Here is a 60,948-nt window from a genome sequence, read left to right on the forward strand (position 1 = left end):
CATAAACAAATTCATTTCTCTTGTTTGTTTTGATCAAATGTCAAATTTCCAGAACATAAAACTTTTTCCTAGAAGTACCATTATAATTTCCTAATACTTTTTCAATGCTGTTAGCTAAGCGTCAGAATCAAAAGAGGATCAAACCCTTCGCCCTTCCTAACAGCCTGACTAAAATGAGTGCAGTCCCAGCACACGAATGATTTGCTTCCATTGCATTATTCTTTAAATAACGACTTCAGGCAGAGCACCATGGTCCACCACCTAAGGCTCACATCATGAAAACTGCATGCAACTGGTAATTAAGGATTAGCCCGGTAGCATCTCACATCTGTCTGAAAAGCTGTTGATGGATGAACAATGGGTGTAAAAGACTCAGCATCCTGCTTAGAAGGGTTTGCTATGCTTGCAATTACAGGTCGTTTTCAAAAGCAGTACCTGCAAACAAAAGGATCAGTCGTTCATCCCTTGTCCCTTTTGTCATGAAGTTAGCTTTTCTGAAAGCCGCATCTACCAGTGAACTGACAATGGTACTTCCTACAGTGCCACCTCCTTTTCAATTGCTTTAGCTCTGGATTAAAGACCATTGTTATCATCACTTGAATTTATAGCCAGTTGTTTAGAGCCTATATATCCACTGAATATTATTCTAGAATTACAAGGAAATTAGTGTGATTGTGAGGGGTTCCTCTCCAATTAATTAAAACCCTAATCATTTCCTAGGGTTATAATAATAAATTACCATTACTAGATGGTTGAAAATAGCACACGTCTGCAGGCTACAATGCTACGCTGGGTATCTGCAGAGCTGTGATCCCTTGAAATCAGGATTTTCTCTGCCTCTTCCATCCTGGACAGTAATTTTCAGCTGTTGTGGTGTTCTACAAACCATTTTTTTCTTCACAGTAAATCATCCTATTTGATTATGGTCCATGAAAATGACTTCATCTGAACTTGATTATACTATAGTCCTGTCAACCAGGTTTTCATCTTATGGTTTCAGTTGAGGTCAACTGTGATCAAAAATATTACTGTAGTATAAATAGAAATTATATGAGTATATGTATATTATATACAATTAATGTTAAAAATGCTGCAAGATCGCTGGTGGTCTCAAGCAGCAGCAGGCTGGTTCCATTGAGCGCGGAGGGGGGGGGTGTGTCTCGGACCGGAGGGCCCCAGCCATGTGGTGCTGGGCTGGTCCCAGCTCCCAGCAAGTCCCTGGAAGGTGCAGTTTCCCAGTGACGGCTGAGCAGGCAGCGGGTAGAAGGCACATGGGCAGACACATCGTACAGAAGAGAATTGAATATTTATTACTTAGAGGAGAGAGAGGGAAAGAAAGAGAAGAGAAAGGAGAGAGACAGAGAGCAGGGGAGAGGGAAACACGCACGCCAAGAGGGAATGTGAGAGGCTAAGATGGCAAGAGGAGGGCAGGGGGTCTCTGGGAATGGGCGTGGCTTGTCTCTTAACGAGTCAAAAACCATAACAATTAATATGTTATATCTATCTATCTATCTTTCTATCTATATCTATATCTATATTTATATCTATAGATAGATAAAGATCAAAGGACCAGTCATTCACATAGCATTTATTGCAATCCTGAGGAGCTATATAAAATAGCTCAATGCTCTGATGGACCTTCCACACTTTGGAGACCATATGGCAAGTTACAGCATATGGAAAATGCCAAGAATATAGGAAGTGGTGATTGGACAATGCCAGTCTGCTTCTGGTGGTCTTGCATCATTCTAAAGTTGGCACAATGATGTGGGATAGCTCTCTATATGCTGCGAATATGTTTTATTACCATTGGTTAGTAAAGAAGCTGATTTGGCCATGGCAGGGCAGAATATAGCCATGCAGGAAATCCAAACAGATACCGGGAGAAAAAAAAAAAGGCAGAGTCAGGAGATGTCAGCAGCCTCAGGCGAAGCAAGATGTAAGGTAATGAGCCATGAGCCTCATGTAAAAATATCAAATAATAAAAATGGGTTAAATTAAGTTGTAAGAGCTAGTTAATAAAAAGCCTGAGCTAATAGGCTGAACAATTTGTAATTAATATTACACATCATAGTTTCAGGAACTGGCGGGAGGGGAAAAAAACCTCCCATCACAGCACAGCTTTTCTGGTCTGGCTCTGGCACCTCTATCTCTCGGGTCCGCCACTGCTGCCCTTCCTTTGTCTGCCACTTACTCATTCAGATCCTTACTGCCAAGCTTTCCATGTTGACAAGTACATACTCTTTGTACTCTCAGCATCTAACCGAGACTGGGACCTTATTGTCACTCTTTCTTCCTTTTTTCTCTGTGCAGATGCTCACTTAAATGGTGGTCACATGCTGTACTTGTTTCTCAGGGCTTTTACCGGCAGCACCACATGATAGATAAGAAATTGGTTTTTGGGTTTTTGTTGTTGTTGTTGTTGTTGTTTATATACTTAAGGAAGACCATATCTCCTTGCCTCTCAGTGCTTAATGAATCTTGAAATTTGATTTAATTATAATTTAATTAATAAGCTTCTAGCATGCTTATTAGTAGGGTTGGAGGCAGTGGAATGACAATAACCGGTTTTCAATATGATAAGCACAAAATGAGCTGCCTAAAGGAAAACATAAATCTTGGCACTCTTATTGTGTTTGAGAAGAAACACCCTGAGCAGTCCCTGTGCTGAAGGCTTGGCCCTCATCGGAGAGTACTGTTTTGGGAGGTGCTTGAAATTTAGGAGGTGGAGCCTACCTGGATGTAGTAGGTTTTTGGTAGCATGCCCTCAGGAGTTCTGTCTTGCTAGGATCTCTTTGATTATCTATTTCTTGCTACCAAGAGGCAATGCCATTCTTCCAAATGTTCCTATAGATGCTGCCTCGTCTCAGGCCAAAATGATGAGACTTGAGCAACCATGACTGGACACCTCTGAACCAAAATAGTATTCCCCTCCTTTAAAGGACTTTAAAAAAATGACGTAGTAACAAGTGAAAAAGCAAAGCAGACTAGTAGGCTAAAAACATGAATCAGAAGACCACTTGCTATCCTGCTAAAGACTAAAGTATACAGAGGTCAAAGCCGAACACTCCTCACATTAATGAATAAACCCTGCCCATGGCTTTTGCAAAACCTGTATTCAACACAGACCTCACCCTGCTGCAGGTGTTCACGTGCATACTCTACGTTTCATGTATATTCTATTAAAAGAAGTGAAACACCATTGCTCCACATAAGCTCTCTTGATATGCCCTGTGATAAACAGAAAATAATCTCGGGGAAAGAGAAGTGGACCCCGTTTCCAGCATCTTTCCTCAGTTTGCCTCCCCTCACCCTCCCCATACAGAAGAACCGGTTATGAACATAATGCATTTGTCCTTGTCAAACAATGAGTTCCAGAACATTCTGGAATTGATGCTTATGCTTGCAGGGATTATGCTCAATTTCCTAGCTCCCAGGCACTCCGAAGCTGTAAGGATGACGGAGAAATTTGAAACTGTTTCTTTAAGGCGGGAGTCAAGGAGGGGAGCTGGTGTTTCTATTGTGGTTGCAGCCCAGGCTACAGTCTGGAGTCCAATTAGCCGAGAGCTTAGCAGGGGTTTTGTTTAGCTTAGCAACCGCCTGTGCTGCCCCAGGGGCCAGCCAGGGAGGGAATCTCCAGTGAGCTCAGGCCATAATCTGTGCACTAAACACTAGTCTTCTTTATCTCCAGGACCCTGGTCCCTTAGAGGTCTCAATACCCTGTGGGACAGGAAAGATTGCTTCTTGCAAAGGGTGACCTGACTCTTGTGTCTTGATCGCCACTGCTCGTTCACAACTTCAGCTATTTGTGGATCCACTGAGAAGGATCTGTCAGACCCCTGAGGAGCTAAACAGGTGCCTGTCGTGGAGAAAGAAGCCTCAAGGGCACTGTGTACCAGGACCCCAGGACCCTGCTCCGCCCCAGGGCTGCCTGGTCCAGATCGCTGCAGGTGGTGGTGGATGGAGCCCTGCAGCCCCGCGTCTGGTGTCTTTGACCTCCCGGTGGTGGCAGCAACGGTGGCCTCTCCAGGACCAAGGCATGAAGGTCGCTGTGTTGGACCTGGGGTCTCTCTTTGCCAAGATTTTCAAGACCTCGGCGTCCTCTGCGGCCCCCAGCCACCCTGGAGGCTCCACCGCCACAGGATCCACTGTGGTCTCTGACTCCAGGGAAGCAGCTACGCTGACTCTGCTCCCATCTCTGCCTCCAGACATTACGGCCTCACTGGAGCCCTCCACACCTCGGCACTCTGCCTTGCACCCCAGGAGCTCCGCAGTCACCCGCAGGGTGGAAGCAGTAGGGTGCCCGGGGTCTCTGCCTGGCAGCCCGGGAGCATCCAGAGCACCGCTCCTAGGCCGTGGTAGTGGCTCAGCGGGCTCCATGGCATCAGTGACTTTGCCCAGCCCAGGCACTGTCTGGGCGACCCTGCCCTCTGTTACCGTCCCTGTGGGTAGCAATAGCAGTGCAACCTCCAGTCCAAGGACCCCTCGCCAGCTATTGGGTCCTGGAGAACGAGAGCCCAGTGCGTGGATGGCCCAAGGACCTGTCCCCAAAACACTGTTTTTCACCCTGCCGAACATTGGGGAGGAGTGGGCCTCCGACAGCGACTCCCAGGAAGGTCCAGAAGGGTGAGTCGCAGTCTGTCCATCCTCTTGATCCCCACCCTCTGCCTGCTACACCTGTCTTCCCAGGTTCATTTCCTCCCGTTCCCAGACTTTCTGGTCTTTTCCATCACACTAAGAGAAACTTTTTCGTAACATTCTCGGACTAAGCTTGTGTTAATGTGGGGAGAAAAAGACGGGAGGGATGGACTGTATGCTAGGTCTCTGCTACCAGAAGCGTTGAAATCTAGACTATGAGTTTTTACAGGGCTTTTTTTCTTCTAGCACATGTCGTTAGGACAGGAGGTGCTCAGGTGACCCACTCTACACCATAGCAGCAACGGTTGGATTTTAAGAAACTGCTAAACCGCGCTTACATGGTCTCTAAGGATCAGCCAATGTTTTCCTGATCCCAAGAGGAATGGCTTTCTTTTCAGTGACATCTAGTTAATTTACATATGCATCACATCATCCCTTACAAAGGAGACCTGTGATGCTTAGGATTAAGTCTCCCTGAGGTCTAGAGTTCCATCTTGGGGCCCTGGGTTACTACAGAAACATGGGCTGACTTCACCATAAATGGGAATTGGAGACTACTTTCCTCAGCAAATGTGCGCGCGCGCGCGCGCGCGCGCGCGCGCACACACACACACACACACACACACACACACACACTGTCCCTTTTAAAATCAAAAGTACAATGAACATATCATTCTTACAAAAAAAAAATCTAGGTTCCAGAATTACAGTGGATTCTATTTTTTTTTTTAGTGAGAAGAGCATATTGCTGTTTTTAAGTACATAAAATTATTTTTTTTGTCATTTTGAATGCTTATAAAAGAAAAGTAAAATTCCAGATCACAGCAGCTCCTTTTCAGACAAGTTTCGGCATGAAGAGTCGGGTGGTATAGCTCAGGTATTTGCCATGTCACCTAACAACGTCCCAACTGAAAGAGGTGTGCTTCAAGACTGATTCTAATTCATCCACAGTATAAATAGGTTCAGTTTCACAAAAGTGCCTGACATCCTTGTCCATGCTTAAGCCAGGAATTGTGTAAGGGTAAGTTAAATTAAGTCATTCATTTGAAATACGACGTTACAAAGTTTGTTTGCTAACCAATCCCCACCCCCGAGCAAAAACAGTTGCACTTAGAAAGCTGCTCCAATTACCTAAGGAATTAAACCTTTGTTATTAGCAACTGGTCCTTAGCAGTTACACAATTAATGTTTTATGAGCAAACAGACCCACATAGTGACCTTAAGCTCAAGGCCCGGTGCTTTTAGCAAGAACACACTGAAACAGGCAGAAAAGCCAGGAAAGGAAGTGTCTTTAACCTTGATTCATGCACATATTAGTTTATATTTATATTTTCCAAAACCTTTACAATAACCGTTATTTTCAATAATTGTGTATTTGGTGTTATTTGCAGAGGTTAATCTGATTAGCAAATGCATTCAGTTTTACTGAAAGGGGAGAAATTGAGTTCTAGCTGCTTCCAGAAATAAAATGCATTGGGGGTGTGTTTTTTTTTTCTTTCAAAAATCTTCCTGATGTTACACCTACATTTTATAGCCAAAGCCAAAAGTCTTGACAGGCAGACAGTAAGTAGATAATAAACCTAAGCCTCTAATTTTCTCTGTAGATATAAAATTGCTTTTTTTCTTTCTACTACTTTAAATTCTTTTCTCAGTAAAAGGCAGAAATGAAGAGGAACGGGCTGATGTGTTTTGCATTTTTCCTTTATGTTTTTTGTAATATGAAATAAGTAACCATTATCAGAAAGTGAATTGAGATTATCTCCTTGCCAGCTCACCTGTCAGGAGATAGTTGCTGCCGTTGGTCTGCTTGATTCATAGTAAAAGTGAATGCTTAGTTTTCAAAAGCCAGTGGACATGGCAAGAGAGACTCAGTTAATGTGGAAACAGGAGGAGGAAAGCGTGAGAAGAGAGAACCGTGACAACATAGAAAACAAATGGAAACCTATCCCCGAGGTACGCAGATCCAACTTTAAACCACGGTGCTCAGTTATAGAAGAAAATCTGAAATCATGGCTTAACTCAGTAAGGAGAGAGAATCACACAGAAAGAAAGTGAGAAAGTCAGAGGGCAGAGAGATGAAGGAGGTTGATGATAGATGGGTAGATAGGCAGGTAGATATGTATAGATGGCAAATACATAATTGGCAGATAAGTAGATAAGCAGATAGGGCTACATTTGATTCAAGGTGGAGGAAACTGAGTTTTCTTTCTTTGTCCTGTTGTCCTGTACCCCTGGATTTGTGTTCCAAAGCTTTTGATGTTTTCCTTTGACTCCCTCTACGTTTTCTCTCTACACCGCATCCCATTTGCCCCATTTTCCACTCACCCTTTAAGCCTCATTTTGCACTGCTGGTTCCCTGTAAAGGTCTTATTGATTTGCTCTGCAGAAGAGAGAATTCCTAGCAATTGATGTAATAGGTATATTAGCATCTAACACCAAAAAGGAAGTATATCTCCTATCCTGGGATAAACCTCTGAATTTTAGAAAAATATACAGACTGCTAGTCATTGCCCACCCTTTGTACAGAAATTGTCCATTCTCGCCCCACAATGCCGTGACTCAGGTACATTCTGTGTTCTTTATTAGAAAAGCACCAGGATGCGTATGGCAACACATGCTCATGAAGGCATTTAATAAACATGCATTAAATGGATGAATAAAAAATTTTTCTTCCTCATATGGTCCACTTTCATGAATTCTCAATCTCAAAGATCCCCGAAGCAATGTAATTGTCCTCCTATAACAGTGATTGTTTTTGGGTCTTTTTGTTTTGTTGCCTTGGTGTTTTCCCAGAGTAAGTTCCTGGGACTTGTTCCCACAGGGATGACTCATGAGCTCGGCCTACAGATGTTAAGTTTACATTCTATTAGAGTCATGTGACCATGACTTTCATTAAAACCTTTCACTGAAAGTCGTAATCCTAGGCTGGAGAAATAGGTAAGCTGATAAAGTGCTTGTCATACAAATTCAAGAACCTGAATTCTATCCCCATAAAATAAGTTATGCACATAAAATAAGTTAGGGGTGGTGGCACGTGCTTGTAATTCCCACATGGCGGGGGTGGACACAGGCAAATAGCTGGTCATTGTGATCAGCCAGACTAGTTATATCAGTTACAGCAACTACACCCAAGCCAATGAGAGACCCTGTCTCCAAAACCAAGATGGACAGAATCCTTTGACCTCCACATGCACACATGTGAACATACTTGCACATACACACATGTACACACATGTATGCATCCAAATACATGAATGCACAAACTTACATAATTTTCAACATATAACTTCTTAAAGCATAGAACAATTTTCTTTTTACTGCTAAGGCAGTGACTGGCTTTAATTTTAAACTGTTTTCCTTATTATTTTATCTAAAATTGTAAACCTGTGATTGAGCGAGTAGTCAGTCTCCTGCTATATCTTGAAAAAGCAAGTTTAGGTATTTTCCTATGTAATAGTCTGCTAGTCTGCACACATAGCACACATATATAACAACATCCACATGATTTAGGACTGGGATCCTTTCAAGTTGCCTAGTAGCAACAATTCACCCAAACTCGTACAAGATTTTAGTGCACATATTGGAGTCCAATCGAGATTGATTGAATCGAATCCATTTTTCTTAAAGGAGCCCCAACAATATTAAGAGCTATTCACCTCATTCAACTCACTTTTACTTCCATTGATTTGGAAATAATCTCCAGTCAAAGATATTGTAGTGATTAAAAGAGGCGATGTATAATATAAAAGTCCCTAATCTGGTGTCAGCTTTCACAGGCGAAGGCTTCCCTGTGCCTGTGGAACCTTTGGGCATGCACACATGCCTGGATAATGGATATCGCTGGTATTTCTGGATATTATTCTTGTTTTCCCCCCTTTGCTTGTCCCAGTCTCTGGTCTCTGTTGGTTTTGTCTACAACCCACCTTTCACTTCTAACATCCCTGGCATAGACACACTCCATAAACAACTACAACTATTTTTTCAGAATGTTCAGTATTCTGAATATATCATTTATCACACACAGTATTCTTTGTACAGAGTAGAATTTTTTTGCTACAGTCTTCAGTGGAAGTTATTATATTATTTTCCAAACATGAACTTTCAACCTATAGATTACAAATACCTGATCTGCAGGAAGTTAGACTTTAATTGTCAGACTACAAAAAAAGATGAATCTCCAAGAGCACAAAGCCAAGGCAAGAGGGGTGCACATAAATCAACAGGACAAGGGAGGTATTAGGGACCTGAATTTTTTTTTCTTTTTACAAAAATATAAAATCAGGGCACATATTTATTCAGGATTTGGGAGAATATTTTAGAAGACTAAAGTTGTGAGACAAAGCACAGGGGTGCAGAATAACATGCCATGGGAGGAGACGACATAACTAGGAACCAGCTTTTGTGAGGCGCTTAGCGAGAAATCAAGAAAATCCTTGGCTACCAGGTTGTGTTCAGTCAACATGGGAATAGTGACTGAGTGTGCTCATGCAGAGAAGTGGCACCAGCAAGGCCCATGGTGTCAGAGTCTAGAGATACGGAAGGGAAGAGCTTTCAAAAGGCCACGAAGGGAGCCAAGGAGATAGCTCAGTGGGCAAGTACACTCAATGCGCAAGACTGAGGAGCTGTGGAGTTCGTATCCTAGGACCTGTGTAGAAAAACCAGGACCGGGCCTGAGACAGAAGGATGGCAGGGACTTGCTGACCACCAGCCTTGCCCAAGGTTCAGTGAGAGACTCTGTCTCAAGGGAATAAGACAGAATGATAGGACACCAGTCACACATGTGCATACCACACAGGTACATAGAGGAGGAGGAAGAGGAGGCCACTGTCCACAGTGGAAAGGGAAAGATGATATAAAGACTTTATTATGCCAACTGTTACATGGCCTGGCAACACAGAAAAAAACCAAAGCCTGAAGATATTTCCTGTTCAGGAGGAGCATGTCATTAACAAGAAGGTGGTGGACACAGAAGAAGTGGGTGTGTCCAGAAGATGGGGAGTTCATTTTGTGATGGATCTTGAAGGCTTAGGTAAATATCTAGATGAGCTTGGAACTGATGAGACAAACTTGGAAGAAAGGTGAGGTCTGGATATATAGACAGCCTTCTAAATAGCTGATGATAAATGCACATAAATTATGTACTACCCAGCAATTGCATTATATCACACAAAATACTTAACGTTCTGTATTTTGTGCCTGGATATTTTAAGATCTTCTGAAATGAGAAATGTGTGTGGTCCCCCTGTCTTGCTTGACAAATATTTCTCTAGTTACCTCTGTCTACAAAAAGAACACAAACTGAGAAAAATGTTTGTAAACTTCAGAGCAACTGACAAAGTAATTTTTATTGATTCTAATAATGAAATCGTTTAAATCATGTCTTGTATCCTTTTACCACATTATTTCCTCATTAATTCATTTGTTACATTCTTAAGGTATCTGCAATGAATTGAAAATATTTTTTTAAATGGCCCAGTGTAGCCGGAGGCCACTCTTTTATTCCTGGTCACCCAGACCTGAATAATCACACAAATCTGTTTGGCTAATGGTATAGGCTTCTTATTAACTCTTTTATCTTAAAATAACCCATTTCTATTAATCTGTGTACTGCCACTAGGCCGTGGCTTACTGGTGCTGGCATGTTACTCCTTTGCCAGTTACACAGCATCTCTCTGAATCCACATACTCTCCATCTCTGTTCTGATTTCCCGCCTGGTTTTTCTCCGCAAAGCTATTGGCTGAAGCAGCTTTACTCACCAACCAATAAAACCAACACATGTACAAAAGGACATCCCACATCAGTCAAGTACTATAGACAATTTGAGGAGGGTTAAGGCAGCCCTTACTAGATATATTTTTACTACACCAGCAACAGAGTTCAAGAAACCAAGAAAAGTGCCGCTAAATGCTATAAATTTTGCTCGTATAATGTAGGCTAAAGAGTAGTTAAGGCGTATCCTGTAGCTAAAGAGGAGGTTTTCTAAATTGTTCAGAATACAGAGAAAGGGATTTCTGGGACTTTATGCTTTGCTCAGAGCTGAGACTGTAAACTAACAGTCATATCCAATCCATTTCTATTATTCATCCTCAGACCTCAATGGCAGGTTCTCTTATAAGTCACAGCCTACCTAAATAATTCCAACCAAAGGTCTTTGAAAACTTACACTTAGTTGGTTTTTTGCATTGTTACAAATACACAGTCTGACCCCTGGGAGAGTCTCTTGCTTAAAACTAGTGACTAATGGCGATTCTTATCTCAAGTCTCCTAGGAAGCCACCATGTCACAATGAGGTCATTGGCTTTGTGGCCCATGAGGGCATTTCCTCGTGGCTTAAATTTAATTTGCGTTTGAAGTTCAGATGCTGCCAAAGGGTGGAAACTAAAACTACATTGTCTGGAATCATCCTTGCCTTTGTCTAACCTGGAGTCAGGTTCTCATATGTTACTTGGGGCCAGGAGATTCATGGAGATGAGGAAACCCACGTCTTGTGATGTCCTCAGACATCACTGGATTGACTGGCACATCATTTACTGTCCTTCGCCTGTACGAGCTCACAAAAGCCAAGAACAGTAGAGGTGCCTTTCTCCTTGCTTCTGTGGCTTTCCTGGGAGTCGCTAGAGATAGTCTTGGGCTTTATCTATTTTGTGAAACTCTTCAGAACAGCGGAAGAAACAATGACAGCAAAAACAACATACAAAAACACATATGCAGACACTCATATACAGTTACACACATGTAAACACATACACGTGTAAACATATACTCATAATCACACACAAATATACACGCACTAAAACATATGCAAACACATACACATGCAAACAGATGCACACAAATACATGCACACACACATACTCATATACATTCAAATACATACACATGCAAACACATGCACGTGCAAACATATGGACACACAAACATATACATACATACACATGTTTTAGACTTCAAGATCCTTTACACTTTTGAGGACATTAACGCTTGCACCCCTGCACTTAATCATGCCAAATTTTCTGTCAACTGTGCTAACCAATCCAGATCAATCTCAAGGACCTTCAAAAGACCCTGATTGGCATCATATCTAGACCTACCCTGCCTTCTTAGGAGAAATAAATAGTTAATACTGGATTTCCTTTTTTCCCCTTTCAGTAAATGCTTATTTAATATCTTCATGTTAAGTGTGAAATTTTCTGATAAAATGCCCATAGCAGAAAGACTCCATGAAGGAGTTTAAAACACAAGACTATTGGTAAAGAAACTATAAGATGATTTCAGAATATGAGGTACTTCACAGGACAACTGGCTGCTCTTGTGTGCCTGCCAGGCGTGCATGTCCTTCTGGATCTCCTGTGGCCGCAGTCCTTGCAGAGGACAGCAGCTAAGCCTTGTCTTCAACATGGAGCAGTGATGTTACTTTGCTGCAGCTGGTGAAGGACACCTTGGAAGCATGCGGAGGACAGTCTGTGTGTTTGTCAGCTGGCCAGTGAGCAGGAAGCTCTACCGGAGGTGTGCTGTAAACACAGTGAGGCATTTTCTCGTGGGAGGAAGATGGAGAGTTATAACCACTTAGGGAGCTGTTGTCAAGTGGAACTGAGGTGGCCACACCAGGAACTTAGCACAACACTAAGTTATGATATAGGGGTTTGATAGCATTAACATTGTTAATAATTGAAGGAAACTTCAATAGAAGGTGCATTAGCCATTTTTTTTCTGACTGCCATGGCAGAGTTTCTGATAGAACCAACTTACAAGAGGAAGAACTTATGTTGGTTTGCAGAGGCAAGCCCAGACCAAGATTATACTATGCCCTCGATGCCCTACAGAGTAACTTACATCTGCTGGCTATGTCCTCAGACTCAAAGACTCCCCAGGCTCACAAGATGCACATGCAAACACATGGGCACAACAAACAGACACATCTTTTAGACTTCTCAAAATGTGGGAAAGAATCAAGAAAAATTAAAACACTAGTGAGAAGAACAGTTAAATCCAAGAATACTTTTATCTAAGAATAAAAAAGAAGCTAAATAAAGTTCAAAGACTTCTCAGGCTCCAAGATGTACATGCGAACACTTGGACACACACACACACACACACACACACACACACACACACAAATATATATATATATTTGCACATATGGACACACTCATTTTTTAGACTTCTCAAAATGTTGGAAAGAACCAGGAAAAATAAAAACACTAAAGAAAAGAACTATGGGAACAATAAAGAAAAGCACCATGACTTCAAACACGGGAGCCTGTGGGGACTAATAACCAAAAATAACCACTAATAACCAAATGTTTGGAAACAGAGACCAAGAAGTAATATGGGACGGAGAAGGAGACACTGAAGAAGCAACAATAAAGACCTGCCAAATTCTTACATATGAAGAGATTTTGGACCAGTAAAATGACTCAGTCCATAGGGTACCTAGTTACTGCCAACTCTGACAACTTGACTTCAATCCCAGGAACAGCATGTTGTCTTCTGACTTCCACACCCCTACACCAACAAATAAATAAATATAAAAATGAACAAATAAAAAAACTATTCACATTTATCTATTTAAGTTTAAAGAATTCATGATTTTGACATTCAGAACTGTGATTTGAGATGACTCATGGGTAAGAAGAAATTACACTCTGAAGCAGTCATTTTAGGAATTTCTGTCTCTGGAGAGATACCACTAACCATTATAAAACAAAGCAAACTCAGAATCTCCTGTGGAAAACCTTAGCACCCACTGCTACTTTCTTCACACTTTGGTCTTTATTGTGAAGACAATAAAGAAGAGCTAATGCTTGTTTTATGGAAGCGAAACTGCTGCGTTCCAGAGCTTATTTTCTCACAGAAGAAACTGAATTCAATTTCTTCTCTATTGTTTATCGTATCTCAGTTGGCAACATAGTGGGCACACTTTGAGTCTAGCAGTGTTTGTGCGTATGTGCTACAAACACACACTGAATCCATATATTTGCAATCCTTGGTGAAAATGTTTGATGTTGCCCCACAGTGACCATGAAGCAGGAGGCAACTTGATTTTCCTTGTAAATAATTGATGAGTTATTCTTGCATTAAATCGCCAGAAAAGACTAAGTCATTTGGTGAGGATTCTTTTGGAAGATGAATGGGCTTTCACATCACATGCTGTACCAGATTTCCTACAAAGACTACCTCCGTTCTGCTTCCAGCCACCATAGACCAGCTTGTTTCAGACCAGCTATCAGCTAAGAGCAGCTGCTAAAACTCAGAAACTTCAACGCCTACTCAAGAGTTAAGGTGTGCTGGAAATCAGCCAGCTCGCCTGGCTCTGAAATCAGTTTCAGCTCTTGTTTCCTGATTGGATTGAGGAGACCTGGAGTGGCCGGGGCTCACAGCTCAGTCTGCTTTGAAAAGTAAATGTAATAATCCCCTATGAGTTTTAGCTGTCAGTAACAGTTCAGTACTGTTTACTAAGGATACCACTTACATATAATGAAGAAGAAATATTTGTGTGTGGGTAAAATGTTGGTATATACAACCATGCTAAATACAAAAGATCTAGTGTGGATTTTAGAATATCAAAGCAGGTTAGGCTTTCATGATGTCTCTTCGCAGCAACAATAAACCTAATTAAAGCACCACCCCTTTGTATGTTCATTTCTTGAACATATAGTCTTCATATGAGAAAAAATATACAATTTTTTTCTGAATCTAACTTATTTTGATTAATAGTTTCATTCAGTTTTCTGCAGAAAAATTCATTCCTCTGAATCATTGACTAACACCCTACTGTTTATATATACATGTATATCATATATACCTCTATTTATATTTATGTGCATATGTGTGCAATGTTATATGCAGAAACATATGCATATATGCATCATATGCATACATATATAAACTTTTCTTTATGCACTCATCAACAATAATATTTTCAATGACTCAGTGTCCATTGGGTAACTTTTAAGATTTCAAAGAAACTTGATTGCTCATGTTACGCCTATCCATACTCAAGGCAATTTCAACTGGATTGTAATTATAAACAAGAAAAATTATATTATAAATCTTCCGGAACAGCAGTTCTCAACCTTTCACATGGGTTGCATGTCAGACATCTGCATATCAGATATTTACACTACAATTCATAACAGCAGCAAAATTACAGCTATGTATTAACGAATCAATCCCACACCAGTTATGTTTTAAGGGGTTATTTATTTGGCGGGGGGTAAAACTTACATACACCATAAACCGTCAGGAAGGGAGCCTAGTCACTGGAGCAGGAGCCGGGAGCAGCAGCCGAGACCGAGCACCGGAACCAAGAGCCAGAACCAAGAGAGACCTTATCCGGAACTGCTTCTCTTTTTAAAAGAGAAATATACCACGCCCCAGTGGGCTGGTATTTCAGCAGCTATTGGCTGACGGAGCGGAAATCGCTCCCTGCTGCACTGTGGGCTCCTGCTTCAGTGATTATTGGTTGAGGCAGCGGAAGTTACTCCCACAACACCTCCCCCTTTTGTTTAAGTAAGAGAGTTCTAAGCCTACTACGAAATTATATACAGTAAGTACAAACCTACACAATTATATACAATAAATACAAATATCCTATTCTAACTAGCTTAAGTCTTATATAAGAAATAACTTGGCCACGTCATAAAAGGAAAGTAATTACGTTTATATAATCTTCAATCCCATCAAAGATCTGAGAAGGGAAATAATGTTACCTAAGTAATTAGGAAGTGCAATCAAACTTCCAGAACATGTAACAAATCACAGAGACAACTGGCTACCTGGGCAAACACCCAAAATCACGTTTGCAGCGTTGAAGCAACCAACTTTGGCTAAGGCCTAACGTAACTGACATACCATTTTCAAAGGCAAGGAACTTTTCAAAACTATCTTATCCTGTCTTGGCAGGATATGACAGTCCTGTTTTATCCATTTACGGATACTCTGTAACTCTGTCAGTAGTTGAGGCATGGGCATTTCTTTACCCAAAGGCCAGTTCTACCAAGAAGAAAGGCTCCAGGTGGAGTGTCTTTGGTGCTCAACATTCTCTCGGGAATAGATCAGTGTTGCCAGGAAGGATTGTGTCTCCCTACCACAGAACTCTGAGTTAGATTAAAGGCCGTTTTCTGCAGCTCTTTGAAGAGGTTGAAGATTATCTATCTATACTGAATATAATCTCTATGTATCTAAAGAACCTGATTAGTCTAATTATAAATGACAAACTTAGATGACTATTGATCTATATTATTCTCAATATCTATCTAACTTAAAGACTGAAATAGTAAACAACTGTGCAATAAATGGGGACAATATGACCTCCAAATATAAACAATGTGCAAGTATACATTGCAATATGGTAAATATATATATCAATACATAAACAATATATAAGTATCTTAATCAAAGGTAGAAGTGTACAATGCAATATGGTAAAATATACATATATCAATACAATATATATATATATATATGTCAATACATAAAAATGTTTTAAACAGAGGTAGAAGCGTGTATGCATAAAATAGTCAACATAATTTAACTTTGTATCAATATATAAGAATCAATACCAATACATTTGTCAAAAACAATAACTCACAAGTACAAAGCTATTATCCCATAATCCAATTATCCCTTTTTTTTTTTTTAGATTCCTGCACTTATAAAATTCCTCCCCCAACCCTCAACCCTATACTAATTATAACCAACCCCTAAATGATGTCCCTAAACCCAAGGACAAACTTTACTGGGAGAGGGGACGTCGTTCTCTAGAATTACTTCCAGCTGTCATGGGGGCGACGTTCTTTCTGGGGGATCCTGTGAAAGTAAAATGATGGTTAAATTTCAAGATCAATGTCTTTTAAAATTGCAAATAGTCTCTGAGTATTTTGTGGAGGTCTGGCCAGAATGTTGTACAAGATGTACATCATTTCAGCTAACCACGTTGGCATCGTCTTGTGCATCTGGTACCCAAAACAGGTCTTGTAGTAGCGCTATCAGTATCATGATGTCATCTCAACCAGGTGGAGTTGTTGTTATGGGGCCCCATCTTCTTCCTGGAAACTTCAAATGTCACTGCAGGAAAAACTTATTGTTCATTGTGGAAAAATTAAACATTAATCATATATATTAATCATATATTAATATCATATATTATATGATTATAATAATATATAATCGTATATTAATCATATAGACATATACAGACATACATATATTCAATGAAAGACATGATAGATATATTCACTGAAAGGTATGATAGATATGAAGAAAAGTAAAAATGTTTTCTAAACTCATATTTCTTTCTGTCCCATATCATGGCTCTTGACATGAGACAGAAACTCCAGAAATTCTGGGTTTTTCTTTTAACAACAGGCTTGGAATTAGAGAGGGACTGAGCCAGAGTCCAACTCTAAAACCAGCTCTATAAATTTAGAAATATGATTTAGTATATTTTACTTACAGAACCTATTCAGTTTTCTTGATAGTCCTTATTGTGCCATTATTTTCCATCTGTCAGTATTCAGATATCCAGGGTCCCTTGAACTTTTCAAAAATCAGTGTTTTCCTGTGGAGATAAGAACAGAACCCTGCCCCCATTCTATATGTTTTTCTTACCAACTGTATGAATATCATCATTGTGGATGAGCTGTCATTTCTCCTTTCCAAGAGGTTTCTCCTCTTCAAATCGAACCTTTATTAATTTTGATGGTATCTACAATTTTTCTTCTCCTGTGGAAACAAGAGCAAAACCCCTTCCCCAACGTAGCACATCTCCTGGCCTCCATTGAGAGGTCAGCACGTCTTTGAAATAAACAGGTTGGTTTAGTTCAGAAGTTTTTTCCATTATCCAATGCCTCTCTGCTGCTGTTGTTCCTTTCTCATTAGCATTAAGAAAATTCAAGGTTAATAAAGCATTATGCAATCTATTTCTGGGGGTATCTTTCGTCCCTTTCTGTTTGTTTAGCATATCCTTTATAGTACGATTTGATCTTTCTATAACTGCTTGACCTGTAGGATTGTATGGTATACCTGTAACATGCTTAATATTATAATAAGCAAAAAATCGTTTCATTTTCCTAGATACATAAGCTGGACCATTATCTGTTTTTATTTGTGCAGGTATACCCATAATGGCCATAACTTCTAATAAATGTGTGATTACTGAGTCAGCTTTTTCTGAGCTTAAAGCGGTTGCCCACTGAAAGCCTGAATAAGTGTCAATGGTGTGATGTACATATTTTAACTTGCCAAATTCTGGAAAGTGAAACACATCCATCTGCCAAATTTCATTCCTTTTAATACCCTTTGGATTAGTCCCTGCAGGCAATGGTGTTTGGTTATAAAAAGAGCAAGTAGGGCATTTCTTTACAATCTCCTTAGCTTGTTGCCATGTAATAGAAAACTCTTTTTTCAAGCCTTTGCTATTGACATGATGTTTTTTATGAAATTCAGACGCCTCCAGCACACTACCAATCAATAATTGATCAATATCTGCATTACCTTGTGCTAGAGGACCTGGCAGACCTGTATGGGATCGGATATGCGTTATATACATAGGGCAGAGCCTGTTTCTGATCATGTCTTGTACCTGGATAAACAATGAGGTCAGTTCTGTATCATCAGGTATAAATTCAGCAGTTTCAATATGCAAAATAACTCCTTCTGCATATTGTGAGTCAGTAATTATATTAAGAGGTTCTTTAAAATCCCTAAGCACCATAAGGATGGCATATAATTCTGCCTTCTGGACAGAATCATAAGGACTTTGTTCCACTTTACTCAATTCTTCTGATTTGTAACCTGCTTTCCCTGATTTATTAGCATCGGTATAAAATGTATGGGCTCCAGTTATTGGAGCATCACGGACAATTCGAGGGAGGATCCAAGAAGTTCTCTTTATAAAGTTAAGTCTCTTGCTTTTTGGGTAATTGTTATTGATTTCTCCCAAAAAATTAGCACAAGCTCTTTGCCATGGTTCGTTGTCTTCCCACAACTTTTTTATCTCATCAGCAGTGAAAGGCACTATAATTTCTGCTGGGTCTATACCTGCTAATTGACGAAGTCTCAATTTTCCTTTTATAATCAATTCAGAGACTTTTTCCACATAAGTTTTTAATTTTTTACTTGGTTTGTGTGGTAAGAAGATCCATTCTAAAATAGTATTTTCCCTTTGCATTAAAATTCCTGTAGGAGAAATTCTGGAAGGCAATATAACTAGAATGCAACTAAGATTTGAATCCACCCTGTCTACATGTGCCTCCTGTAATTTTTCCTCAACCATCATCAGTTCCTTTTCTGCTTCAGCTGTTAACTCTCTGGGACTATTCAAATCTTTGTCACCATCTAAGGTTTTGTTTAAATGAATTATTAGATCAGGTGTTATCCCAACAGCTGGTCGTAGACTGGAAATGTCTCCTAATAATCTTTGAAAGTCGTTAAGCGTTCGTAACCGGTCTCTCCTGATTTGTGCCTTTTGAGTCTTAATTCTTTGTAAGCCTATTTTATAACCTAAATAATTAACAGAATCTCCTCTCTGAATTTTTTCAGGAGCAATTTGCAATCCCCATTTAGGTAATACTAGTTTTACTTCTTCAAACAGCCTTTCTAAGGTATCTTTGTTTTGATCAGATATCAGGATATCATCCATATAGTGGTATATTATGGACTTAGGAAATTGTTTGCGTATAATTTTCAATGGTTGGCTTACAAAATATTGGCACAGGGTGGGAGAGTTCAACATTCCCTGTGGGAGGACGGTCCACTGGTACCTCCTTGCAGGCTGAGAGTTATTATAGGTAGGCACTGTGAAGGCAAACTTTTCTCTATCTTTTTCTTGTAATGGTATAGTGAAGAAACAATCTTTCAGATCAATAACTATAAGAGGCCATCCCTTTGGTAACAGGGAGGGCAGAGGAATTCCAGATTGCAGAGGGCCCATAGGTTGAATAACCTTGTTGATAGCTCTAAGATCTGTCACCATTCTCCATTTACCAGATTTTTTCTTAACAACAAACACAGGAGAGTTCCAAGGGCTGGTAGATTCTTCTATATGTCCAGCATCTAATTGCTCTTGTACCAGCTGTTCTAAAGCCTGTAACTTTTCCTCAGCTAAAGGCCACTGTTTAGTCCATATTGGTTTCTCAGTCAACCATTGTAGAGGCATGGCTGTTGGTACCTCTGAAGAGCCATCAATTGTGTTGTGTTCTTGTATAGCTCTAATGGCTGGTTTTCGCCATCTGTAATATCTTGTAATATTGTCCTCAGAAATATGGGCTCTGGAAGCAGCAGGAATGTTAATTTGGGTATTCCATTGCTGCAATAGGTCACGGCCCCATAAATTCACTGAAATATTTGCTACATATGGCCTTAGTTTTCCTATTTGTCCGTCTGGACCTATACAATTGACCCATCTCGTGCTTTGTCTTACTCGAGATAGGGTTCCAATTCCTAAGAACTGAATATCTACCTCCTGAAGAGGCCAATGCGGATGCCAAGACTCTGGTGTAATGATACTTACATCCGCACCTGTGTCCAGTAAGCCAGTAATAAGTTTGCCATTTACACACACTCTTAGCTGTGGCCTTTGTTCATTTATAGAAGTCTGCCAGAATATTCGTTTACTTTGTCCTCTTAGATTTCTTGATTCATTCACCACATTTAACTCATCCTTCAGGCCGTTATTGCTTTTAACAGCAGGCATGGGACATTTTAATTTCCCTGAAGAGGCATGTTCTCTGCAGTGATCGGAAATGACTGGACCACATTTGCCATGGGGGCCTTCGAGAGGCCCCCATTGAGTTTCCCAATGGCAACGGGTTGCCCTGTTTATCTCTTGTTGACCTACACTCATTCGTCCAATGCCTGCCCTTTCCACATCTCCTACATAAACCTGAAGGCTGAGTCCTCCTATTCCTGTTATTCCTAGAAGAGGCATTATTCCTGGACTTCCATTGTCTGCAGTCCCTTTTCATGTGTCCCATTTTGCCACAATGAAAGCATTTTGTAATCTGATGTCTCCTTTTACCTTTGGAAATTGCTTCTTGTACCCATGTTTCATTGCCATAATCAAATGTATCAACATTCATTGTATGTAAAACCCATTCGTCCAAAGGCGCTGATCTGAGCTTTAAAGGCCCCAGGATCCTTTTGCATTCTACATTGGCATTCTCATAAGCCAAAGACTCAATTACTATATTTCTTGCTTCTGGATCAGGTATCCCTATTTGTACAGCCTTAGTTAGTCGTTGCAAAAAGTCACTAAAGGGTTCTCTCTGACCCTGTTTGACCCTGACATATGATTCTACTCTCTGACCTGAGTCTTGAACCCTGTCCCAGGCCCTTAGAGCTGCTGTAGCACATATGGATAAAATGTTTTCATCATAAAGAGCTTGTTCCTGAGGATCAGAGTAAGGTCCTTCCCCTAGAATTTGATCTAGAGAAACCTCAATTCCTTTCGCTGATTCTTGTTGTTGTAAAAGTCTGGCCTCTTGTTTGAATAGGCATTTGAAATGCCATAAAGGTCCGTTCTCAAGGACAGCTGATGTGAGCTGGTTCCAATCTTTAGGGGTGGCCCTGTTGCTCAGAGCCCAGGATTTTAACATCTCCCTAACAAAGGATGAATGTAGTCCATAATTCACAATTGCTTGTTTAAATTCTTTCAGATCATTCATACGTATAGGCTCCCATGTATGTTCTTTAACGACCTTAGGGTTTTTGGAGCCAGTTATCTTTTCTGATGTTATTACTGGAAAGGCAGGTATAACTCTATGTAGACTGAGAGTTTTTTGAGGTGAAGGTTGCCTTTCTACCTTTTGCTCCTGTTCATCAGAGTCTATGATTTCCTCAATCTTATTAAATCTGCTCACCATTGCCTTCTGTAAGTCCTGAATCTCCTGTCCAGTATTATGCTCCAAAGTCTTCATTAACGATTCTAAGGCATGGAGCTTGTCCATCAGAGACACGATATCCTCCTTGGACATAATCCTCATGGCATGTACTGTGCCTTCTTGTATGGAAATCCTGTCAATTAATCTATCATACCCTTTTGATAAAGTCCGATTTTCACATTCAATGGTTATAATCCTCTCAGCTAATGTTTCAGCACTTACAGTCATGGACTGGAGGTTATGAGTCATTTTGGTTGTCCCCTCCTCCAGGGCAGTGACGCTCCCTTCTAAAGAAGCAATATCAGACTGTACCTTCTTGATATTTTGGCCAGTTGACCGAGTCATATCAAACAAAGATCTATTCTCCTCCTTGAGAACTCCAAACTCTGATCTAGTCTCCTGCTTGAAAACTCCAAACTCTGATCTAGTTTCCTCCTTGAAATCTCCAAACTCTTTTTTGAGGAGGTTGGTATCAGTCTGAATTGTTCTTAAGGTTTTAATCTCTGCCCTCAGCATTGTAGATTCAGTCTGTAAGGACTGTATCTTTCTTATAAAATAGCCAAACACCAGAAAAGCAACAGATCCCAGGAATAACAAAGTAAGAGGAATATCTGAGACATCCTTCAGAATATCCTCCATAGCGCAACTGAAAAAACCATTGAACTTTTGGATAGTAATATTTTCCGACATTTTCAATCAAAGGAAATTGTACTTGTATGTATGTATGTATGTATTTATTTTCAACCGAAAAGAAAAATCTTACCTGTAATGACCGTTGCCTGCCAGTAGGAGGTGGGGCGCACCTGAATCCACGTGGCAGTGGTGTTGATTGAGGAAGTAAACTCTAGAATATATACACTCAAATCCAGAGGTTAAATCCACAGATCACAAAAGGTCAGAGAGCTTCTAGTGGCCAATAAACAAGGCAATAAACAAGGCCCTGCTGCTCTGTTCAACCGGATGCAGAGGGTCGTGACACAGCCACTGCGCTGTTGCTAAAGAGGCCTAGTGCTTTGGGCCCCATGTCCCTGTGCTGGGATTAAGGGTCAAGCTGCTTTCAGCACTCCTAATCAGTTATGGGTTTCAAACAGCTTGCTGGAACTTCAAAGGGAGCTTGCGCTGTGAGCTCTTTGACTCACGTTGCAAGGAGAAATTTAAAAATCTGTGCCGAACAGGGCAAAGTAAGCCGGCAGAGACTGTCCGGACCTGTGTATCCTGGGAGGCCGAGCTGGGGGTGGGGGGGTGGGGCGGTTCTTAAACCAAACGCTGGGCGCCAATTATTAACGAATCAATCCCACACCAGTTATGTTTTAAGGGGTTATTTATTTGGCGGGGGGTAAAACTTACATACACCATAAACCGTCAGGAAGGGAGCCTAGTCGCTGGAGCAGGAGCCGGGAGCAGCAGCCGAGACCGAGCACCGGAACCAAGAGCCAGAACCAAGAGAGACCTTATCCGGAACTGCTTCTCTTTTTAAAAGAGAAATATACCACGCCCCAGTGGGCTGGTATTTCAGCAGCTATTGGCTGACGGAGCGGAAATCGCTCCCCACTGCACTGTGGGCTCCTGCTTCAGTGATTATTGGTTGAGGCAGCGGAAGTTACTCCCACAACAGCTATGAAGTAGCAACAAAAATAATTTTATAGTCGCGGATCACCACAATTTGAGGAATTGTATTGAAGTGTCACAGTGTTAGGAAGCTTGAGAACCACTGTTCCAGAAGAAAATTTCAAACAATCATGCCTGGGGATAGTTAAGCCATGCTTTACTAACAGGTCAAAATAATTCCTAGCTGAAATCATGAAAGATTCATAAACTGCACTATAAAACTGAAGAAAATCTTTTAATGAAAGAGACCTCTTAATGGAAGGTTTTTAACTACCCCAAATAACTTTTATGAAGCCATCTAGCCCTATAATTGTGATTAATTGCCAGAAATAGAGTGGGCTAGAAGTTCTTTTTGGGTTGAATTAATGTTTGTTCCAGCTTTACCTAACATCTCTCCGAAAGAGAATAAGACAGAAACCTAACTTGTTACTGGGTAAGGGTTTGAAGCAAAGATCAAGTCACTACTCACAGCAGGGGCTATTAATACTTTTAGAGTTGCTATCTTAGTACAATATCATGTTCCAGCTTCATATATATATATATATATGTATATATATACATATATATATATGATAGATAGATAGATAGATAGATAGATAGATAGATAGATAGATAGATAGATAGATAGATAGATAGACAGATTAACGTGTACGGGTATTTTGTCCAGTGTCTTAGGCTTACTATTGCTGTGATGAAAACCATGATCACTAGGGGAGGATAAGGTTTGTTTGTTTCATTCACAATTTCATGTCACAGTTCATTATCAAAAGCAGTGACTCAAGGCAGTAACTCAAGCAGGGCAGGAATCTGGAGCCAGGAGCTGAGGCAGAGAACATGAAGAAATGTTCCTTAGTGGCTGGCCGCCTCTCCATGGCTTGCTCACAGAATCTGCTTTCTAATAGAACCTAGAACCACCAGCCCACGGATGGCACCACCCCCAGTGGGTTGGGCTCTCCCACATCAATCACAAATTCAGAAAATGCTCTACGGCTGAATCTTTTGGAGGCATTTTTCTCAGGTGAGGCTCCCTACCTTCAGATGACTCTAGCTCGTGACAAGATGACATAAAACTCGCCAGCACAGCTGACTCTTTGTCAACTTCTTGATGCACTAGCTCATCACTGCTAGCCTTTCCTTTCTTGCTCTTCCTCAAGGTCGCCCAATAATATCAACATTACAAACAAATATTCCAAATTTTAAAAGCCCACAGTCTTTTAAACTTCAAACACCCTAAACTAATCAGTTTTTTTTTCAAATCTAAGGTCTTAAAAATTCAGTCTTTCAACTGTAGGCTCCTGTCAAATGAAAAATAACTTAATCACTTCAAGAGGGAAGAACCAGGGCACAGTCGCAATCAAATTAAAGCAAAACCAAACTCCAAAAGTGTAAATAACTCAAGGTTCAGTTAAGCGAGATTTATTCACGATCTTATGGGCTATTCCAAAGGGCTTGAGTCGCTTCTCCGGCTTTGCCCTCTGTAGCATGCATAGCTCGCCTTCTAGGCCTATGCAGGCTTGACACCATTGCTGCTGTTCTTGGTGGTACTGGCATCTCCTAAAATGTTGGGGTCCCTGCTGCAATTGGGCTGCACTTTTATTAATAGCCTCTCCTCGGCCTTCTTCAGAGACCCCAGCCCTGCCACACAGTGCCAAGACTCAGCTTCTCTCCATGACCCCTTCATGCCTTCAAAACCAGTACCACCTGGGTGACTCACACTACCAAATTTCACTGCCAGCATGAGGCACAACCTTCGCCACCTCCAGAACACAGCTCCTGCGTGTTCCCTCTGAAACTTCACAAGTCAGGCCTCCATGGTTTACAATGGTCTTAACATTTTTTTTCCCAAGCTCCTACAGAACAGCTCATGGAGTTCTTAACACTCAATGGCATTCCTAGCCCAAAGTTCCAAAGCCCTTCCATAATCCCCCCCCCAAAACATGTTCAGATCTGTCACAGCAACACCCTACTATCCTGATACCAATATGTCTTAATTAGGGTTACTATTGCTATGACGAAACACCATGACCAAAGCAACTTACTTTACTGTCCCAGGTAACAGTTCATCACTAAAAGCAGTGGGAACACGAACTCAAAGGTCGTGGAGCAGGAACTAGAGGCAAGAGCTAATGGAGAGGCCATGGAGGAATGGTGCTGACTGACCTTCTCATCATGGCGTGCTCAGCCTGCTGTCTTATAGAACTCAGGACCACCTGCCCAAGGATAGCACCACCCACAACGGGCTGGACCCATCCCCATCAGTCACAAATTAAGAAAATACTCTACCAGCTGGATCCTATGGCGGCATTTTTCTCAACAGATAATTCTAGTTTTTATCAGCTTGACAGAATATTAGCCAGCACATCCATTTACCACCTGTGTGCTATGCCCAAGATGCCAGAACAGGGAATTAGACCCCCTGGAACTAGAGCTATGACTGATTTTAAGAGGCTGTGTTGGTGCTGGGACTCAAACTCTGGTTTCTGAAAGAGCAGCCAGTGCTCTTAACTGCTAAGCTTTCTCTCCAGTCATTCTATTATGCTATATTTTGATTAAAGAAACTTCATTAAATGCGTCCTACTTTTGTCTGAAAATCAAATCATCAGGGGTAGGAAAGACAATTTTTTCAACCCAGAAAGTGTGATGGCACGTGCCTCTGAGACTGGTTTTGGGAGGCGGATGCTAGGCCAACCCAGGAAATATAAATGAATGAAGTTTAGTAAAGTCTGATTTTTTTGTGGGGTGTGTTGCTTTTGAGACAGGACTTCAACGTGTTTCCCAGACTGGCCTCAAGCCCGCCACCCCCACCTAAGTGCTAGTATTGGATGGATGGATGCAAGCATCTGTTTTTTTTGTAAAATTTGCTTTTATTTTGTCTTCTATTACGAAAAAAATACCTCAAATTATTTTATAATACTTGGTCACTTTGAATTCCAGCTTTCCCTTCTTGTAATAGTTCTTGCAGATTTGCTCAAACTTTCAAGAACCATGAATATTCTTATGCTTATATAAAAGGAAAAAATACAACCCCAGTGAACTCCTCAAAGCTATTAAGAAGTGATTCCACAGATCCTTTTTTCTGCTTAGCATTTAAAGTCCTCGTTTCTCACCCGCTATGTTCTGTGCTGGCAAGACACAGTAAGGCGGTGTTGTGTTGAGCATCAGAGTCACTGCTAATTAATCTTTGAGCTGCCTTTGCAGCTGTGTGGGATCAGGGTCCATGTGCTGCTGTTGAGGGGTTTGAATAATGTGTGCTTCCCTACTTGTTCACTCGTTTCTAGCTTGCGTATTGGTAATGATTAATCAGGTGTCCTTGTTACTTTCCTATTGTACTGCTCTGATAAAACTCCATGACCAAGGCACCTCATAAAAGAGAGCATTTAATTTGAGGCTTCTGGTTTGAGAAGGTCAGAGTCCGTGGTGGCGGCAGGGACAACTGGGGGCTCACATCTTAATCCACCCAGTAGGAGGTGGGTAGTGGAAGGAAATGGCACAAATCTTTTGAACCCTTAAAGTCTGACTCCAGTAACACTCCTGCTCCTACAAAGCCACCTTCATGTCATTCCCAAACAACCACACCAATTGGGTATTAATTATTCACACTTGGGGTCCTATAGAGCCTTTCTCACTCTGACCACTACAACATGTGTAATATCCTGCATTGTTCCTAGACTCCGATCAAGTTGGAGAAAGCTGGGAGTTATGTATATATGTCTGTATGTGTGTGTGTGTTGTCCTGGAACTACTTCTTGTAGACCCAGACTGGTCTCAAATTCACAGAGATCCGCCTGCCTCTGCCTCCTGAGGGCTGAGATTAAAGGCTTGTGCCAGCACCACCCGGCTGGGCGGTATATTTTGAAATTGCAATAAATACACATATCAAAAATAGCATTTTAACCATTTTTAAATGTAATTAGGGAGTTGGCTAGATTTTAGTGTTGTGCGACCACCATCACTAGCATCTAGCTCCACATCCCCTTCTCCTCCCTCTCCCCTGGAAGCACCACTCTGCTTTCTTCCTCTGCCTCACAGTTGTAGAACTGTGTGCCACTTTTCCCTTTAATGTCTTACTTAGTGTACTTAGCATCATGCTTTTTAAACTTTCATTTACATTTTTGCGTTCACTGTGTGTGCCAAACAGAACATAGCGGATTCATGTGAAGTAGGGGCGTGGTGGCGGGGGCAGTTGACTTCTGTCATGTTTCGTGACAAGGACTTCAAGGTTCGCATCCAAGTGTTTGGTGTCCTAAGACGCTATGGTAGACACACCCCAACCTCCCAGTTGAAACAATAAAAGCTGTGGCCCTTAGTTTCCATTTCTGGTGCAGGAGAATTATCTGTATTCTGTCAATCATATTTTAATAAAACGCTGATTGGCCAGGCAGGCAGTATAGGCGGGAAAGCCAGACAGGAAGTAGGGGTGGAGCAAAGAGACTGGGAGTATTCTGGAAGCAGAAGCTCTCTCTCAGCCACTCCTGTGCAGACCACCGAAGAGGCAACATGTAAGCTGTCACACTGAGAAAGGTACTGAGCCCATGTGGCTAACATAGATAAGGATAATGGGGTAATATATGTTATAAGAGTTAACAAGAAGCCTGACCTAATGGGCCAATCAGTTTATAACCTTATGGAGTCTTGTGTGTGATTTTCTTTGTTACTTGCTGGCTTGTTGGGGTACTGGGCGGGAAAGAAACCCCAACAAGCCGGCCCTCATGTTACAAATGGTGCAGGAGAATTATCTGTATTCTGTCAATCATATTTTAATAAAACGCTGATTGGCCAGGCAGGCAGTATAGGCGGGAAAGCCAGACAGGAAGTAGGGGTGGAGCAAAGAGACTGGGAGTATTCTGGAAGCAGAAGCTCTCTCTCAGCCACTCCTGTGCAGACCACCGAAGAGGCAACATGTAAGCTGTCACACTGAGAAAGGTACTGAGCCCATGTGGCTAACATAGATAAGGATAATGGGGTAATATATGTTATAAGAGTTAACAAGAAGCCTGACCTAATGGGCCAATCAGTTTATAACCTTATGGAGTCTTGTGTGTGATTTTCTTTGTTACTTGCTGGCTTGTTGGGGTACTGGGCGGGAAAGAAACCCCAACAAGCCGGCCCTCATGTTACACATTTCCAACCTCTGAAGCATTTGCTGGTTGTCAGCTAGAAATAAAGCATTAAGTAAAGTAGGATATGAAATGTTTGCAGGCCTGGCTTTGTCTAAGTGCTGTCTGTGCACAGTGGGGGAAGAGTGGACTCTCACTTCTCATGAGGCAGGAAGCAAACCCCAAGAGCCCAGTCAACCCTGGAGTCTTGTAAACGTAAGTTCTCCTTTTGGCTTTGCTCAGCTAAGGGCCCCACAGCAAGAAGAGGAACTTCTGCGTTCTCTCAAGTGTACTTTTCCTGAGCCCTGCATATTCCCTAGCTATCCTGGCCTGACGCAGACGCCAACAGTTCTGTTCCGTGGCTGGAAAGGACTTCTGCGGCTTGTGTTCCCACCCAAAGGCAGAGTGGGTTTTATTTCCAGAGATGGTCGCCAATTATTTCAGGAAGCCTGGCTGAGCACTTCACATGCTAGAGCTAGGGTTCGTGTGCCTGGCTTGGAGTGACAGGCTGTGGGCCTCGTTTTCTTCTGTAATAGGAAAACTCAGCGAGGTCCTCTTCGTCTGTAATCAGAAGTCTAGGGGCTGGCAAGATGGCTCAGTAGGTAAGGCTGCTTGCCGCCACTCCTGAAAACCCAAGTTAGGCTCCTGGGACTCACACGGTGGAAGAAGAGAACCAACTTATACAAGTCGTCTTCTGACCTCTTCTTGTGTGTGCACTAGAATGCTTGTGCATACACACACATGCACACATGCATGCACACACACACACACACACACAAAATCAATCAGCAAACAAAATACAGTAATTAAGTAACTAATATACACCGAGGGGTGAGTACAGGCCAACAGTGACATAGTTTCTGGGCTCGAGTGCTTTGAGAAGTAGGGCGTGGCTGTGAATTGACATAAGAACCATCAAACACATGAACCGGAACCATGGTTCTCACAGTCTCAGCTTGGGTCCACGGAGAGCAGGACCCCTGAGATTTGGTGAGAAACCCAACTTCTCACCCCGTAACTGCTGAAGTGGAAAGAGTAAGGCAAGGTCTAATGACTCGCTTTCTGACCAATGCTCAGGGGATACAGGTGCGGGTGAAAAACTGAGACCTACAGAACTCAGTTGTGATCTGGGGGAGCAGAAGTCAGTGGGCACATTGGATTCTGTACATAGATTCTCAGACAAGCTGTAATGTCTATGTTATCTCAATTTGCAGCTTTTTGGAAGTAGTTTTGGGCTTGTCTTATTTTAAGACAGATTTGAAGCTAAACAATTGTAGTGGCATTTCATTTGTATTTTAATAAATTAAGCTTGCCTGAAGATCAGAGAGTAAAACAGCCCCATTGGTTATCCTTACAGACCAGGCAATGGTAACACACACCTTTAATCACAGTAGACGCACTAGTTGCCACAGAAACCAGGCAGTGCATGCTTTTAATCCCAGTCCTAGAGAGGATTATAAAGTGGGAGAAAACAGTTCTCAGTGACAGGCTCATTCTGAGATTCCTGGAGGCAGGATCACCATTTAAGACTGAGGTCAAGGTAAGAGTCAGTAGCTGACTACTTTGCATTTTGGATCTTCAGGCTGAACCACAATTTCTCTCTCTGAGCTTTTATTAATCATGCATCAAACGACAGAGTTTGAAATGCTTATATGGTAATGGTTATAAGTATGAATAAAAGCACAGAGTGAGTCTCCTTCTGCCATGTAAAGATGTTCCACAGAGTTATATTGAGATCAGGCAAGGCAAACCAGTATGAGAAATAGGTTTCCAAGAGCCAGTCAAGTGTTAGGGACAACTCCTGCTCCCATGGTTAGGAGTCTCACAACTCACAGGGAGAGAGAGAGAGAGAGAGAGAGAGAGAGAGAGAGAGAGAGAGAGAGAGAGAGAGAGAGAGAGAGAGAGAACCTAGGTCTGATTCCATGCAGGCTCCCTGGTTGTTGATTCAGACTTTGTGAGTTCCTATGAGCCAGGTTAGTTGTTTCTGTGGGTTTTCTTATTATGCCCTTGACCCCTCTGGCTCCTAAAATCCTTCCTACCCCTCTTCATCTGGATTCTCTGAGCTTGGCCTGATGTTTGGATGTGGGTCTGCATCTGTTTCCATCAGTTGCTAAATGAAGATTCTCCGATGACAATTGGGGTAGTCACCAGTCTGATCACAGGAGATGATCAATTCAGGCTATGTGTCCACTATTGCTAAGAGTCTCAGCACTTGCCATCATTGTAGATTCATGGAAGTTTTCCTTGTATCAGGGGTCTACTTGATTCCTAAATTCCACCCTATCAAGACATCTTTCATTATTCTCCCTTCATCCACCTTTCAACCCAATCCCTCCTGTTCCCATCCCTACCTGCCCCCAGTGTACCCAGGAGGTCGCTTCCATTTCCCTTTCCCAGGGAAATCCACCCATTTCTCCTTTGGGTCCATTTTGTTATCTAGCCTCTCTGGGGCTATGCATTGTAACCTGGTTATTCTTTACTTTACAACTAATATTCACTTATGAGTGAGTACATACCGTGTATGTCTCCTGGATCTGAGTTACCTTACTCAGGATGATTTTATTTTATAGTTCCATCCATTTGTCCACCGATGTCATAATGTCAAAGTTTTAACAGCTAAGTAATACTCCATTGTGTAAATGTACCACATTTTCTTCTGAGATACTATCTTAGACCTGTTAGAATGACTAAAAACCCTGATGACAACTTATGTTGGAGAGGATGTGGAGTAAGGGGAGCACTCATCCATTGCTGGTGGGAGTGCAAACTTGTACAGCCACTTTGGAAATCAGTATAACAGTTTCTCAGAAAACTGGGAATCAGCTTACCTTAAGATCCAGCTGTACCATTCTTGGCCATATACTCAAAGGGATGCTCAATCACACCACAAGAATACTTGCTCAGGTGTGTTCATAGCAACTTTATTCGTAATAGCCAGAACCTGGAAACAATCTAGATGTCCTTCAACTGAAGAATGGATAAAGACAAATCTTTATAAAGTAAATATATGAGCACAGAATGTGTCAATTTGGATAAAACTGCTAGCTCTTGGCAATTTGCAAAACGTTGCTGACCTTATTTTTCTCTTCTGTATAGGAGAGAAGCGTCACTTGGGATAGTTTTGAAACTTAGAAGTAGAATACTTAGTGAATCCACCCATGTAGATGCTAATACTAGGACATTTCCTGCCTGCTGTATTTGTCAGATAATTGTCTCAGAAAGGGTGATTCCTGGTCTAAACAGGGTTCTCCATCTATTCTGGGATGAAAATCTCATCAATCCCAAATCTCAAAGAAGCAAAACAAACAAAAACTCAAAAGACAAAACAATAAAACACATAGTTTTATGTTCAGTGCAAGGATTATAATGACAAAAAAGTGACATGGCGCCATCTATTGGCTTTCTCCCAGTGTTGAATGACAATATTTCCATACCAGTGTCTTGGATAACCAGCAATAAATAAGGAAGGTTAATGTATGTAAATGGAGATTGTTCTTTCATTTTTCTGGTCTCCCAGACCCAAATAATCACACAGAAACTTTATTATTTACAACACTGCTTGGCCAACAGCTCAGGCGTATTCCTAGCTAGCTCTTATATCTTAAATTAACCCATTTCTATTATTTTATATTTTACCATGAGGCTCATGGTTTGTTACCTCTTGCTTCTTGGGCGGCTACATGGCATCTCCCCAACTCCACCTTCTTTCCTCCTCTATCTCTGTCTTGCTATGTTCTGCCCTGCCACAGATCAAAATAGCTTCTTTATTAACCATTGGTAATAAAACATATTCACATCATACAGAGGGGAATTCCACATCAAGTGTAAGTGTTTTTAAGTATGTTATTTCAAATTTTACAGTGGCTTCCTATAAGAATGCTCTGTTTTTAGAAACTGTTACTATAGTACCTTTGTCACAGAGCCAATCACCATTGATGTTGCTATTAACTGGGCTCATTTTTTTCTGATTCCACTAGATTATTAGGTATTAGTCAGTGTTCTCCAGGATAACAGAATGAATTGGAAACATACATGTGAATGTGCACATGTGTACGCACATGTATATGTGCGTAGCTGTGTGTATAAATGAGTATTCATTTATAAATGTGTATTCACTTATTCTCTTCTGGGCAGTGGTGGATGGTCTAGAATCTAGACTCCAGAATCTCCAGATCCGTTGGATGATAAGATTTTATCACTTTATTACTTAAGCAAGCGGTGTTGCTCTAGATTTTGAAATTAGAACCAAGATAGAAGTGAATGAAATGTCATAGATAGAAATAGATGAGAATGGAACTATTTGCATGTTGAACAGAATGCACAGGAAATAGGAGACAGGGCAAGAGATATGAATAATTAAGCAGTCTGGGTCTAGTCATGGACTAGATGATCATTGTCTCAGCTCAGATCCTTGCTCCTCCAGGGTTTGACTTATGAAGACCTCAGAAACAGCTGCTTATTTTATATCACCTGACTTTTAAAGATTTAAAAACAAATAAAACCTATCAGAGGGTCCACAGTTATTCCATCCACATCCCACTGTCCACTCTGTGTGTGGAAGGCTGATGGCTCCTTTTGTAACCGGTGCTTTCAGGGCCAAAGCCATGGTTCTGGCAGTAACGGTAAACTCTGCCATTCGTTCAATGTGCCAGTTAAAGAGAGCAAAGGTGAAAGTAAAGATGAGTAACGATGGAAAAAATGCAGAGAGAAATTTTATTTCAGTGTTATTACATTGGGAGGGGAAACCAATAAAGGGGTCCAATGAGCCGACATCCATCTTCAGGATCCTAGCCTGAATGTCATACTTTAAACAGAAGAAGTTGAGCAAGGACCAAGACTGAATAATCAAGCAACCTTGGTCCAGATGCAGACTAAATGCATTGTTTCGGCCCAGAACCCGCTCTTCGGTCCTCCCAGGCAGTCCACAGAAGTCCTTATTTCTAAAACTGACAAGATGTTTTTGAGAACGTGATTACTTCAGCTCTAGGGCGTGGCACCATCCTCATGAATAATTAATTTCCTTGGGGTGTGGTACGCCCTGTGGTACATCATTCTAGGGCTCAAAAAATTGGAACGATGCCTTCTCTCTGCCTTCAGCCAAAGCAATGGCGACAGACAGAAAATGAAGACAGAGATGACAGTTTTTGTCCTGCTTTTCATCATTCTTTGGGATTACGTGAGGAGTCGATGCTTCAGCAGTAACGGCTGCAAGCACCTGTTTGGGCAGCTTTGTTCAGACCTCGGATGCAGGGGAAATGGCCTGTAAGCAGCAGTGTCATGCACATTCGGAAGTGCTGGGACTTGGCTCTTGAGAAGGCTGATGGTGTTAGAGGTGGGAGCAGGTCAATAGCTTGTGACCAGCAGGAGAGCTGCTGGGGGTGCAAGATGGCTGCAGATCCTTTGACGTCCTTCCCCACGAGAAGCGGTATTTAATGTCTATGTGTTTGCCCCCATGGCTGCTCTGTTTATAGTACGTAGCAGAGGTGTCACCGTAAATTTCATGCCAGGCTCTGATGGAACTGACAGCGTCTACTCTAGGTTCTTGGAGGTCAGCACAACCATGTTGAATGGTGGCAGGAATGACTTGAAGAAGTCTCGAGATGACACAAAAGGAAGGTCCAGCTAAAATTAGGCATTTCGCCCCATATTAGCCACTGCGTGAAGCCGATGTGAATCCTCCAGACCAGACTGGTCACCAGGTAAAAGTATACGTGACCTCACGTGGAGCAGAAAACAGTCTTGACAGCATATCTGAATTCTATAGATCGTGAACGTGGGAAAATGAGTTTTTATGTTTTTTAAAAAATATTTTTTAAAACTAAAATACAATTGACATTGTTTACCCCCTCCATTTTCTTCCCCAACTCTTCCCATACACCTCCTCACTCCCTCTCAAACTCATGGCCTCTATTTTTTAAAAATGATTGTTATATATGCGTATAAATGTATGACTAAATAATCCTAATTATATAAGTAAAATCTGTTCAGTCCATATAATGTTACTTATATGTCTGTGAGTTCAGGGCTGAGCATTTGATATTGGAGATGGATTTTTCGCCCTTCCCTGGGGAAGGCTGTTTCTCCCATTCAGCATTGTTTAGTTGCCTGTTTCTTTGAGGATGACAACAGTGGCTATGCTAATGAAAAGGGGGAGGGGCTTCTCATGGGCTTCTACCTTAGAGTTTTCAGTTTGATTTTTTTATAGTTGGAGATTGCCCTCAGGTCTCATACATGCCAGATAAGCAGTTTATCACTGAGTTGCATACCTAGAACCATCATTTCATTCCAGTAAATTAGCTGTGTATTGGTATTCAAAAGTAGATATCTGGGCTGGGTGGTGGTGGCACATGCCTTTAATCCTAGCACTCAGGCAGAGGCAGGCAGATCTCTGTGAGTTTGAGGCCAGCCTGGTCTGTAAGAGGTAGTTACAGGACAGGCTCCAAAGCTACACAGAAACCCTGTCTTAAAAAACAAACAAGAGAGAGAGAGAGAGAGAGAGAGAGAGAGTATAGTTGGACTAGAAGTACAAATATCTGGGAGAAGTTGCTCTAGACACCACTCACACAACCGCAATTGATGCAAAAGCAAGAGGATTTTTATTCTGTCACAACAGGGCCCTTCAGGTTCGGGATATGAAGGACATTCGATAGCTGTTACAGCCCATCTTTTAAAGCAAAAAGCCACAGACACAAAATGGGGAACCTGTAGGTTGTTTTCCAATTGGAATAAATCCAATTTATTCAAAGGGTTACTAGCAGTGATTGGTCTATTCCAGGGCAGGAGAATAGCTGCGTGGTCAGGTGAGATAAGGGGAGCATCTGTGGCCTTCCTGACCTTGTTTCAATGACTAAATCGAACATCAGGAACTGAGTCAACATCTGTGGGTTGTCTTTGCCTTAATTCCCAGAATGGAGTTATGTTTGAAGATTATTCACAAGGACACAGGAGGATGAGCAGTCCAGCATGTGTGTGTGTGTGTGGTGGTGGGGGGGGGGTGACTGTCCCGTTTCCAAATGCTAAGAGGCTTCAGAAAATGTCTTTAGAGCTGAGAGGTCTCAGAAATGCATTTAGAGTCTTTCAATATATATATTTCAATGTATGTATACACACACACACACACACACACACACACACACACACATGAATGAGATAGCTCACATTTATAATCTTATTGGTCACTCAGGAGTCTGAAACAACAGGTTCAACTACAGTTGGAGGCTAGCTCTGGCTACACAGTGAGTTCCCAACCAACTTGGGCTACAAAGAGTGAGACCTCATTTCAAATCATGAAAGAAAACAAACCGGGCATTAAAAAGCTAATGAGTCAAGCAGCAAGGATGTTCTTTGGTTTACAGTAAAATGACCGGTTTGCATGACTTTAAGCACCTATTTTGCAAAAAGAGAGACAGCACGGGAAGGGATGCTAATCTTGCGTGTCATCAGACCCAAAGCTCCAACTAATTGAATAATTAATTGATCACGCATTTACGAGATCTGGGGCTTGGTTATTTTAAACCTCTCTTGCCTTCTCACTTGAAACCTTGCATCTCATCCATGCGGGGAGGAAGGATGTGAAAATCTCCTATAGTTCTTTGCCTTTCTCTTGGGAATCCATATGCTCTTTTGGAGAAGCTAGGCTGGAAGCACCACGGCTTGGGAAATCCAGATTTTAAAGAGGACTATGGGGTTGGCCCGGGTAGGCCACCAAAACTCTCGTCCCTGTATAAAGAAATCTGTGATCTACCAAAGCAGTGGCCCTGGCCAGAGAGGGCGGGAAGGGGCGGGGAGTGTTGGCCACGATTCTGCCCACTCCCGTCCCGGCCGAGGCGTTGGGCAGGAGAGATCCGAGGGTTGGGAGACCTCGCTATGGCATCCAGCCTCCGCCGGACCTGAGGGTCCGAAGCGGGAAGCCGTGCCCGGAGCCCCGCGAGCCGCCGCGCCCATGGGCCCCACTGGTCGGGCAGAGGGCACCGCTGGCTGCATCTCTGCGGGCTCGTGGGTCCCGGGCGCGCCGCTGCGGCAGGAGCAGCGCTAGCGGGGCTCGGGGCGCAGGGCTGGGCGGGCGCGGAGCTGAGGCCCCGGGAACGCGGGGACATGTGGCGGCCTTCGCCCCGCGTGGGGCCGGTGCGGGGAGCCACCGCACCGTGGTGCCCAGGCCTCGAGGCTCCGGGCCCGGCCTGTGGGACATAGAGCAGAGTCTGGGGCTCATTGTGATTGGGTAAGTTCGCCATCCGAGTCGGATGCAGTGAGTTTTAGATCATGACTTTTTTTTTTTTCCCTGAGAAGTGCGTGGTGTTTTCCTTGACCCGCAAAGGCGAAATCCACCCGGTTTGTGCGTTCCTTCCGGCATTCATTCATGAAATTGTACGGCGCTGACATCAGCAGGCCTTCCCAAATGACGTTACTGCTTTGCTTCTGCAAGAAGCAATTAGGGTTGCTTCTTGGGCTTGGGGGGACCACCCTTTCGTGTGTTTGTTATAGAATCTAAAATCAGATCCTTGTTGGCCTTAATTAGTGGGGTAGAGCGCTTGCTTAGCAGGCATGAGGCCCTGTGCTAAACACTCTGCCCCGCATTAAAAAAAAAAAAAAAAACACTGAAAACGTCACCATTCTGCATTTTGATGTAGAGATTATACTTATTATACTTATTTCAAACACTCCCCTCAAATGGTGTTTTGAAGACTGTGAGGATTGTTAACATTTGAATTCTCACAGTACAGTTCTACCCAAGTTTGCAAGTTATCAAAAATCAACCTTAAAAAAATAATAATAATTAAAAAAAAAACAGAGGAAGTCAAATCTCTGGATGAAGTACTGAAGAGCTAGCTATTCAGCCCTAACTTCGATGTGCCCGTTAAGTTAGTTAGTGCATTGTGGTTCCATTCAGTACACCCGGAGGGAGCCCACCTCTTGATTTCAAATGTAGACATGACAAAATTGTTACTCTCTCTAAAACGTAAGCTTCAGGAAAGAACTAACATAAGATCATCAAATGTCTATATATTAGATATCATAGCAGACATTGCACGGGATATAGGTTTTAAAATAGTTACAGCATAGGATATGTCCCGTAAGTTTGCATGTTTTTTAGGCTGAGTAGACTATGGAGGAGTTGGCAGTTTACAGAGGAGTAAGCTGCTTAAGCTATGCACAGAATGACAGATCAGCGTTTGGCTAGAGAGAAACATAATAATAACATAATATAAGAAACAAAGACCCTTTGTGACTGTGTTTGGAATTCACCATGTTAGGACCTTATGCTCCCTGGAAAGCGCTCCTGTTAGCCTTCCTGCAGTGAGGTCACTCCCATCTTCTCCACAGCCTTCTAGGGAGGATGGTTGCTGTGTTGTCTGTTTACAGAAGTGGGTGTTGAGGTCATGTGTCAGCGACTGGTCCACCGTGAAGATGGTGTCGGGAAAGACTGACATTAAAGTCATCCATGACACCAAAGTTTTAAAGTTTCTGGATGGTGTGTTAGCTCACATCTAAATTACACTCCTTAAGGCTCCAAATACGTCTACATGACGCAATATTGGTTGATCTTGAAATAGCTGGTTTGTAAGAATTTCTATGATTACCTAAGAGTTGAATCACAATGTGAGTGATTTTAAAGATGATTTAGAAACAACTGAGCAGGGCCAATAAAAAGGTGTCTTATTATCACAAGAGCTGGACAGCGGGTATGGCTCAGTGGCAGAGCACCTGCCTCATATACAGAGTCTCTGGGTTCAAGTCCAGCAGCACCAGACTAAAGAAAAGTGTAAAACCGTGCACTGTGCTATGTCCTTTTCTCTGTTCCTCTTCAGCATCTTTGCCTGAAAATTATTTAACTGTACCTATGAGATATAGGTAGATGAAATGAAAAATAGCACAATTCTGTTAATCATTGTGCAAAAAAAAAAAATCAGTGGAAGGTAGATGTCTTTGACTAGCCTCTGCAGACAGTGTTAATTTGTATGAGAGCCCCCTTTGTGATAAAAAGACGATAAGTATGTAGGGAAAGGCAGAGTGTTTTCCATGTATATTAAAAATACAAATGTTAAAAGTTTGGTACCATTTTTAATTAGAAGCAAAGCCAGCTTTTGTTTCTAAAGCACACTGAGTGGTGTCTTTCTCTCAAACACTGAAAGCTGGAGTCTTCTTCCTCCATCTTCAGGTAATATGTGTTTTATTTCTATGGAAATTCATGATTCCTACTAACAAGCAAAAGTGGTTCATTGCTACACATGCAGACGATGTTTTGAGGAGGAGGAAGAAATATTCTGGGAGGTTCACTGAGAAGGCATTTAATGATTAACACGAACTGTACCAGGTCGGTTTAATAGTTTACTTAGATTTTAGATGTTCTAATTTTCCATTCAACTTTAACATTTCAGAACCCTTTAAGATGCAGAATACATACCAGACAACAACCCAGCCCATATTCTACTTGCCAAGTGGAAAAGAACAGAAGTACGGCCAACGATTCCAGCAACTTTGTGTTTTCTGACTCCACTGCAAACAGCTGTTAACTATGTTTTCAGATTACTTAAATATTTATGAAGGTTATTGACAACCCTTGATTCTAAGAAAAAATTAAAATAAGGAGTTCCTAGGCCTCAGCGGCAAGGGGAGAGGGGCTTACGAGCAGGGGCATCGTAAGTCAATGAAGGGCACATGTGATCATGCTGGAGCCTGGTCCGACTTCCTTGGCTTCTTTTCTTTTCAGAAGGGGGCTTTCGGAAGGACTCAGGAAGCACAGCTCCGCCAAGAGCAGAGATCCTCTCCCCACAAATTTTACCAGAAGCGTACAGAAAGCCATTGACAAATATGCCAGGTAAGAAGTAATCATTTTAAATGCTGCTGGTGTCCCAGGCAAAAACGTGCATAATAAATATGGGGGAGGGAGTTGACAATACGGATTGTCACATTACCAATTGTTAAACCACTGTTAAACCATTTGCTGTGAACTTGGCAAATACATTTACGAGAACAAAGAGGAAATGAGCCTAGAGAAGTCAAGCCCATGCCGGATGTCCACTCTTCCCAACTCACATGTTTGTCATCTGTGTTCCTTCCCGCAGTGAGTCCCCCTCATCCTTTTCATCCAGTGGGAGCCGCACGCCCACGGAGGCCCACAATTCATGGCCTGGCTCTTCCACACAGAGTTCCACCACTGGATTGTCCACAGAGAGGAGCTCAGTTTCTTCTTGGAGAGATGATGTATGTCTTTTTATAATTTCAATAACCTGTGGATATGGTTTATGGGGGAATAACCTAGTAATTTATTTATTCGTGTGTGTGTCAGGGGTGGTTTGGTGGCTATACACTCAACTGTGATGCCCATTCAGAGGTCAGAGGTCAATTTTGAATATCTTCTATCATTCTCTGCGTCTTTTTCCCCTTAGACAGGGTCTCTCACTGAACCTGGAATTAACCCAGGGATCAGCCTCTCTCTACCCTGCCCCTGGCCTGAAATTACAGGTACAGGCTCCCACACCCAGCTTTCCCTTGCATGCTAAGGATCCAAGCCAGGCCCTCACTTTACACAATGAGCTACCTCCCTGCCCTAAGAATTCCTTTTCTATGTTCAAAAAGAATCTATTTACATTTATCTCATCAGTATTAAATATATCATAGATATTATATATATATACACATTTATACTGTTATATGTGAAAGTATCAAAATGTCAAAATATAGAGAAAAATAAATTTTCTGATTAGTTCATAGTCCATTGTCTTAGCTATTGTTCATTTTGTTTTCCCCATTCTACAACCCTGCCTGCCATTGTACTTGTGGCTAGAAACTTGAGATAAAACCTTGACAGCTAACACAAGTAAGAGAAGGTTTGGGAAAGCAAAGACTGTGAAATATCTCCATGGTTAGAAGGACCCTGACACCCCACATGTACCCTCCACCAAGTCAAATATTTCACTTTTGCCTTCTAACCTGGAACAAGCCCTCAACTTTCACTCAACTTTGGGTATTTTGTGACTGTGGGATTCTCAGATAGGTGAGTTATTTAGCTACTGTTCTGGTTTTGCTAAGATTTACAGAATCCTTAGTCTCCTTTGTCCTTCCCCCCAATCCCATTCCCGGGGAGGATGGCTATGTAACGATGTGTATCTGTGTCTATGAGGACTCTTAAATGAGTCTCATAATTGATGTTGCAAACCTCATCTTTATTTAACAGTTAATGAATGAGAAGCTTAATATAGGATGTCACTGATCAGAAAGTAAACATTGGTACACTGGTCCATCTGGCTACAGAGTTCACAGTTTTACCTTGATTTACTCCTTCTCTTTCAGTGGTCTTCAGTTTATAAATACTGACTATGAAGCCCATGTTCTCTGACTTTTGGGGTGGTATTGGAGTGATGAGTTCAAATCCTTCAAGGGTAATGTGGCCACAAACTAATGGGGCATTTGAATATATGCTTCTGTTTCAGGAATTTGACAAAGTCAATGCTCAGAAAGTCCGGCAGCTGTTTTGGGAGGTCGAGGAAATGCTATTCGAAGGGAAAGTGAGTCCCCAGACCCAGAATCTTCTGGCCGAATGCAGCGAGTGGGCAACGAGATCCCTCCATCTCAGGTATGGAAATGGCCACAAACGGCTGCTGGGATGGGGGTTTGATCAGTGCACAATTCCGTTTATTCAGCCAACATAGTGTGACTGAGCGCGTTTACCCAGTCAGAGTATTTCTCTGGAACACAGTCCTTTCTCGACAAGTCACACCCTTTATAACAGGTCCCAAAGAAACCTTGTCAATGGCGGGGTCACATGCCTTTAATTTGGCAGAAGAAAATCTGGGTCACTCTCAGAAAGATGTCATATCCATGGCAGGTGCAAGAGTCCGAGGAGGGACCCTTCATCTCCGCATTCACTCTGTGTGAGTGGCAGGCATCTGTCATCACTGAGCCCATGAGCGCAGGGGAGGGGAGGTGGGTGGTCATGGTGATGCTCCAGGGACCAGGTGATCATTTGCTGAGAAACAGGCTAGACGGTCCTATTCTTGCTGTCTCTATTTTTTTTCATATCACGGGGACATTTATTATGATTTTTTATAAACAAGATGGGAAAATGTAGATTTGTTGGAACAGAGGCATTGCTTTCTTCAACCTCCTTTGCTACTTAGGAGGAAATCCGTTTTAGTGTTCTCCAGCTCTGAGCTGAGGAGAATAAATTAGAATACTAACATGACTCTTCTAATTAGCTTGTCAAGGGGATTAAAAAATTGTCTTAGCTAGATGAGGTGATAAATGCCTATAATCCTGGTGTTTAGGAGGTTGACAGGGGCGTTGTGAGTTGAAAACCAGCCGGGGATACATATAAGGCATATGTATATGTATTTTTATCTTCTGGGTCTATTGGAATTACCACCTGCAGCAAGTTTCTCTGTGCCCTTCTTTGCCCTAGACGCTTAGGTCAGACACACACTCCGGTGAGGTAAGTATGATTCTGATTTGCACCTGACCAACCAATAAATGAAATAAGTGGTGAAGGAGCTGGGCACCTCTGCTCACAGTCTCTGTCTGGACTCTGAGCCATTCTGTCCTCTCCGAGTCTGAGCTTTGTCTCCAACACCATGGTGGCTCTCTTGACCCTGTGCACACTCCACCGCACCCCTTGTGTCTTTCAGAAGCAGCATTGGATCCTGTTTAGAATTAGGAAACATTTTTCCTTTGTCTGAGAAAAGAAAATCCTCAACTTCTTAGCTTTTCTTCCTTTGCAGGCTGTTAGGAAGACAACTCATTCCGCCCAGTGATGAAGGTTTTCGACACTTCCAGGGGAGCCTGCCTCGTTCTGCTACCCACGAACCTTTGCCTCCTGTTTCTGACCACATCAGCAGTGTCAGAGAGTAAGTTTACACACACACACACACACCAACACACACACACACACCCACCCACACACACACACACACACACACACATCATATTTGTAGCCAGCATGGTAGTGCACACATGTGATCTGAGAACTTGAGGGGTTGAGCAGAAGGATCAGGGAATTTTCAGCCACTTTGCAAACTTGAGGCAAACCTGGGGCAAGCCTAGGCTGCCTGAGACTCTGTCTCACAAAACCTTAACCCCCAAATATTTGTTAACTTTATCATAGTTCTTCTTCCCATGTTTAACTCTTCCATGAGTCTTGGCTTCAACTAATTTGCATGCACATCTGGAATAGTTGGGGACAATGTTTTTCATGAGATGCTTCTGATCCTAGATCGATGCTTGCCTTTAGACGTGTTTGTGTGTGCATACATGCAAAACATACATGGATTAAACACACAAACACAGGGGAGTTAATGTCAGCGTTTGTTTCAAAGACCCTGAAAGGTAACCTCATGATGCGGGAGAATTGTCTGTATTCTGTCAATCATATTTTAATAAAACGCTGATTGGCCAGGCAGACAGTATAGGTGGGAAAACCAGACAGGAAGTAGAGGTGATGCAATGAGAACAGGAGAATTCTGGGAAGCAGGGAGGTTCCTCGCCACTCCTGCGCAGACCACCGAAGAGGCAACATGTAACTTGCCCAGCTGAGAAAGGTACGGAGCCATGTGCTAATGTAGATAAGGATAATGGGGTAACGTAAGTTATAAGAGTTAACAAGAAGCCTGACCTAATGGGCCAATCAGTTTATAACCTTATGGAGTCCTGTGTGTGATTTCTCTTTGGGATTTGCCGGCTGTGGGGTACTGGGCAGGACGGAAACCTCAACAAGCCGGCCCCTCATGTTACAACCTCATGCACAATCAAACCCCTCATTGTGACGGGTTCTAAGCTTCAAGGCACCAGTGGAAGAATAAGATTGTATTGTGTTGTCTTTCAGTAACTACCATATTCTGATGACTCCTGTTGATGCCGATGATGCTCGGGAGGCTGTGCTGTCACATCTCTTTATAACTGCAAAGAGAAGTAGCTACATATACTGGTTTAGGATCTTAAGAAGCCTTTAAATGTTTTTGTCATCTCTGGGGTTAAATGTTTTAGAAGAAAGCTGGATGTGGTGGTAGGTACCTGAAATTCCAGTGCTAGGGAGGTGGAGGCACGTGAATTCTTGGAGCTCACCCGCCAGGCAGCCTATCCTTCAAGGCAGGCTCCAGGCTAATGAGAGAACCTATATCAACATACACGGTGAATCTATCTTGAACCAAGACCCCAGATTGTCCTCTGGCTTCCACATTCAAACACACACACAGACACACACACACAGACACCCACATCTATTTGCCTAGACATGGAAACACATGCACCCACAGATTCAGAAAATGGTTTTGTCAAATGAAACACTTGGTGATGTTTCAGAGATTGTGTGCCTTTGAAGATAACTTACAAGTTTATCACTGTCGTGCAAGTGTTATATCCTTTTGTTTTACAAACTCTCACGTGGAGTGTTTTTGCTCCTAGGCTGTGTATCTCTGGCTCTCAGATAGTCCCCGAGGCGCTCTCAGCCTCTACCCTGACAGATTCTGATGGCACAGAGCTGACTGACCCCACATCATGCTCATCCCTGAAAGAAGAGGTGTACCACATGGATGGAAGCATTGAAGAATATTTTGCTTTTGACAGAAAACAGGAGTAAATTGAATTTTATTTGGCATACTTCATAGTATAATATCAATAGTATCAATTCACCATATGCTTTTAATATTTTGTGCATTTGTTACTTATGAAAGATTTCTGTTCTTTTGAAAGACATATATCAAAGATTTTAGATCATGGCAGGGAATGCAAATGCTAGAGCAGGGCATTACTTTCTTTTTGACACTGTGAGATGGAAAGCCAGGGTTTTGTCTAGCATGCTAGTGGCAGCGGCAGTGGCCAAGACATTGAACCTCATGCCTTGGGACTCAGGTTCCTTACACTTAGCTTGCTGGGAGATAGGGAAGAAGTTCCAATATTGATGCTAAATAAATATTTTATTTTAAGCAACAGTGACATAGCATCAAAATTTGCCTCATGATTGAAAAGCAATACATTAAAAAGTAACTGGGTACTGAAGAAGTCCTAACAAAAATAAGAAGTCACAGTGAGGGTCTTTGCTGACCACCATGGCTTTATAATAGAAACTGATAGGAAAGCTAAAAAATTCATCAGGAGAGAAATTAGATAGATACTCCTGAATTGTCAGTCTTTCTCAAGACAAATGGAGATGGGAACACAGCACAGCAGAATTGATGGCCCCCAAGAACAGCAGCTCGAAAAGAGGGTGTTGTAACACTAAGTGCCCGTGTTTAGAAATAAGGGGCCTGAGCTGATGAGAGGGCTCATTGGGTAAAGGGTTCACTGTGCAAATCTAATGAACTGAGCTTGATCCCTGGATCCTGTAGTGGAAGGAGAGAGCCTACCCCTGTTAAGCTGCCTTCTGACTTCCACAGAGATGCCATGGGACACATGCTGTGGCACACATGCCCACACAATGCACATTATAGAGTCAGACAGTAAGAAGACATAGCAATAAAGAGAGACCTTCAGTAAGCTAATTTCACACATGAAAAAATAGAAGAAGCCAAGCCTCCAGATAGTTAAGGAAATAACAAAGATCAGAGTAGAAATTAAAAAAAAAATCAATTTAAGAGAAAAAAATAAAATATCAGTGAATTTGTCATTTTTTGTTCTCTGTTTTGTTTTTCCCAGTTCTATTTACTTTCAGTTGACAAATTAAAATTGTGTATTTTAAAAATAACAATGGGATGTTTACAAGGAACATGTCATACAGGATAGATGGTGATAGATATATAGAAGTAGGTAGATAGGTAGATAGGCAAAAAGATAGATAGATAATACATAGATAGATGGATAGATAGATAGATAGATAGATAGAGAAATAGATAGATAGCTAATAGGTAGATAGATAATAGATAGACAGATAATAGATAGTTAAATAGATAGATGACAGGTAGATAGATGATAGATTAAAAACATGTAGATAATTACTTCATCCTTAACCATGGCTATTCTAGTAATGAGAGTGGGTTTCCTCCTTAGTGGAGATGAGCATCTGGAACAAAACCCAACACTCCGTGACAGGAAGTGGCATCGACACGGGCTTCCTCCCATCTCCCCTCACGACTGTATCAGAGATGCTGTGGCAGCAGAAGTGTTCGATCACGTTTGGATCAATGTGGTAGACATACTGGAAGGTCTCATTAGGAAAACCTGGGAATCAGCACTCGCAGGTACTTATTTACAGAATTTAGCCTCCTGGACCATCCCACTACAGCTCTCTCCCAACCTCGTGTTTGGGCTGGACCCACAACATGACTGAAACAAGAAGTGACCATTCTGCCTTCTACACAAGCAATCTCTGAGCACGTAAAAGAGACATCATTGTTCCCATTATATATCTTTGTCCCATTATATCATCTGTTTTTCTATCACCAATGCGATCATCACAGTCGCCGGTTGTCCACTGAGTCTTTGCCTCCACCGCAGGGCTGTTTAATCAATCAGCGTCTGTAGCGTAAACTCATGGTTACTCAGGACATACATCCCGTGTTGATTTTTCTGTTAACACAGGCGAAAGAAAGCATCAAGGAAAACCGAAAGCAGCAGAAAATAGGACTCCACACACACTTGTGTCTCGTCTCAGCACTGACGTTTCCAGCGTCCCCCCATCCCGAAGCTCTGAAACTCTCCACACGTCCTTGGCCTCCCACTTTAATCCACCCCAGGTACCGACAGCCTGTGTCTCTGCTCCTTCATTTCATGCCTTTGCATCTCTGTGTGAAGATCGCCATTTTCTTCAGTGTTTTCTCTCATGAACCTCACCCCTGCCTGTGTCTGAGGACACTGGAGAGCTCACATCACTGTTTGATGGTGCCTTAAACAGGAAAGAAATCACTTAAGACAGCAAAGGTTGCCCCAAAAGGGTAGTAAATAGCTTTTTGGTAAAGTATTTGTGTATTTGTTAATGAGATTACAATGTAATATGGTTGTTTCATGGTGTCTAAGAGAACCACAACATATTTTAGTGAACACCCAAGCTTTCTTTTGAGATATGGAACTGTTTTCTACATTTTAGGAGAGCAAAAAAAAATCAAAAACAGAATCTTTTTCCCTAAATATTTAGCTGTTACAAGTGATCCCCATCGCTTATACTAAAGTGACAAACATATCAATGACTATTCATAGAGTTCATGAATCCTCATTGTTTATGTTACATGTACCCCATATTTATACTATTTACAGTACATGTACCCTATTAGACATTCTGAGGAAGATAGATGGTTGAATGAAACTAGTCACTAACATTGAAGCAAAACTATAGCCCAGGGTCAGATACCAAACATTCTGTGAGGGACAGGGAAGGAAAGAAGAAAGCGGGGAAGGGAAGGAGGAAGGAAATTAAAGACTTGAGGAGAGAATTGTGTGTCTTGATTAGAGACGGAGGGTTGGGTTTTTTGGGGGTGACACCTGAGCAGGAATGTGAAGAGATAGGTGGGGTTTGGGTTAGGCTAGTTCAGACCCGGTAGAGTTGTGTGTCAGTGAAAACCGATGTGCTTGAGACCAGCACTTGGACTGTGAGCTTAAATGACAGAACTGGAAACCACAGGGCACTGAAGCAAACTCGGGGGGTTTGGAGTTAAGAGACGCGTGTGAGGTCTTGTTTCCAGTGTTAGCTCATCTACACATCAGTCTCTATATGTGTTGAGGATAAGGATATCCGGTCTAGGGGCTGGAGAGATGGCTCAGTGGTTAAGAGTATTACCTGCTCTTCCAAAGGTCCTGAGTTCAATTCCCAGCAACCACATGGTGGCTCACAACCATCTGTAATGAGGTCTGGTGCCCTCTTCTGGCCTGCAGGAATACACATAGACAGAATATTGTATACATAATAAATAAATAAATAAATAAATAAATAAATAAATAAAAGGATATCCGGTCTAAGAATTGTTCCCAGGCTCACAGGCTAGGAATATGAGAAAGCCCACTGCCCAGACCCTGGACACAAGCCCTAAACACAGGTCTCTATAGTTTCATCTTTATTTAGAGATGGGGTAGCAGGTGAGGCTAGAGACGATTGATTTGTCCATGGGATTTCTTCAGGGCACCAGGAAGTCTGAACATGATGCTTGACTGAGCCCATCTGTGTTGGGGAGCGGAGTAAAAGGATCCTGTGTAGTTTTTGCGCGTGAGCTACACACCCTAACCCCTCCCCTGCCATACACACATACTCATATACAAGAAGAAGTGGCACAGTTGCTTGTAAAGTGACCAAGGGTTTGTGCTTTACACTACGGTGCAAGTCTGGAGCCTGACATAACGTGAGACCCTTTCTTGCAAAACCTCATTGTCGTCTGTGCAGTTGGAAGATCTAATAATTAATGAAGTTAAGCCATTTAATTTACTAGTGTATCAAGTAGACACTTGGTATTGGCTTCTGTTATAATGACATACTATTTATTGATTCCACCTGATTGAATTGCTTTAAGTCATAAGTTTTATGGGGTTCAGAGAAAAAAATTTCATGTCTTTTACAAAGTTGTGTAAGCCTAAATGATTTGTTAAACTGAGAAAGAAAAAAAACCCAAAAACAAACAAACAAAGAACCAAAGCAACAGCAACAAAAAATAAATAAATAAAGAGGAGAAACAGGCATCTGGCTTGGAGTACATAAACTGAAACCCTTCTGAGACTGAACAGAAATAGGCCTGATTGGATTTTGTAGTTCGGTATGAAACTGTGTCTGCTCGTCTATCTCTGCTATCTAGCATAAGACCTTTATGATAACCCTTCTTTACCTTTCCTGTTTGGAAATAACTTTTGAAGTTGCTACTTGCTTGCTATTGCTTTTGGTCTCTGATACATTCAATATGATATCCCTTGCTTTGTTTCATAGCAATATGAATTTTATAAAGATGGTATCCATAGTTATATTTACTTATAAAATGCTACCACTGTTACGTTTTCCCTCTCCCTAGCTAATTGATGCCATTTGTTCTCTGCGGATTTCCAACAGGCATCCATTGACAAAATGGCCGGCTATTGATTAATGTTACTATTCTGTTTTCAGTTTTCTCAGCCCCATCGCTTTTCCAGCAACTTCTACAGTGACTTGAGTGGTGTAATGACGATTCAAGCCAAACCGCTTCAGCAGAGACCCACTTATTTTGCAGATAAAACACAGTAAGTATTAAGAAGGAATTACCGAGCATGCAAGGGCAGAAACAGATTATTCCAGTATCAGCCGCAAAATAATCTCTGTTGTGTATTAGTTTAGAAGAGACGAGGAAAGGGAATCATAGCTGTGAATTCTTCATCTCTTGGGTTCCATTATTAGATTACCAATCTTGCTCTTCCTGCTCTTTCTTCATTGACATAGCAATAGAAATGTTCCTTCCTCCAACATATTCTCCAGAGACTGTGTTCTGTTACTGTGTGTCTCCTGTCATCAGGAAACTTAGCTGTGAGTCCTTAACTAGACCTTTCTTCCCCAGGAATGAGCAGGATGACAAACCGTCTGGTGGAGGGATCGGTACATCTTCACGTCACCGACTGGGCCGCATCCCAGACTCTCGGGGCCCGCAGACTTCTGCCAAGAAAACACCAGTTCACAGGAGACTACCTTCAATTGCTTCAGACCCACAGAGACTGAGAACCCCCACGGTCTATAGTGATGAAATTCTGAGAGGAACCAAACTGTGAGTCTTGTTTCTTTTCTGGTAGACTGATGGCCACAAGGGCCAGGGGTGCTTGTCAGTCAGGGTAGATAAACTGGTCAATCTGGTAAAAGAGTCCTCAATCAGATTTTACACCGGTTTTCCTAAAAGAGTTCATTTGCTTGATTTTGTTCCACCTGTGTGGGTAGCTGTCTACTAGAGTAAAAGCCTATGCAAATGCCGGAAGCTCAGGCAACTAGGAAAATTAAACTGAGGGTGATTGAACTTGGATTAATTTAGAGATTTTGTAAAATTGATAATTAATGCTTCAAATTACAAAGCACTTTCCCCTCCCATCTTGGTTTGTTATTGTTTTTGTTAAGCTATATGTTTTTCTCTGCTCCCCTCCCTTCCACCTCCTTCTACCCTCTCCCATGATCCCCATGGGAGATCTTATCTTTTTCTACTTCCTTTGTAGATTAGATCCATGTATGTCTCCCTTAGGGTCTTCTTTGTTGTCTAGGTTCTCTGGGATTATGAATTGTAGACTTATTTTTCTTTGCTTTATGTCTAAAAGACACTTATGAGTGAGGACAAATTTTATTTGCCTTTCTGGGTCTGGGTTACCTCACTCAATATGATGTTTTCTAGATCCATCCTTTGCCTGCAAATATCAAGATGCCATTATTTTTTTTTCTGCTGTGTAGTACCCCATTGTGTAAATGTACCACATCTTCTTTATCCATTCTTCAGTCGAGGGGCATTTAGGTTGTTTGCAGGTTTTGGCTATGACAAATAATACTGTTGTGAATATAGTTGAGCACATGTCTTTGTAGTATAATTGAGCTTCCTTTAGGTATATACCCAACAGTGGTAATCCTGGGTCTTGAGGTAGGTTGTTTAATAATTTTCTGAGAAATTGCCATACTGAGTTCCAAAGCAGCTGTCCTAGTTTTCATTCCCACTAGTCTTGGAGGAGTGTTCCCTTTACCCCACATCCTCTCCAGCATAAGTTGTCATCAGTGTTTTTTATCTTGGCCATTCTTACAGGTGGAAGATGCTCCTGTGCCAATGCATTCAAGTGTACTTCCCACTTCCTCTTTTTATGGAAAGGTTTAGGTAAAATGATACGTGGTCATGCATTGGATACTAATGTTCCGGTCAATTACAGACCAAGCATATGACAGTGATCACTTATGATTACATTGACTCCTGGCATCAGAACTACTCGTTTAGGTCCACATTGTTTACACAATGACAGGCTGGCCTGAGGATGCCTTGCTCAAAGTATGCCCATCAGTCAGCTGCACTGGGGTTATATAAAATGTTTAAAAATGAATAAATAAAGGGTCAGGGTCTGGAGACATGTCCCAGTGGTTCAGAGTGGCTGCTCTTCCAGAGGACACAGGTTCCATCACCAGCACCTACATGGTAGCTCATTTACAGCTTACCCACTATGACTTCAGTCCCACGTGATCTCACTCCATGTTCTGACCTCCAAGGGCACTGCCTGCATGCAATACACTGACATACAAGCAGACAAACACCCATACTTGTAAAATTAAAAAAAAAAACCTCGTTTTTAAAAAGGTTAAAAGCAGCGTTTTTCACTTCTTTAGAACAAAAAACTTTCACTTAGGAAGTAACATTCGAGGCAAATGGGCAAGCTCTGTCTTTCCTCCTTCATCACAGAATTCCAAGGATCGTCCTTTTGACTGCTTACTTGTCAGGAAATATCTTAACAATAACAGTTGTTAGTCTATTATTATTGCTTTTAATCAACGTCCAGGTAAACTGTCATTATTCTGTACTATAAACCTATATGTATGTTCAGATCAAATACGAGGAAACAGGCTGAAAGAAGTTGAAACCATCTTTCCTGCCAAAAGTCAAGGTGCTCGGAGGCACAGCTGGGTCAATCAGTTGCTGAACTTTTCAGGAAACATCCACGGCATCTTTCTTTCTTCGTTCCTTTTCTGTCGCTGTGAAGCATTGCCACAACCAAGGCCACTTATAAAAGAAAGCATTTATTAGGGTTCATGGCTCCAGAGGGTTAGAGACCATAATCATCACGGCAGGAAGAATGGCAGCAGCCAGGCAGGCAGGCATGGAGCTGGAGCAGGGGCAGAGAGCGCACATGTGATCCATAAGTGCAGCAGGAGACAGAGAAGTTGATGGAGCTAACTAGGAATGCCGTGGCCTTTCGAAACCTCAGAGCTCACCCCTAGCGACACACCTCCTCCAGCAAGGCCACTCCGACTAATCATCCCCAAGCAATTCCACCAACTGGGGACCAAGTGGTCACAAATGTGAGTCTGTGGGCATTTTCGTTTAACCCACTGCAAGCACCGCTTTCAGCTTCTCTGGTGTCGGCTTGAGGCAATTTGGGTCTGTTGGCTGTATTGATTTACTTAAGCTACATCCACCCTCCACCTCCTTTCTCAGAATGATCACCTCCTATGCTTTCTCTATACCATGCCGATGTCAGAAGCACACTGTCAGCTCCAGTCTTCCTCCAGTCTAAGATCCACCCTCTGACTTTCACCCAAACCCACTTCTCTTTCCTACGGAAATAAGTCTAGACTCTTTCATTATATGATCTCTCTCCTTTGACCTCTCTCTCGATATGGGTGCTTCTAGTGATATTCTTTCTGGTGTCTCTAATGAGTCCTTTTAAATGATTAATTTCCCTTCATTGCCCCCCTATGGAATATAAATGCCACAGATACGCTGAATGTCTACATGTCCTGCAGTGTTTTGTGTGTAAGAGTCCAGGTTTTGCCCACTTTGGGGAGACATCTCCCTTTGACTACATGTAATTATTTACCTCTCTCTTCCTTCATTGTGTTTTGGAACCTCTTCACCCATAAGCATCCAGGCTTGCATCCTCTTACTGCCAATACTTTGTATCTATCAGAGTTTTCTATTTCTTTTCTTTATCACTGTTGTTTGAGGAATAGAATCCAGGGACTCATTCAAAATCCCTATCACTAATCCATATCCTGAGCCCCGGTCTTCCCCGTCTATTGAACCGCTACCCACCCACACTTTGTAAAAGTACCAAACATTGTTGAATATAGCAGCAACATCAAAAATATGAATAGAGAGACTGGAGAGATGGCTCAGCAGCTAAGAGCGCTTGCTGCTCTCCCAGAAGATTGGAGATCGGACTCCAGCCCCCAAGTTGGGCAGCTCACATGCTCCTGTATCACAAGCTCCGGGAGATCTGACACCTTCATCTGGTCCCTCTCACGCACATGTGGCAGACACACAAACAAACACTAATAAAAATAAATCTTTAAAAAAGTATACAAATCAAGTACCACTTGAATTATAGCTATTGGCAAATTTCCTATCGATTTTAGGCAGGCTCTTACTTTTTCCTCTCTATTCTTTTTCCTCTACACTACAATTATCCATCATATAAATCATCACTTTATCAATATAATTTTTATCCAACCTTATAATATTTGTATTTCCCACACCACAAATTTTTGAAAGAGTGATTTTAATGACCAAAAATTAGTCATGTGGCTATATGGTTATTCAATAAGCATCTGCTATTGGTGAAATTTCCCGTTTGTTGTTTATATTATCACTGTGAGGTAGAGTGAACATATTTTGTGTCACTCTTAGTAAGAACATCTTTAAATTGCTTCCTAGTGGAATTGCCTAGAAGCCTAACTATCAGGTCAAAGGCTCTGAATAGTTATAATAGTCATATTTTGCCAGGATGCTTCTTAGAATGGCTGTGACTGTTTATAGTTCCACTAACTGGACAGTCACCTGCTTATAGCTCCACCTCTCTCTCAGTAGCCTCAACTGGTCAAAAATTTACTATATTATAAGGTTCATAATTTTATTACTAGTGAGTAAATTAATTCAAGTTGTTTCTAATATATATATATATTATTATATATATATATATATATATATATATATATAGAGAGAGAGAGAGAGAGAGAGAGAGAGAGAGAGAGAGAAAGAGAAAAGAATGGCAGAATTTTGAATACTGGTGTCTGATAGGGATACTCTCCTGTCATTACTATTTTAATTAGGATATCTTTTTCTCAAACTACAAAAAAATAAACTTTGCAGTCGTATGTGAAATTCAAAAGTATCTAATTAACATCACAAAATTAAATCAATGAAGAATGCACAAAATGGGTCTTGGTTCTTCCTGGTGGCTGTCGTTCTTCTGACGAACGTTTGCTCACTATTTCCACGTCGCATTTTAGCGTCTTCACCAAGCTTAACAGTTGTCCTCACTTAATCTCTGTGCTTTTATAATTAATTGTATTCTTCACTGATTGTTCCACTCCACACATCTCTCTTATTAATAGATTACTATTCAGGATTGATATGAATAGACTCATATCCAGGATCTATACCGCAGCACCTTATTATATGTTGGATCATGCTGCCGGGTTGCGTGCCTCTCACCTGCATTGTCATTAGCTTGTCAGATCCTCCGGGAGGCTCTCTCCTGGACACGGAGAGTCTGCACACTTTCTAGCATGGCAGTGCACTCAGTAGATGCAGCCCAACATGCACTGCTGAACATGGTCAACGTGAGTGGCATTGCTTGCCCTGGCTTCATGTTTCTCTGCCTGAAATGCAGCTTGCAGTCCTAAGCACTGTTATTGGAAGCAGCTGCCATCATTAGCACCGACTGTCGCCTTCTCTTCTGTGTCCTCTGGTGTTCACCTGTATGCTGCTGTGTTTTACAGGCAAACTGGCCTTGACCACCTGCCCTCCTCAGCAGTTCCAACCTCCCGGAACCGGTTACCCCCGATAGGCTCCGAGGCAGGGGAGCAGAATACAGGAGCTTCCGGATCCCGCCCTGTTTCTGTAAGATGAGTTCTACTATAATTGCAGCTATTTAGACAGTCTGTGGGAAAGCAATCTTGGCACTCAGGGAAGTCAGTCCGACTGAATGTGATCTAGTTAGCTGTGTTGAACATGCCTTCATCATCTGCTTCTAGAGACTGAATTGTGGGGGTCGCTCCACGCCACGGGGTCAGCATCACCACCCACCTCCCACGAGTTCTATACTGTCCTAGGGGTTGAAACACAGACGCACACACACAGACAGAGTTTTCAAGTCATCCTCAAGAAGAGAATGCCCAATTTATTTAGCTTAATCTGGGGTTAATATACCCTTTTGCCCCAGTAAAGAAAAACTCCTCCCACCCAGAGGGGGCTGGGGAAACTTCTCCACAGGCAGGTGGTCGAGGATGCAAGGCAGTGTCAGACAGGGTAGATGGACCTGGGCGCCTGGGCTCTTCCAGGCAGGCTGAGAGATTACCATTTTAAAGTGATATGGAACCCTAGGCTATTATACCAGGCTAGAGCAGAAGCAAGCACGGAACTTAGCAGGAAGCTTAGCTGGTTAGCGTAAACATTTCTTTGTGTTTGTTCTTTTAAAGAACATATTATCTTCCATTCAGTACAGGGGAAGGCATCCACAAAACCGTGTGCTCAGTGCAATGCCTGAGAGCGTCGAACGGTCACCCCTTCGAGAAAGAACCATTGTCCTGGAACAACTTTCAAGGCCCAGTACCACACATACATTCCGGGTAGGTTCTGTGTTGTCTCTGATTTCAACTTTAAATAAAAACTGAAAACAGTACAGCTCACCCCATTTTTCTTTTTCTCCTCACAGTCAGACACACCAAGAAAAGGCTCCCTGACTCCCATGGAATTTGTTACTCACACTTGGACAGGTCAGAGTATTTTGACAGGTAGGCGTCTTTCCCACGTAAAGACAATGGTATACGGTGGGTGTGGTGGCATACGTCGGCCATCTCAGTGATCAAGAGGCTGAGGGAGGGGGTTGGAAAGATGGAGGTCACTCTGGGCTACATAGTGAGGGTGTCAAAGAAAAAGAGGGTGAGGAGAGAGAGGGAGAGAGAACAAACAGTGGTGCTATTTAAAGATGTCAGAAAATGAAATTGAAGATTATCTACCTACCTCAGTGTCGCTGCTTTGACCACGTAGGAAGGACGAGCAGATGCATGTGGTCCATGGTTGGCTCGATCTCAGACACTACACCAAATCATCACCTACCTACCAGCTGCTGAGTGCCAAGTGGCAATGAGACATATGTTTTTAATTAACCGGGACCTCACTCTCCTAGAACAAAGACTGCCTTTGGAGGGGTTGCAGTCTCATTCTCCTATTGTGTTTTCATTGCTTCTAAATTAAACCCTTATTCTGGATCCTCCCTGGAAATCTAAAGTGACAGTGCTTGAAAAAAAATTAATAGAAGCTTATTAAACGTTTTGTAGTAGAGGGTTTTACATAAAAGTACTTATTCTGGGCCTAGTGTGCTAGTGGCCGAGGAGGGTTCTAGTGGGGATAGCACCAGTGATGTTTTGATTTTTAAAGTGTTATCCTATTTCTGTCCATGGAGGAAGTATAGCGTGTGATGCACAGATCTGTAAGCTCAGGCACGTCCCAACCTCTCTGGGTGAGGTCTCTGTTTACTTCACGAAACGGGAAATAATAGTTGCTAGACATGCCCTGTTTGCTCAGAATTATAAACCATTTGTGTTAGGGAAAACTGAAATGTGAAGGAAATTTATTGTTTGAAAAGAAACTTTTAATAAGTTATCATTCTAAAATTAAATTAGGGTAGCGTTGTATTAACACATTTAATACTGCTTTGGATCAGCCTTCCTTACGTCACAGATTTCAGAATTTTTGTTAGTTAGGGGACAAACCCAGAGTTCTTTGTGCGTAAGACAGAGGCTATCACTTATCTATACCCTGAAGCTTGCTTTTGAGAAAGTCATGCTATGTAGCCCAGGCTAGTCTTGAATTTTTACGAACCTCCTGTCTCATCCTTCCTGATGCCATGAGCACAGGTACACTGTGCCCATAGATGTGTTAGATCCTTAAACTTATGGTGTTCTGTTGTTTAATAGCTTTTTATTCTCCCTGGTAGTATTCATTGACATCAGTAGTGATGAAAGCACTTATGCACTTAAGGGCGGCCATGTTTCATGATGTGTGTGTGTGTGTGTGTGTGTGTGTGTTTGTGCATGTGTGTATGTGTGTGAGTGTGTATGTGTGAGTGTGTATGTGTGAGTGTACATGTGTGTATGTGTGTCTGAGTGTGTATGTGTGTGAGTGTGTATGTGTGCATGTGTGAGTGTACATGTGTGTATGTGTGTCTGAGTGTGTATGTGTGTGAGTGTGTATGTGTGTATGTGTGAGTGTACATGTGTGTATGTGTGTCTGAGTGTGTATGTGTGAGTGTACATGTGTGTATGTGTGTCTGAGTGTGTATGTGTCTGAGTGTGTATGTGTGTATGTGTGAATGTACATGTGTGTATGTGTGTCTGAGTGTGCATGTCTGTGAGTGTGTGTGTGTGGTACATGTGCAGGCTGTCAGTTATTCTCCTCAATCACCCCTTCATTCATTTTTTTAAGCCTTGGCTGGAACTTGCTGTGTAGACCAGGCTGGTCTCAGACTTGCAGAGATCTATGAACCTCTGCCTCCCAAGTTCTGAGATTAAAGGTTTTTACCGCCACACCCAGTTCCATCTTACTTTTTGAGATAGGTCTTTTGCTAAACTTGGAGCTCGCCAATCAGCAAGAGTGGCTGACCGCCAAGCCCCATCTTTCTCTACTTTCCCAGATCTGGGGTTACAGGCATGTGTCGCTATGTCTGGAATTTTCTGCTTGTAATGGAATCCAAACTCGGATCCTAATGTTAGCTGAGGAGCCCTATGGTTACTGCTTTTAACATAATTTGGATGGTGTGGGGGGAAGTAGTTCTCCATGTTTAAGATTAAATAATGATGTATCAAGGACATAGTGTGTGTCAGGAATAAAGGCTGGTATCAAGCATCGAGCATAGGTCGGGGGACAGAGTGTTTACTGGCTTGTGGTATGCGCTTGGCTCCAACACTAGCGGGGAACAAAAGAAATCAAGATGGATAAGATGGCTCAAAGGGTATGTGCTTCTTTCTAAGCAAGCCAGATGATTTGAGTATAATTCCAGGAATTCATGGTGAAAGGAGAGAATCAATTCCCAAGTTGTCCCCTGGCCTCTGTAAGTCTACTGTGGTACATGCAAGGACACATACCTCTCTCTCTCTCTCTCTCTCTCTCTCTCTCTCTCTCTCTCTCTCACACACACACACACCTACACCTACCCCCCCCCCAGTCTCATTATGCAGTCCTGGCTATGTCACTATGTAGACATGGCTAGTCTACATAGTCCATGTCACTATGTAGACATGGCTAGCCTCAGACTCATAGAGATCCACCTCTCTCTGCCTCCTAAGTACTAGAGTCAATCACACTTAACAACAACAGAAAACAACCCAATTTTTAATTGAACATATTTTAGCCCGTGTTTTAAGAAGCAGTTAGTCTAATGGGGAAGACGGAAAAGGCCATGAGAGAGATGAGCAGGATTGCCTCTCTCAATAGTCCCAGGTAAGAGTCCCAGGAAGATGGACATCACCTGGGGCATGAGAGGAGCATGAAGGCTGGCCATGCCATTGAGCAGATGGTGCTAGTCCTGGTGGTGAGGAAGACAGGACTGAGAGGATCTGCTGAGCTCTCTTTGGAGGTGACCTCTGCACCTTGTGCAGTTGACATGTCTCCTCGGTTGTTAGGTACAGAGAGGTTGAGATGAAGGGAGAACTGGGCTCTGGGTTGGCTTTAAATACGAACACCTAATCTTTCAAACATTAGGTCAGCATATTCTCTTATTGATGTTTAGGGTAATTATTATGATTGGCACTTAGAGGTTTTCGGCATTTTCACAGATGTACCCAAAGGTTCCTCGGGACCATGTTCCTGTACTTCTAAGGGTTTCTTTTCTTTTTGTCTGGCAAGCAGGCATGTGACTTGCTCTTTTTCCAGAACACAGAGCACCAGGAACTACTGTCTTAGCTTTCTGTTTGATCTGTGGTAAGAAAAGAAAATAGAGATGATTGTCTCCAATAATGGGGGCGTTTCTTTCATGATTGGCTCCGTGGTTCAGAGATACCTTCATTCTCATCATCCTGGGCCTTAGACAGACTTCTGCAGAGAAGGTTTTGTAAATCCTTCAGCTGTGGGAGAATGCATCCCAGGTCCTGGGTTTTGCTGCAGGGTGGGGTGGGGAATTCCTTCTCTTTATTCAAGATTCTACACGATGGTGTTTGCACGTAACTACTTTGTAGTTTATGTGAATTTGACATTAGATACAATGTTTTTATTGCTCAAAATATGTTCCACATGGAGCAGACAGAATAATCTCAGGAGGCTGAATTTTAATCTTTTAAGGCCCGTGTGTCTTGTGTTTCAGGTTCTCAGTATCTACCTAAATCTTATCAGAGGACAACTCTGACTGCAAGAAAGAGGTTCCCAGTGGCATCATGATATCACTGCTCCGGAATTATGGACTTGCTAGAATGTGTGAAGCCTTGGCCACATCATTTGTCACTGGAAAAGTCTAGGAACAAGTATTACCTGGTGCATCTACTCACCTCTCTGTCCGACAGCCAGAGATGGTAGGGAACCGGAGAGAAACACAAGCGAATAAGTAACTTGGTTGTGAACACTTGGTTTTGTACAGAGAGTAAAAGGTGAGCTCCCTAAGCCCGATGGGAAGCTTGCCTGAGGCTCCTTGGGCTCCAGAGCTCTGCTCAGAAGACCCTAGTTTGTCCCCGGATTCCCTTTCTTCATCGCTTGTACTTACAGCTGGTGTTCACACGAAGATCATGTGGGTGCGTTCTGTAAGAATATGCCATTGTGTAACATCTTGGTCTCATTCTCTTTGTGATGCTGTCAAAACTAAATAGCAGTCATATTTGAGACTATTTGTCCATTTGAAAAAATAGTCTGGTTCTCCTGCTCATCATTCTGACTTTAAAAATAATTACTGCATATGCAATGTATGAAGTGATGGGTTTCGTGATTGGCAAGATTTCTCGCAACTTTGTTACCACGTGATACTTTGTTACCACGTGATTAGTTGCGAGTAGTTGAGAAACGTCTTGCAAGTCAATTGTGTTAAAACACTATGGTAAACTAGTTTTCTGAGTCAAATTTAGAGGGTGCATTTAAAAGTATCCCTTATTTAAAGCTGAATATAAGCGAAATCAAAATCGTTTGCACACAGTCCTGACATTAATGTTTCCATTGGCGTGTTTGACACCTGGGCTGGGGGAATTGGGGCAGCAGCATCCTTGCTTCCTTCCAGCCTAGCCTTTGCTCTGCCGTCACCTCTTCAACAGAGCCTCCCTGAGCCCTTGCTGAAAGCAGCAGTTCCCCCACCCACTGCCCATTCCCCACTTTGTAGTCTTCACACCATATGTCTGTCCCTCTTGACTACTGGCAAGGCCCCTTTCTGGTATCTAATCCTGGCTCATTTTCATATACGCGCATTCCAAATCAGCATAATCTCTTTTTAAATTAGATATTTACACTGCATCCACATAAATCTCTCTACCTAAAATAAACCTTACATGCATACACATGTATGCATATACCATGCAACCATGATAAATGGTTTCAGCACATTGGCTGTAAGAAGCGGGGACCATTGTCTACTTAGAGATGTTTGGAAGCTGGCCCATCTGTGTAGAGCTGGATCTGCTCTTTACATCGAATGGCCAAGCAGAAGTGACTTCGGTGTCCCCTTCACTCCCTCACTTATTTACTGCAGCAGGAGAGAGAACGAACACCGGTCAAGTGTCTATATTGAGCCTTCCTTTCGGATGGGCACGCTGAGCGCCACCTCCTCCGCCGAGGGAGTGTGCCGGACATTCAGTTTCTCACTGCAAACAGACAAAAGCATTTCAAGAATTATGTGACCCATTTCTCACCGTAAGCTCTGGAGGCTCTTTGGAGAAAATATCAGTCTTAATGCAACCGTTCTTTACACAGAGGGGTTTCTGGACGGATGAGTGGCTGGAGTCCTGCCCTCCAGGCTCCTGGCTGGCTGCTCTGTGCTCCATCATTGCCGGTAGGGAAACCATCCACTCTGCTCTCTCACCGTCCACTTCCTGTGAATTCCTCGATGCCATCCAACCGTTTCTCCCTCAGCCCAAGGTTTACAAAGGGAGGTAGCTAATAGGGCATCTAATAAGATGACGAGTCTGAGATAAATTACTATCTTAGAGCCATGGAAGCCATTGAATAGTGCCCCCCCCCCACCAGTGTTTGTCTTCAGAGGTTTGAAGTTGGAAATGTATTATCTATATCAGCAAGGACAAAGAGAACCAGGGACAGCTTTTATCTTCCAGGCGTTTAATTGAGGAGCAAAGGCACTGCTAGAGGGTGTCTAGACTCAGCGGCCTTACAGATTCTAAGAGCAACCTTCTCCTGGAACTTATTTCATGCCTGTGTTAAGGGTATTTTGTTTATGGGTGAAATGAGATTTGTAAGTTAGTAAATGATGCTTGTGTGAGGACGGTACTGTTCAGACTGCAAAGGAAAAGTCAGGGGAGAGCTTCTACAAAATTCTTCTTCCCTAAGTGAGTCTTAACTTAAGCTCTCTCTGATAAAAATTGAAAACAGGATATCACTCCTGAGGAAAAAAATTTCAAAGACGGGTTAGTGACTCCATGAATTAAAATACCTTTAATTTATTCCAAACCAAAGAAAGGGTGAAAGAATTTAAAAATAAGTCAAGAAATTATACTATTCTGTGGAAAACGGCTAGATTAATAAAGAATATAAAAGGAGCACGGATCTTTATGTTTGTGTTACTCTGAACTAGGATGAAGTTTCGTTACTAATTGCGAGGTTCACTTTTAACGCCATAAGTCATTTCAGTATATTTTTATTATCATTGCTTTCTTATAATGATGGATGATTGTTCAGTAATTTTAATCATTTAATTTTTAATAAAATGTAAAATGTTAAGAGTTCTCAGAATTTCATTGGATTTGTATAAACATCCTTACATTCCCAGTTTTATGAGTTCTGTAACTATCTTTGCAGTTTCTAACACACAGACATTTGCGCTCTCTCTCTCTCTCTCTCTCTCTCTCTCTCTCTCTCTTTCGAGTTAGAGTCTCAAGGAATCCCAGGCCATCTTCAGATTTTCTATGCAGATGACAGTGGCTCTGAACTCTTGATCCACGGATCTGATCTTCATGGCCAAAGTACCAGACCTAGGGTTG

At 42.1% G+C, this 60,948-nt stretch overlaps 1 protein-coding gene across 2 annotated transcripts; it reads left to right on the forward strand.

Annotated features, from left to right (window-relative positions):
* The first annotated feature begins 3,609 nt into the window (after positions 1-3,609).
* On the forward strand, positions 3,610-60,688 carry Fam149a (family with sequence similarity 149 member A). 2 transcript variants are annotated; one of them, XM_087901049.1, is made up of 15 exons: positions 3,610-4,626; positions 38,935-39,042; positions 39,290-39,428; positions 40,658-40,800; positions 41,942-42,067; positions 43,620-43,790; positions 45,201-45,391; positions 45,732-45,886; positions 48,229-48,341; positions 48,653-48,856; positions 53,545-53,665; positions 54,265-54,393; positions 54,480-54,558; positions 56,826-56,876; positions 58,125-60,688. In XM_087901049.1, exons 1-15 carry the CDS (start codon positions 4,040-4,042, stop codon positions 58,196-58,198), a joined length of 2,391 nt encoding a protein of 796 aa, XP_087757175.1. In that variant the 5' UTR covers positions 3,610-4,039; the 3' UTR covers positions 58,199-60,688. The 2 variants fall into 2 exon arrangements, with proteins under 2 accessions (XP_087757175.1, XP_087757176.1); XM_087901050.1 differs by lacking the exon at positions 56,826-56,876 and having other exon boundaries at positions 3,611-4,626.
* The last annotated feature ends 260 nt before the right edge of the window (positions 60,689-60,948 follow it).

The sequence above is a fragment of the Myodes glareolus genome, chromosome 23, assembly GCF_982192425.1.
Source record: "Myodes glareolus chromosome 23, mMyoGla1.1, whole genome shotgun sequence".
NCBI lineage: Eukaryota > Metazoa > Chordata > Mammalia > Rodentia > Cricetidae > Myodes > Myodes glareolus.

Coding starts and splice junctions, on each gene's coding strand:
- Fam149a (XM_087901049.1), top strand. CDS start 4,040: ATGAAGGTCGCTGTGTTGGACCTGGGGTCTCTCTTTGCCAAGATTTTC. Junction 39,429..40,657: donor TTTCTTCTTGGAGAGATGAT/GTATGTCTTTTT, acceptor CTTCTGTTTCAG/GAATTTGACAAAGTCAATGC. Junction 53,666..54,264: donor CCGGATCCCGCCCTGTTTCT/GTAAGATGAGTT, acceptor TCTTCCATTCAG/TACAGGGGAAGGCATCCACA.